Here is a 70,880-nt window from a genome sequence, read left to right as displayed (position 1 = left end):
CAAGTCTTGTCACAGTTCTCTTCCTTCAGGTCACTGACTCACGTCTGGCCCAGAAGGCACCCGTCTCTTACCATTTGATCTAATTCTCATGCTCAAGCACCCCAAGTCTTGTGGGGCCCTTATTTGCTCCCATAGGGGTGTTCAAGGCTCCATCTCTGCAGAACTCATTGAGGCCAGCAATCTCAGGACACTGACAGGGCTGCTGGGCTGTTCCTTGTCAGCATCTCAGGATTACGTCCTTCAGGGAGTGACTGACGTGCTGGGGGTGTCCTTCCTGAAGAATGTGCCTGACCTGACATTTGTGAGCAGCTGGACAGACAGGGCTGATGACAGAAGGAACAGGAAGGATGAAAGAGCAGAAGCTGCAAGAAGACAGACTTAGCCCAAGAACAGACCCTGTCTGGTAAAGCAGAGCTGCTCCCACCCCACAGGACCATCCTTCTAGGAAGCAGCACACAGAACTTCCAGAACTCACAGACGCATCGGAATATTTCAGTAATGCAGCGCTTATGTTTGCCACCAGCCTAGCTGGTGTTTTGAAGGCCCCTTTCTCTTTTGCTCAGTTTCTTTAGAAATCCACTTTTGGAAATCTCTTTCCCCACTGGCAGGTTTACCAGCATGCTCCTGCCCTCTGGGCGACCCCGGTCCTCCCCCATCCCTTTCCTAATATTACTGCTGAGACAATGCTGGAATCCACCAAAGAGGTTGTTATGAGTTATTCATTCAAAGGATAATACAAGGGCAAAAGTTCTCATTGGCGGGGGAGAGGCATTAGAGAAGAGGGGGAGGCTGGCAGAACACAGGGAAGTGAGTGAGAGAGAAGGCTGGTGGCAGAAGGCTTCAAGTTGGGGTGGGGGTGGGAGAAGAGGAGATGAAGAGCTTGGGATGCAATGTCAACTAAAATGAAATATGCACAAAAACATAAGGAAACAGGATGCCTTATAAGTGAATTAACAAATAAAACATTTTAAGATGGTAGCATGCGTGTGGGGTAAAGCCAAGACACGTGGGTGAGCTCTTTCATCTCCTGGAATGTCTGTTAACTGCTTCTCTCAGTCTGCAGCGGTAATAGGGACTGCTCAAGGAGAGGGCGGAGTCTCGGGACACACCCTCTCCCTGCCAGGGTGCTGGGCTGAGCTCCTGCATTGAGGAATGGAGCTCACACAGCTCAACCAAGCATGCAAGGTCACACAGCCCACTCATCAGAGGTCAGATGTAGTACAGATCTGTCCATCTGCAAAGCAGACGTTCACACCATTCTATATTGGTTTCTTTCTCCAACGGATGGACCTAGCTGGTTCTACTCACTGATCTTCCCCTTTGCCCAGCCTGGAGAACTCAACTCAGAATTTGCTTATATGCTCAAAGTCCTCTTGTCCAGTCTCCAGTCTTCCCAGTCAAGTGATACCCAGAGGCCCATCACGTCGCTCAGCTCCATGGCCTCATATAGCTGAGAAAGTCTGTGGCTTGGAGATATCACGTATCCAACACTCGGCCCTGAGTGCCTTTGAGCCTCTTGCTTTTCCACAGAATAGAAGTCCAAGGCCGTGGCCCACAAGTTAAGTAGAGCTAGTGTGCTGGCTGCGTTTCCATGAAATAACCAAGTCACAGAGCAAAGAGGTTGGTTTTGGACTCACGGTCTTGAAGGTTTCCGTTCAGGGTAGATTAGCCCTGTTGCTTAGAGCCTGTGTTGACACATCACAGCTGGAGCAAGGGACAAAGCCAAATATTCACCTCATGGATGGGAAGCAAAAGCAAAAGGAAGATGGCTCAGCAAGTAAAGGCGCTTGTTGCCAAGCCTGAGGGCCTGAGCACAGTCCCGGGACTTGCCTGGTGGAGGCAGAGAAGCAACTCCCAGAGGCCATTCTCTGACAGCCATGGGTGTGTCATGCAGTGAACCCATGCACACACACAAGTGAATGAAATAATGTCATTTTTTAAAAAATTAAATTGAGAGGAGAAGGAAGGTGCTAGGATTTCATTATTCCCTCTGCGGACACAACTGCCATGACCAACAGATCCCTCCCCCCACCTGGCCCCTCCTCTCAATGGCGCAGCTTTGGAGACCAAGCTTTTAATACACAAGCCTTTAGGGGACCTTTGTCAAAATCTCTGTAGCTTCAGGGCCTCAAAAACTCAGAGATATATATATAATTTCACTCCAAATTCTACACTTTCAGGAGGTAGCTGGAAAGTTACGAGCATACACATGCGTCAGTGATGGAGGGGATGAGCCAGAGAAGAGCAGCCCCAAGTTCCTCCGTCTGCGCTGGAACAGCCCTGATCCCCAGTTCTCACAGGCCCGTGAAGCAGGAGCCAAGAAAATCTATCTGCTCCAAAGAAGGGTAATACTGAGATTTATGTAACATGATGTGAAATGCTGCGTCATAAAAATGAGAGAAAGAATGGTGGTGAAACGTTCATCATAGTGGTGGCATGGGCTAGTGGATCTTAGTGGCTGAACCCATAACAATTTAAGCAACTAAGTAATAATTGCACCAGATTATAAACGAAATAAAGTAGCCATTTAGCTGGGATGGTAGCCCACACATGTAACCCCAGCATCTGAAAGGTGAAAGCAGTAGGATCCTGGGTTCAAGGTCAGCCTGGACTACATGGTGAGACCCTGTCTAGAGGGGTGTTGGTGATGAGTGGAAGAAAATTGTATCCAAATATTTCACCACAACTTTTTTTTTCAGAGTTAATGAAGCAACAGCTCAAGCAAGAGACGGCGAGAAAACAGGAGGGTATGAAAAGTGAGCTGGCAGGGTGCAGGAAGGAGTCAGGTAAAAACTAAAATTATCATAGAAATGAGGACAGCCCTGGGATGAGCAGTGGGGAGTAGGGCTGAGCGGGGAGAGCAAGCTGTGGGAGGAGCAGACAAGAGGAAGGTGAGGGAGGAGGCAAGAGAGCCCTGACTGGCCCCACTGGGGTGTGAGGAAACCTTAGCGGCAGGCAGATGAGGATGAGGTCACGACAGGCCTTTGCCCAGCTCTTCCGTTTGTCCTTGTTTTAAGACAGGGTCTCATGGTGTGGCCCAAGCTAGTCCAACCCCAGGCTCAGCCTTCTAAGTGCTAGGATTACAGATGGGATCCACCGCACCTGGTCTCCTCCTCCCCCTGCTGTGGCTTTTTCATCTGCTTTCTGCTCTCTTTGAACACAGCCTATCAGGTTGTAAAGATCCTTACAGGCTCTGAACACTCTGTTTCAGGCTGCATTCCAGACACCTTCAACCATGGTTTAGCTTTTCAGTCTTTCAAATATGTATTTTTTTAAAATATATATCTTTTTTTGTTTTGGAAAATTTTAGATTTGAAGAGAAATACTAAAGATGTTACAGAGCTCTCTCTTTCTCTCTCTCTCTCTGCCCTTTATACATCTTCCCCTGTGTCCACATCATAAATTACCATGGTGCATCCATCCAGATAAAGAAATCAACACTGGCACAATACAATTAAGTATACACGATTTGAATTTCGTCAATTTTCTGCTAATGTTCTTCTGAGTCACCCCAGGACATCCAGGACATCACAGCTCATTTAATCACGTCCTCTAGCTTGTGACAATTTTTAAATCTCGTCTTCCTCGTGATTTTTTGCCCTCATGTTCTTTCCTATACATATAAAAACTCATACTGAACAAGAGTTCTGAGTCACAGAAGATAGTCTCTCTCTCTCTTTCTCTCTCTCTCTCTCTCTCTCTCTCTCTCTCTCTCTGTGTGTGTGTGTGTGTGTGTGTGTGTGTACTGCGTACACACGAACGCAGGTACCCACCGAGGAGGTTGTTGGATCCCCAGAGCTACAGTTATAGACAACTGTGAAGCTCCAGCGTGGATGCCAGGAACCAAACACCCGTCCTCCGAAAGAGCAGCAAGGTGCTCCTAACCACTGAGCCACCTCTCCAGCCTCAACAGGATTTGTTTCCCCATCTAAGTCTTTGTCCTCAAGTTAAACACAGTTGCTATTTTTCAAGCTCTTGACACTTCCGAAGCATAGGGATTGGGTGTTTGGTAGACTGTCCCTCAGTTGGGTTTTGGCTGCTATTTCTGAAAGACTGTACTAGGGATGCGTGTTTTGGGAAGTACCCTGCTGTAATGTGCCCTGGTCCTTGCTTGGTCCCGGAGGCATATGCCTTCAGCATGCCTATCCACAGAGAAGACTAACTTGGACCTCTCAGCGGAGGCGGAAGTTTTTGGGTTTCTCCCTTAGAATGTCAGTGCTTCTCTTCCTTGGAAGCAAGTCCCTAACTCTAAGCCGGACTTACAGGATGAGCCTGGAAGAGCTGCTGTCTGAATCCCTCCTCTCCATCGCATTTATGTATTTAGTCATTTATCCGTTTGCATCCAGGTCTGTTTATTTTATGCCTTAGTTCATAATCCAGTGCTATCATTGTTTATCTCCATTTTTCAAATTGTCCCTGCTTTAGCCACCGAGAGCTCTTTCCAGTGAGATCCTGCAACCTTTTGACATTCCCCTGCAACTGTTGGAGGTTTGGGTTTTTGGTTGTTTTTTTTTTTTTTTTTTTTTGGCTTGGTTTTTTCAGTATTTCCTAAAGAAGTCCTTGATAAGCAAATATATGTCATCTTTATGTAGTTGGCTGTGTTAGTCTTTTCCTGCAGGGTTCATGCTCGTGGTTCCCTCCATTGCTTTCTCAACACTTCTTTGTTTTGCCTTTCACATGCCGAGCATCATCAGGAAGCATCTCATATAGAGCTTCTAGAAGAGAGGCAAGTCCTATTTCTGGACGAGGGTGCTGGTTGTATGGGTAAATTCAAGTTCTTAGAGACAGGCACGTTCAGCAGTAAGAAACAGAGCATGCGCAGCTGGAGTTGAGATGCAGGATAAGGGAAGAACAAAGTCGAGACTGGAGCCTGGCAGCGCCCATCTGCAATGTCCTGTCTAAAGGGCCCCTTCACAACTCCGAGTGAGTCAATCACATGACCCATGAGAGGTCACCAGATTTTTCCAGGTTAACATAAGGATAGTCATGTGGCCCGGGCAGCACACGGCACCCCACTGGATGCTGATTTGAGTCTTTCAGCTTGAGAGTGATGAGGCTGCTCTGATGAGATCCCATCCTGTAAGGACTGTGAGTCCTGGGACTGTGAGTCCTGAGCAGCCATCACATTCTTAAAGCCACAGAGAGATGTTGCCAAAGTGTAGGGCCAGCGCAGGGAGCAGCAGAGCCGCAGCTGCAGAGAGTCCCCAGGACAGCGGCTGAACATCCAACTCCAGCAGACCTCACGCCAGGGAGGCCCGAGGCTCTTCTGTTTTTTAACAGCCAACGGATTGCATGTTAGCACATGCTAGGTTGAGCTGGGTTCCTACAACTTGAAATGTAAGAAGCCTTGATAGCAAAGCTTCAGTTAACATGAGGAAGCAGACAGAGGAGAATAGCTGACGGTTAAGTAGGACAGTACTTCATGGAACATACTGGAAAAGGAAGACTGTAGGAGCAAGAGGAACAGAGGGTTGAAAGAGTAGAAGCAAGCTCGGAATAAAAGTAGCAAGCGGCCCATGCACCACTCTCTCCAGACAGCCCCTTCAGAGTGGTGGCACACATTGGCAGAGCACAAAATCCTGAGTATTAGCCTTTGTCCCAGGCTTTTATGTAAAAGTTACTTCCTCCATTAGAAGTAATTTGGGGTGAATAAGACAGTAAGAAGTCCATGAATGTTGGGGAACCCTCTGTGGATAATGAATTGATGCCTGTGCTCTGATTAAAAGGCAACTTGTCTTCATTATTTTTCTGTAGTTGTAAAGAGGCACCATGACCAAGGCCATTTATAGAAGAAATAGTTTATTTGGGGCTTACGGTTTCAGAGGGTGAGTCTCAGCAGTAGCTGAGAGCTCACATCTTGAGGCACAAGCATGAGACAAGGAGAGCTAGCTGGGCGTGGTGTGGGCTCTTGAAATCTCAACTCAACCCCAGTGACACAGCTCCTCCAACAAGACCACACCTCCTAATCCTTCCCAAACACTTCCACCAGCTGGGGAGCAAACATCCAAATACATGAGCTTATGGGGTCATTCTCATTCACACTACCACAGCACTCCAGGAAGAGCCAGCCGCTGGTCTCTCGTTGCCGGACTCTGAAAGGATAGCAGGCTACAGAACCACCATGGTAAAGGCAAGCCCGTGCCCCTACACCCGGGACACGCAGTCTTCATCCCTGAGAGATCACTGCGTGGCTTACAGGATGGAGGCAACATGTCTGAACATTATCCACAGAATGGGTAATGGTGTTGTGAACAATTCCCAAAGAGAAGGTTCCTCTCCAGAGGCTGGCTGACTGAAAGGTCAAAGACTGTGGAGGGCTAGAAGGTCATGGTTTTGAGCCTAATTACAAATTTATCTCCATCATCCCTAGCAATCTCCAGCCTACTAATGTTGTCAGACCTAACATTCTGGTAAGCAGATACAAACTTTTGGAATGTATTAACATAATGAAATCCTATCCTCCACCAATAGAAGGGCTGAGAACAGTCTCAGATAACATCTTAGGCCTTCAGCTGAAATTCCCCCATCTTGATTTAACCCATCTCTCTGATGTTTTCACCAAAGTACTTTAAAAATGCCCTGATTCGGCTGAGCAGTGGTGGCCTTTAACCCCAGCACTCAGGCTGCAGAGGCAGGCAGATCTCTGAGTTCCAGGCCAGCCTGGTCTATAGAGTGAGTTCCAGGACAGCCAGGACTGCACAGAGAAACCCTGACTCAAAAAAACAAAAGACAAACAAACAAACAAACAAACAAACAAACAAAAACCCTGATCCATAACTTTCTTTGTTCTGTTACTCTGAAACTCATGAAGCTGCTTCCTTGTTAGAAAACACGGAAGAGGGGTACCCTGAAGCCGTGTTTTTCTGGGCTGTGTCACCCATATTTTAGTCCTAGAATAAACTATCTCTTACTGCCTTTGAGCTGAGAGCTGAGTTTTTGCATTGATGATGTCTACCTGATGACTGAGAACTTCTTCTGACCTGAGTGCGCTCCTAGTACACAAAATCCTGACATGTTCAGGGCCTTACCACATCCCCTTCCGCATGCGAGGCTCTCACCAATCACATTTGTATCCTTCCCAGCTCTCTGAGTCCCTGACCAAATCTGTTCCATTGCCTGTGAACTTATCCTTACTACAAGCTGTATCTTCTTCCAGGCAAAGCTCATTTGCAGCCTAGCCATGCAGAGAAGGAGACAGCAGTGTGAAAGTCATCTGCTCCCCACTGCGGTGGCCCCTCTTCCCTGTCTGAGGAGCACAGGCGTGATCAAGGCGTCCTGATCCTGGCTTGAAGATTACATGGATGATCCCGGAATCTGCTTGCTGGATTTTTGAAGTGATCTCTTGTCAGTTCCTTTGCTGTGCCAGTTCTTGGGTGTAGTTCTGGGAGGCAGAGGCTTCCGATTTCTAAGCCAAGTTTCTAAGCACTAACTTCTTCATCTTGGATTCCTTTTCTGATTTCAATCCCTATAGTTGTTCCTATTGTCAGCAAGTTAGGTCTGCCTGAAACTTTGCTAGAGAAAGGGATAGAAAAGAAATGGACTAGACAGAGCTGTGTGCCAGAGGAAGGGAGGAGGCCAATTAAAGAGGAGGCCAGTGTCACAGTGGGGAGGAGAAGGACACAGGAAAAGAAAACATGGACAGAAACAGGAACACAAGGAAGGTGCACAGGTAATCAGAAGGTGTCTTCACGTGAACCCTGAAAGATGCAAATTAGTAAAAAAGGGAGTCAAGATGAGGCCCGGAAGTGGGATCTGGGAGACAGGTATACACACCTGTAATCCTAGCATCAGGAAACCGGAAGAAGAAAAACAAAAGCTCTAGGCCAGCCTGGGTTATATAGCAAGACGTGCCCCCCCCCAAAAAAAAAAAAAGAAAAAAAGAAAAAAAGAAAAAAGAAAAAAGGAGAAAGGAGGAAGAGAGGGAAGGAGAGAGAGGGAAAAGGAAAAGGAAGGAAGTGGGAAGAAACCAGTCTATGCCTGCATTGCTAGCCCACAGTCTGAAGTTGAGGGGTGGTTTGATAACAAAACTGAAGCTTAGTCTGCCGTTAGGGTGACGGAAATCTGGTATGAGGTTAGTGGGAGATGAATGGAATGTTACTCTGAATCTTCAACAAAGGCACATAAAGGTGAAGAGCCTATCGATCAGGTCCAGGCTCGTGAGAGCTAGGAGCGTTTGCTGTGAATAAAGTGATCTCAGCATATAAAGCAGCTGGCAATGTAGCCCACTGGGGAGAGAGCTGAGCTGGCACGCAGAGGCCTGGGTTTGCCCAGCCCTTCCTGCAGGGCGGTGGTAGAGGCACACAGACCTGTAATCTCACTGGCTCCAGACTCGGAAGCTGGAGGATAAAGAGCTGGTATCGGACTTCCCCAGGCCCACCTGACTGAATCCAAAAACACACAAAGCACCGCCCACAAACAGTACATTGGAATGGCTTTTGCAGCTTTTGACAGTTGTTGTTATTATTGTTCAAACAGACCAATGAGAAGGTTTGGCAATAGAACAAGGGAGGTGAGGTTATAATGATTCTATTTATAAGTCAGAAAAGTTTCCTGGGATATTTCTAGACTATGGAGAACTTGGCAGGAACCAAAAAACACAAGAGCTAGGACCTTGAACTATGTACATGCAATTAATTAAATAACCAGTGCGCCCACCTGGACTGGAGGCTGTGACTGACTCGCTTTGAGCTGCCAAGTGAATGCCCATGGGTAGAGGACGGAGGACATTTATAGCTCTTGGCACGCATTCTAACTCTCTGTTTCTTCTTCAACCTTCCTGAGGGTTTCAGACTTTCAGAAAGAAACTCATTTATAGGATTCAGGTGTCAGAACGAGGCATGCAAAATAATCCTCTTCCCCACACCGCCTGGTGCAGAGATAGCGGCTTTGCTCTGACAGCTCCTCAGGCATATGGACTTCCTACAGGAAGCCATAGAGCTGCGCTCCCTCTGGACCCAGCTTAGCTCCCAGCCTGGGGCAAGGCCCAGAAGATCAGTGGAAAGGACCAATTAGTCCAAGAGCATAGTCAGACTTCAGGAAGAGCCCAGAACTGATAAAAGTGCTTATCACCATGTTCCCGGCACCTAATGAGGCACTTGCCTCTTGCCTGATATTGCGCTTAAATCCGCTGCTGTTCCTTGATCCTACCTCTCACCATGCATGAAAATCAATCCAACTTGACCAAAGCCCCAAGTGTAAGATGCCAACCCATGACGCTATTAGAAAAAAACAGGATAAATCCTTCAAGACATTGGGGTAGGGAAAGACCTTTTTCATAAGACCACAGAAGCGCAGACAACAAAAGTAGAAGTAGACACATTGGAAGATAAAAAAAAAAAAAAAACTAAGAAGTTTTTGCACTGCAATAATAATAATAATAATAATAATAATAATAATAATAATAATAATAACAACAACCAGGGTGAAGGCACAACCTGAAAACTATCTCCAGATTGTTTGCTGACAAGAGACTGAGCGTTCACAAGGAACTGAAAATACTCAATAGAAAGGAGAGCGTGACCTCATTTAGAGGGGGGTAAATAATTAGAACAGACTTTTCTCCAAATAAAACGTACAAAAGGAGAGAGGTGCCTGACGAATGTGCGGCGTCGCTGGTTATGCAGGAACCGCAAGCTGAACCACAGAAAGCTACCGTCTCACCTGCATTACTGAGTCAAAAGGACAAAACTAACAGCTGCTGGGGAGGAAAGGGTAACCCCTGCGCACTTGGCGTGGCTCGGGTATTGGGGACTCAGTCCTCAGTATGGGAGAAAAAAGGGGGGTGGGCCCTGCAAGGAGAAGGACCTTGTGGGAAGTCCTTCTGTCAATTTGGGGAATGCCCTCTCAAAGGATTAAGGGGTTCTCTCAAGAGTGAGTTGTTGGGCTATCAGGATGGCTCAACAGGTAAAGGTACTTGAGGCGCACGCCTGGCAACCTGAGTTCGAGCCCCAGAACCCGCACCAAGGTGGATAGAGATAGCCAATTCCGCAGAGTTGTTCTCTGACTTCACACATACTCTATAGCACAGGCTCAGCCACACACATGCAATTAATTAAATAACCAGTGCACACAGCAAGAGAAACTTGTGCACACAGCAAGAGAAACAATAACGGTGCTGCAGAGAGAGCGGCTAAGAGCATTCGCTGCTCTTCCGGAAGACCTGGGTTTAATTCCAGCACCCACAAGGCCGCTCACAACCATCTGTAACTCCAGTCTCTAGAGACATAACACCTTTTCCTAGCTTCAGCAGACACTGACTGCACGCATAGTGAATAGACATACATGCAGGCAAAACACCCATACGCTAATTGATTGATTGATTGACTGATTAATTAAATGAATGGATATTTGAAGAACAGAACACAGGGCAGGGGTGGTGAAGAGATGGTTACGAGCACTCCCTGCTCTTACAGAGATGCCAGGTTTCGTTCTCAGCACTCATGCAGAGAATTACAGCCATCTATAACTCCAGGCCCAGGGAATCCAACCTCTTCTGGTCTTTGAAGGCACAGCCACACGTGATGCAAATATACGCCCATGCAAATAATCACACACATGAACTGAAATGATTTTTTAAAACAGCGAAAGAGAGAGCTAGAATAACAAAAGCCAGCATCACAGAGAACGTCTTTCAAGGAGCCAGCTGCTGAAAGCCACAAGTCAGCATGACAAAAATGACTGTGGGAGGGAGGAAGAGGGGCCTGACAACCCCAAAAATCAGAGGGTGTTACAGGCTTAAGTCATGGGTGAAGATGAGAGAACCCCAAGGAACTCAGACTGTGCCCTCTGAGCTGCACAGAACAGAAAGCAAAACCAAAGCAAACAAACAAAAAACAGCGCAGAAGAACAACTGCTGAGGAGGAAGCCAGAAGGGTGAGTTCAGGGCTGGTGGGGGAAAGGAAGAGAACTAAGGGAAAGGTGAGCAGGAGAGGGAGCCAGGTCCCGGTGATCAGGAGGTGGAGCTCAGGAAAGACAGATGCAGGATCGGACAGTTTGAAGAAAGAAAAGAGGGGTCAGGGTAGAAAGAAAGCCATGTTCTAGAAATAAAGACCAGATCAGAAGGCGCACACGTGGGAATAAACACCTGGCATGTGACATTTTTGGTGAAGTAAAAGAAAAAAAAGGGAAAAGCTGGGGTCAAAGGGCAGAGTGGGAAGTGGAAAGGGTTTGCAGGTAAGTAGCCAGAAATAGACGCAGAAGGTCGGATGTTCGAGTACCAGTGAGCCCCGAGCACACAGGAGCACATGCACCCGTTAACCACACTAATGCTAAGAAAGGGAGCTCCAAAGCACCTCTGAGCTAGAGCCTCTGAAAACTGCACTTCAGTGGGCACAATTCATAGCAAGAGCACCCACGAGGCTCATGTGCCCAGGAAAGTACATCCTAGACTTCAAATGTGGGGGGAGGGGACCACCACCACAACAAAAAAACATCCTTGGTCTTCAGGTCGCATGGACCACAACTCTCACATGGGGCCACAAGTCAGTTCTTCTACAGCCAGGCATTATGCCAGAAGACAATGGAAGAATTATCTGGAGCACTCACAGGAGAAAATGGACACTGCGACAGCCATAGCTGCAAACACTGCAGACCTCTCGAGAGCTCTTCCTGAAGAACCAACCAGAAAACTGACTTCGGGCGACAAACACCACTGAGAGGGCATCACAAGGAAGGCAGTCAGCGTGAAGCCACAAACAAATGAATACGAGGGAGACTGGACCGGAGGCCAAGGCTAAACAAAGATGGAAAGAATCAAGAGACAGCTCATTTAGGTAATGTTTGCCTTGAAGCATGAGGACCTGAGTTCAATTCCGGGCATGGTAACCCCAATATCAGAGGCCAGAAACAGGGGTTCCCTGCTGCTGTCTAGCCAGTCAGCCTAACCTGGCTGCTGAGCCCAGGTCCCAGTGAGAGACACGAGGTGGAAAGCTCCTGAGGAACTTGAGGTTGACCTCTGACCCCTACGTGAATGTGTGTATGCATGCATGAGCACACACAAAACATGCAACACATATGTCAAATAATGAATAAAACTAAGCCTGCGAATCTCCACCAAAGCAGCAGAAGAAGGCTGCATGTTGCCTCAGGTAACGTCCTGGGGCACACAGGGAAGAGGGGAGAGAAGAGCTTGCTGAGTCTAACACCGCTGAGCGGAGAACTCACAGAGCATAACCGAAACTTAGCAGTACTGTGCACAGAAATAAAACACATGGGCTGGGGAGGTGGCACTGCAGTTAAGAGTACAGGACCCAGGTTCAATTCCCCGCACCCACTTGATGGCTCATGAATGTCTATAAATCCAGTTTCTTCTTATGGCCTCCATGGGCAACAAGCAATCACACAGAGAAGTAAACAAATCTTTTTTTTTTTTTAAGATTTATTTACTTATTTATTTATTTATTTATACAGTGTTCTGCCTGCATGTACACCTGCACGCCAGAAGAGGGCACCAGATCTCATGATAGACGGTTGTGAGCCACCATGTGGTTGCTGGGAATTGAACTCAGGCCCTCTGGAAGAGCAGCTGGTGCTCTTAACCTCTGAGCCGTCTCTCCAGCCCCAAATCTTCTTTTTAAATGACAAAACGGTAAACCTTCACAAATGCCAAAGGAAGAAAACTGACCCCACTGACATTCAAATAGACGCAAACACATACGTACATCACAAAATGTATGGCCCCCACTGTGACAGGCAGAACTGAAATCAGATATATGCCATATAAACCATGTCAATGTACCCTGATTCAGTCTCCTAACAAAAGAGAAAGATGTCTGCGATGGTTTAAAGTAAAAAGGCCAAAAAACTAGCGGCGTGCTCTAGATCATGTATTTCTGAAAACTGAGATTTACAAAGGCAAAAAGAAAAGTTTCTTTTTTTTTTAAGAAGAAAGAGAGAGAAGTTGAGGTTGTGTGTGGGTGGATCTGGGGGGAGTTGAAGTAAGGAAAAATATGACCAAAATATAGTGTATGTGATTCTCAAAGAATTAACAAAAACATTATCAAAACAAAAGGATATAAAATGGAAAATGTAACTGAAAGGTACAATAGGCAAATAACAGGTAAAAAGAAATTGCGTTGAGCCAGCAAAATAGCTCCGGGTGCCTGCCAACCTGAGCTCAACCTAAGCCCGGTACCCATAAGCTGTCCTCTGACACCCACATGTACACACGCACACACACACACACACACACAGATAAATACATAAATAAAACATAGTAAAAATATTTTAAAGCATGGCCACCATCTTGACATCCAGCAAAGTGGAACTGGGACCAAAGGGCATTTCCCTGAGAAAAGGGCACTGCCCACTTCAATAGCCTGCCGTTTGTGGTGAGGATTGCATAAGAGGTGCTACGTGAAAAGGTGATGCTTGACCTTCGAAAGCAGAGAGTACAGACAGAAACACATATAAAGCACACTTTTGAGAAAGCAAATTTTGCTCCAAGAGCAATGAACCAGATGGCTGGCTAAGCTGAATGAATACATAGACAGACAGCAAACAGGGAAATAAATGAAGATCTTACAGGTAAGATTGGCCTTCGGAAATGAGTGACTCCTCCCCACCCCTTGCGTAGGCCTCCAAGGATGTCCCTCTGTTGCCGGCCGCCTGGATTCGCAGGGAAAAAAGCGAAGGTGACACCTTCTAGGGCAGCTCACATCTGATGATGGATTACCTTGGGAAGAAAGCAGCGAGCTTGTCTCCCAGCTCAGCATCTCTGGAGGTCCTTTCCAGCCCCACAGGTCCCTGGCGGTCTTGGCTAGGTCCCCTGCTGAGATGGTGTACAACTCAACTTGCTCCCAGCCCTTACCCAGTCCTACTTCCTTCTTTTCTTTCGATCTCTGAAACCCTGCTCCCAGGAACCTCAACCCATGACAGAAACACACAAATTTAAGACACTGGGATACTCTTTCTCATCTATCAAATGGGGCAAAAATCCAAAAGTATGACAGAGCATCTGTTGGCAAGGTTAGAGAAAGGATTCCCACATTGCCAGTGGGAAAATAAGCAGTATCTCACAAATTAGCTGTGCATTAACCTTTGAACCAGAAAGACCAAGGGATTTGTTCCAAAGTTATCTAGTAAAAACATGAAAAACTACGTGAGATAGATACCTATTGTAGAACAAATTTTGTAATAGCACCTGAACACTGTAAAAAAAAAAAAAATGAAGAATCAATAGGGGACTGACTAGGTCACCTGTGCGCATCCACCTGTGGCAACATGAAGCAGCTGCGGAGAGAGTGGCTCTTTGTAAGCACTGTACTTTCCTGATCCCCAGAGCAGACGTAGAAGAGGAAAATGCGTGCGGATGCTCCCACTCATTTAAAACAGGCGTAGAAGCCAGAAACCAGACCTCACAGTGATCCCAGCACTCAGGAGGATCAGGTGTTCAAGGTGACATCCTTGAGCACATAGCCAGTTGGGAGCCAACCCGGACCACAGGAGATCCTGTTTGATGAAAGCAAGAATGGGGCTGGGAGAAAGCTCTCCGGGTAAAGTGCTTACTACTCTAGCATGAGGACCTGAGTTCAAATCTGCAGGTGCCATGTAAAGCTGGGCTCACTAGCGTGTGTCTATAATCCCAGAGCTCATCCAGAGAGATGGGAGGTAGGGACAGGAGAACTCCCAGAAGTCCCAGAAGCTGGAGAACACAGCTGGTAAACAAGAGACTCTGTCTCAATCAAGGTGGATTTTGAGAAGATAAAACAGAAGATCACTGAAAAAGAGGGGATGGAAGGAGAAAGGGGAAAAAGGGAGGACAGGGGAAAGGGAAGGAGGGAGAAGGGATGGAAAACAAGGGAGGGGAGAATGGTGCTGCTTTTCAAGCCATAGCAGGCAACTGTGGTCATTAGCAGCTCTGGCACAAGAATGGCTTATAGTCAGCCAGCCCTTCAGCCGCTGGCCTTTACTGTGGGCATTCGGGCTGTGGTCCAGCGACTGGAGCAGCTTCCTGGCTTCCCGAAATTACCCTTTCCTCAGGTTTATTTGTGCAACTCATCTTCTACCTCCATAACCAATGTTCGCAATTTTCCCGGAGCTACTTTCCTCCTTGCTTTCGGTACCTGGACTGAGGTCTACCTGCAGGAGACCTGACTAATGTACTGCCACGCCCTAGGACGTGCAGCCACAGCAAGGGCAGCTGGTGAGAAAGGAGGCTATGGGAACGTTAGGCAGGGAAAGGGGTTAAGCCAGGGTGGTCTCAGATGGCTCTGGAATTAGTCCCAGGGTCCTGGGTTAAAATACAGTTGCACAAAAAAAAAAAAAAAAAAAAAAAAAAAAAAAAAAAGCATTGCCTTCTTCCACTCTGGGAAAGAAAAGGATGCTAAAGGAGAGAAACATCCCATACCCACCCCTCTTTCTACCTTCCCCTCGTGCCCCCAAGCTGTGGGGAACAGGCACAACCATGCTATGTGAAACTGAAGTCCAGACGGGGGCATTCAGAGCTGGCATCAGGCATCAGCCCTGATGTGCTTCAGTCTGTGGCTCTACCCTCACAGCTCACACTTCGGCCTGCAGAGAGCAGGAAGGAGACTTCTCCAAAGAGTGAGGAAGGGATCTCTCTCACCTTGAAGGACCCTTCTCAGGTGTCCCACAAGATGCCTTTGTTCTCATCTCATTAGTCAAGTGATATGATTGAGATCCTTGTTGCCACCACCCCCCCCAAGCTTGTGTGGTGAAGGCATGGTCTCTGAATGATGGGGCTATGAGAAAAGAAGAGGTAGGGCCTACGGACAGCACTTGGATCACTGGGAGTGTATGCTTGAGCAGTCTCCTTGCTTCTCACTGCTTCCTTCATGAGGTGAGCAGTCTCCCTGTACCAGTCACTCCTGCCGTGATGCACCATGTTGCCGTAGGCACAAGCCAACTGGATCAAGCAACCGTTGTCTGAATTCTCTGAAGCCAAGAGCACAAATAAGTCTCACAGTTTTGTCATCATCACACGAAGGTGACAAACACCAGATCTTAATCACAGGGTGTGGTGGTTTGAATAAAAATGGCCCCGGTAGGCTCATATATTTGAATGCTTGGTCACCAGAGAGTGACACTACTTGAGAGGGATTAGGAGGCGTGCCCTTGTCGGAGGAGGTGTGGCCTTGTTGGAGAAGGTGTGGCCTTGTTGGAGGTAATGTGTCACTAGGAATGGGCTTTGAGGTTTCAAAAGCCCAAGCCCAGCCCAGTGTCTCTTTCTACCTGCTGCCTGCAGATCCAGACATAGAACTCTCAACTACTTCTCCAGCACCATGCCTGCCTGCGGCACCGCCATGCTTACTGCCGTAACGAGAAGCCTCTGAAACTGCAAGCCAGCCCCAATCACGTGCTTGCTTGTATAAGAGTTGCCATGATCGTGGTGTCTCTCCACAGCAATAGAACAGTGACTAAGACACAGGGTGACACTAAGCCGCAAAAGTGGTGGTTAACATAGTCTTCATTCTCAGAGCCCATAAGCTCGGTTCAAAATAGGAGCCTCCACGCTGAAAGAAGAGTAACATACACTGAAGACAAATGTTCAGCAGGCTTGGCAGTGCAGAGCTGTGATGGTTCATCTGCTGGCCCTAGACACGTGACACCAGCACTGGTCTGTCATCCCCATTCTTTCTCCAAACCCCTAAGAAGTCACTTCCAAGGCTGGAGAGGTGGCCCAGCATTTAAGAGCACGTGATGTGCCCCCATGAGGATCCAGTTTCTACATATAGCGCCCCACAAATGCCTGTAACTCCAGGTCCAAAGGCTCCAACACCGTCTTATGATCCCTGTGGTCCATGTACACACATGTACACACAATAAATAATGATTTAAAGTCATCTTCTCTATCATGCTTGGGGATCAAGGAGGTGTCCCACTCTTGGTGGGAGCACAGTCAACCGTGACCTTGCGATGGTGCCTGGCTCCTAACTGCCTCTCTCTGGCCCTCTGTACTTGCTGAGCAGCTGTCATTCTGGAAGTGTTCCCTTCCCCCATCACTCTGCCCCACAGCAAGGTGTGTCACAGACTTTTGCAGAAGATTTGCAGGCAACAGAATAATCCAGGGAGGAGAATTGGGGGCACAACCCGGCACTAAACGCCAACACCAATCTCCTCCAAACGTCACCTGACATTTCCACCTAAAAATAATGTGTCTTCTGGGTCCTCCTTACGCTGCCCCCCCCACCAAGATGCCTATAAAATCTCAGAGATGATTTCCATTATGCTGTCTCTGGCTTGCCCTCACCGGGCCACTGTCTGGGAACTTTAATAACCCAGCAGGCTCAAAAAAAAAAAAAAAAAAAAAAAAATACATGAACAGAAGAACCTCCTCTTCTCAAAATGCATATTCTGCTTGCAGGGATGCTCAGCTCAGAGGACCGCTAAGCTTCTAAAGCCCCCACTCTGCCACACATAGGGGTTAGACAGGACACTGCTGCTTTGGGTGAGAAAGCACGGCAGGGGGGAGTGGAGTGTTTGACAGTGACGTCACATCCTGAAGAAGGGCAAAGCAGGGCTGCTCAGCCACAGCCCTGCTTACCGTTTACGCCAAGTGGGTCTACGTGGGGGCTGTGTTATACTTCACATAGTGTTTAGCAATGTGCCAGCCTTACCCCCTTGAGGCCACCTCCACCCCTACCTATCAAAACCAAAACCCTATCCAAGCATTTTCAGATCTATCCCAGGTGAGCAGATCACCCCTTCTGAGAACTATGGCTGCATGAAGAATGTTCCTGTTTAGCCACAGGACAAGTCTCTGTCTGCCTTTGTCCCTTCTGATATGAACACGTCCTCTCAGGTCATTTGAGGCTCTACTGGCAAGAGTCCAAAATGGGGGGTTAGAGGAGGAAAGGGTGGAAAGCTAAGATGATGTGCTGTCATCCACGTAGATGGTGACAGAAACAGATTCCATGCCCCTTCTCCCAAGCAGGACAGCACCTTCTGCAGTATTCTAGGTACATTTGTGTCATTGCAGTAAAGCACCCCTGCAAAAACAGCATGACGGGGTGAGGGGGCTTATTCGGCTTACAGCTCTGCCTTAGTCCCGTTCTGTTGCTGTGAAAAGACACCTCAACCCCAGCAACTCCTATTAGAAAAACATTCAGCTGGGGCTGCCTTACAGTTTCAGAGCTTTAGTCTGTTGTCATCATGGCAGGAAACATGGCAGGGGGCATGGCAGGGAACATGGCAGGGGGCATGGCAGGGAACATGGCCGTGGGCATGGCAGCATGAGGGCACACATGGTGCTGGAGTTGCTGAGAGTTCACATCTTGGTCTGCAGGCAGTAGGAAGAAAGGGACACTGGGACTGACCTGGGGTGTTGAGACACCAAAGTTCACTCTTAGTTCATGTCCTCCAACAAGGCCACACCTCCTAATCCCTCTCAAATAGTGCCACTCCCTAATGGCCAGGCGTTCAAATATGCCTATGGGGGCCGCTCCTATTCAAACCACCACCACGTCCAAGTCACAATCTATAATTGAGGGGAAGTGGAGGCAGCAGTTTAGCAGCTTTTCACATCATATCCACAATCAAGAGCAACGAGAGGACGCACACACACACACACACACACACACACACACACACACACACACGCCTTCATTGTTTGCCCTCAGCTAGCTTGCTCCTCTTCTACATCATTCAAGACCGCCTGCCTAAGAAATGGCCTACAACGGCCTAGGTCTTCCTGCACCTAGCAATCAGGCAAGACCATCCCCCACAGACACCCCCACAGGCCAGCCTGATCTAGATAGTTCTTTGTCAAGTCTCTCTTTCCAGATGATTCTAGGTGTGTCAGATTGACAGTTAAAACTGACCAGCACATAAGGAGATGTGGAGTTCCAGACTGAATGACTCCTTCTTACCCAGAGGAAACTCCCCAGGCCAGGCCATTTGGTGAGAGAGCTGATCACATCTTACCAAGGTATGCTCCAAGGACAAGAAGGGTCACAAGCTGGGCACTTGGTGGGAAGAAGTGGCCAGAAGACCTGCATTCTAGTCCTGACCCCACTCTTATCTGTTTACATGATGTACACCCAGTGAAGGTCCATCTGGATCCTCGTTCCTCCATCTCTGGAATGAATAGGCTGGGCCTTGACTCTGAAGAGGCTTCCAGCCTGGTTGTTGGCCCCAAACAGAACCTCCTGGCCTTCAGTTCTTTGCCGTCCATCAAATGCCCATGATATCCACCTTTGGTGAAACTTTCAAACAGCCAGTGATAAGTGACAGTGACAACAATGGGCAAAATTAAAACCTCAGGCCTCTATTTTCTAGACTCAGAAGCAAGGATGTCAATAGAGATGCATCCAAGAAGCGCCATCCTGTGGCTGGTCTGTGTGCCCACCTTTGGGAAAAGAGCCTCTAATACCCCCCTCTCGCACTCCTCCGCCCCTCCCCCTTTGTTTCAACTGCAGTCTCAGACCTCCAGGAATTTATAGCTGTGTTAGGGAGACAAGATTCACACTCATTCTTCCTTTGCTTTGCCACCTCCCCACATAGCCTTTGCCAAACTTACCCCAAATAGCTTGGTTTCCATCAGGTCTCTTTTATAATGTTTAACCTGTGCTTTAAAATTCTTCCCAAGAGAAACAAAGAAAAGAAACCTATCATTTTACAGCCGGTCTGTGGTCACCAGCTCCCTCCTGTTCCATCCAAAACCATGCTATCTGGCCTACCTGATGTCCATCCTGGACCCCAAACCTCCTCCTGTGGTTCCTACTTTCTCAGAAACTTGCAAGCTGGTAAAAGAGCTTCATGCCCTGCCCAGCCCTGGGTGCCAGTGTCACAGTGCCAGCTAGTGAGGTATATCAGCATGTGTCTTCAGTTAAATTTTCACCAGAGCGGTTCTGTGTGAGGACCCAGGAGACCATTGGCACTCCTTTTTTTTTAATTTTTATTTTTATATTAATCACATTTTATTCACTTTGTATCACAGCTGTATCCCCCTCCCTCATTCCCTCCCAATCCCACCCTCCCCCCCCCGTCTCCTCCCATGCCCCTCTCCAAGTGCACTGATAGGAGAGGTCCTCCTCCCCTTCCCTCTGACCCTAGCTTATGAGGTCTCATCAGGACTGGCTGCATTGTCCTCCTCTGTGGCCTGGTAAGGCTGCTCCCCTCTCAAAGGGGGTGGTGGTCAAAGAGCCAGCCACTGAGTCAGAGACAGTTCCTGTTCCCCTTACTAGGGTACCCACTTGGATACTAGCTGCCATGGGATACATCTGTGCGGGGGTTCTAGGTTATCTCCCTGAATGGTCCTTGGTTGGAGTATCAGTCTCAGAAAAGACCCCCTTGGCCCAGATTTTTTTTTTTTTTCTCTATTGGGCTCCTTGTGGAGCTCCTGTCTCATCCAGGTCTTTCTATCTCCCCCTTCTTTCATAAGAATCCTTGCAATCTGCCCAAAATTTGGCTTGAGTCTCAGCATCTGCTTTGATACACTGCTGGGTAGAGTCATTCAGAGGCCCTCTGTGGTAGCTCCTGTCTTGTTTCCTGTTTTCTCCCTCTTCCAATGTCAGTCCTGTTTGCCTTTCTGAGTGAGGATTGAGCATCTTACCCAGGGTCCTCCTTCTTGCTTAGCTTCTTTAGGTATATAGATTTTAGCATGTTTATCCTATATTATATGTCTAATATCTACTTATAAGTGAGTATATACTCACTCAGGATGATCTTTTCTAGATCCCACCATTTGCCCGCAAATTTCATGATTTCCTTGTTTTTAATTGCTGAGTAGTATTCCATTGTGTAAATGTACCACAATTTCTGTATCCATTCCTCTGTTGAGGGACATCTGAGTTGTTTCCAGGTTCTGGTATTATGAATAAAGCTGCTACAAACATGGTTGAGCAAATGTCCTTGTGTGCTTGAGCATCTTTTGGATATATGCCTAGGAGTGGTATAGCTGGATCTTGAGGTAGCACTATTCCTAATTGTCTGAGAAAGCGCCAGATTGATTTCCAAAGTGGTTGTACAAGTTTACATTCTCACCAGCAATGGAGGAGGGTTCCCCTTTCTACACATCTTCTCCAGCATGTGTTGTCACTTTAGTTTTTGATCTTAGCCATTCTGATGAGTGTCAGGTGAAATCTCAGGATCGTTTTGATTTGCATTTCCCTGATGGCTAATGACATTGAGCATTTCTTTAGGTGTTTCTCTGCCATTCAGTATTCCTCTACAGATAATTCTCTGTTTAGCTCTGTTCCCCATTTTTTTAATTGCATTACTTGAATTGTTGCTTTTTAAGTTTTTGCCACTCTTAAGTGTATTTGCAGGGTCTTCTCCCCCTCCTCCTCGTCCTCGTCCTCGTCGTCGTCGTCGTCCTCCTCCTCCTCCTCCTCCTCCTCCTCCTCTTCTCCTCCTCCTTCTCCTCCTCCTCTTCCTCCTCCTCCTCCTCCTGCTGCTGCTGCTGCTTCTGCTACTTCTGCTGCTGCCGAAGTCTTGATGTTGAATATCCCCTCAAGGGGGCAAAATGGAAAGAGAAAGAGTGATGGGGACGGTGGGGGCGTTGTTTCCTTATCTTGAGCCTGCCCTGCCATCTGCATACAGACTCCAGGTGAGGTGAGACTTTCAGGTAACCAGGAAACACAAGAGACTGAGGGAGCAATTGCTTCTACTTGGAATTTACCTGGGTCCCAGGTGATTATAACTCACTCAGAACCTGGTCTTACATAGGAACACTTGGATTTTGTGGGAAGAGATCATTGCAACATGGCAGATAAGCAATGGATGCCCTCTTCAAGTGAAGAAAAGGTGAACCTCCTTTCCCAATCCATAAGCTCTACTTGACCAACACAGAGGTAGGTCCAGGAGCAGGCCCAGAGGTACCACCCCAGAACTAGTGGCACCCCACAGCCAGGGAGGAAAATGGAAGTTAGAAAGATAGGGCAGAGGTGGAACAGCTGGAAGAGGGGATAGCAGGTGCTCTCAGATCCTTGCTACTCTCTGGTGTATATATACTACGTGTGTGTGTGTGTGTGTGTGTGTGTGTGTGTGTGTGTGTGTGTTCCCCTACCTCAAGGGAAGCCCTGGGTGAAGCAGAAAGAAAACACATGCATAAGTTCAAGCAAGAACTTTTGAAGGAGTAGACACTGTCATTATTATGGCTTGTCTAATATGTCAAGCTGTACTTGACAACACAGTCTTTAAACTAAGCATGGCTAAAGATGGCATGTTGCAAATGCCACTGTGGACTGATGAGGCCCCCAGGAGCCAGGTATTGGAAGAAGAGACATAAAATGGCTCTACTGGGTGCTATAGAAGTGGACCTATATGGGCATGGAGCTACGTAATTGGACATAGTGGTTGTGGTGGTTTGAATGAAAATGTCCCCCATAAGTCCACAGGGAGTGGCACCATTTGCTGAAAAAAGTGTGTTACTGGGGTGGGCTTTGAGGTCTCAGATACTCAAGCCAGGCCTAGTGTGACTGTCTCTTCCTGCTGCCTTCATATCCAGATAGAACTGTCAGCTTCTCCAGCACCACATCTGCCTGCATGCTGCCATGCTTACCACCATGATGATAATGGACTAAACCTCTGAACTGTGAGCCAGCCCCTTTAAAAGAATTGCCATGATCATGGTGTCTCTTCACAGCAATAGAAACCCTAACTAAGACAGTGGTGCACATATGTAATCCCAGAACTCAGGAGGTAGAGGTAGGAGGAACACGAGTTCAAGGTTATCCTCAGCTACTATTGAGTTTGAGGTAGCTTGGGATATATGAGACCCTGACTCAAAAAGATGGCCAACAAGATTGTTCAAAGGATGTCTTGGGCTTTCTTTTATTTATTTCTTTTTCTTGGGGAAGGTGTTCTGTTTTGTTTTGAGACGTGATCCAACTATGTACCCCTGGCTGGACTACAACTAGCTATGTAGATCAGGTTGGCCTCAAACTCATAGAAATCCTCATGTGTCTCCTCCCAGGGGCTGGGATTAGAGGTATGAGTTACCATTCCAAGCCCCTTATTAAGACTGCCACCAGAAGGTGTGGCCTAGAATTAAAGTGGGTTTTTCCACCTGGAAAGATTTAATTAAGAAAAATCCCTCACTGATGCCCAGCTACTTGAGTTTTAGTTAATTCCAGATGTAGTCAAGATGACAATCAGAAATAACATGGCATGTAGTGAAACACTGACCAAAAGCAACTTGAGGGAAGGAAAGGATTTATTTCATCTTACAACTTCCAGGTCACAGTTCATCACTACAGGAAGTCAGGTCAGAAACCCAAGCGAGAACAAAGGCAGAGGCTGTGGAAGTGTGATGCTTATTGGCTTGCTCCTCATAGTACCCTCAGTCTTTCTTTCTTTTATCTATCTATCTATCTATCTATCTATCTATCTCTCTATCTATCTATATCTATCTTTTGTGGGCATTGGTGTTTTACCTGCATGTATGTCTGTTGTAATAAATAATAAAAAAGTGTTGAGGTATATAATGTTTATTATTATTTGCCCTATGATTATCTAACTCTCTATCACAAATAATAAGACATAGACACCTGTGAGATTTTATAATTGCTTTATTTACCTTGGTCCAGGCAGTTATTTTCCTTACACTGTCTCAATATCCTCGCCATCCATCTCCCAGCCCCCATCCAATTCCATCCATCTTAATCCTCCTCATCTGGTCTGCCTTCCATACATAATCCCATTTTACTTGCTTTTATTCTTTATTTTGGGCCTTTCCACACCATTATTGGAGTCCTTTTTTTTTTTGGCCCACATGTTTCTTCTCCATCCTAGCCCATCATGGCATTCTCCTTCCTACTCTCTTCCCATCTGTCTGTACTCTCTGTCCTCTTCAAGTCCGGGAACCTTAGCCACGCCTACCCCATTCTGCCCTGCTCAGGTATAGGCCATTTAACTAGCCAGTCAGGTAGGTTTACCCAACATGAATAGGTGTATCCAGACCTTGAGGGCCGGTAACATGCATCAGACCAACCTTCCACATATGTCTGTGTGAGGTTGTCGGGTCTTGGAGTCATGGACAGTGTGAGCTACCATGTGGGTGCTGGGAATTGAACCTCAGTCCTCTGGAAGAGCAGTCAGTGCTCTTAGTCGCTGAGCCATCTCTCCAGCCCCTCAGCTTGCTTTCTTATACCACCCAGGACCACCTGCCCAGGGGTGGCAACACATGCAGTAGGCTGAGTCAACTACTAATCAAGAAAATGTCCCAACAGACTTGTCTACGGGTTGACCCGATGGAAGCATTTTCTCAGGTGTTTCTTCTTCCCAGGTGACCCTGGCTTATGTCAAGGTGACAAAAAAAAAAAAAAGAAAGAAAGAAAGAAAGAAAGAAAGAAAGAAAGAAAGAAAGAAAGAAAGAAAAAAGAAATCTGAGACAGTCTTGCCACCAAGCCTGATGACCTGAATGGTGGAAGGAGAAAACCACCTCCCAATAACTGTCCTGTCATGAGCACACCCGCTGTGACCCATAGGCTACACACACACACAAATTTTAAAAAGTAAATAACCCAGAACAGGTTAAGGAGGAAAGGAAAGTGAGGAGGAAGGAGCTCAGTGTGGCGGAGTGCATGCCTACCCTGGACCAAGTCCTGGACTTCATCCCAGCACTGCCTAAACCAGGTGTGATGTGCGCACCTGTAATCCCAGCACTGGGGAGGTGAAGGCAGAGGGTCAGGAATTCAAGGTCGTCCTCAGCTATGTGAGAAGTTTAAGGCCAGCCTGGGCTAGAGACCCGGCCTTTAGAGAACTGAGCCAGTCCATGCCTATTCTCTGCTTTCCTCATGTCTTCCCAAATGCTGATATCACTAGTTACCACAGCCTCCCACCTTACATCTGGCCCAGCTCCCAGCATGCTGTGTGACTTAGTAGGCCTTGTGGCCAGTCCCTCTCCAATCTTGGGCAGAGACTGTTGCCTAAAGATCTTTCTTAATTCTGAGGATCTGGATGGAGCTCATAAAAAATTAAAAATAAAAACTTTATTTGCAAACAATCCTACTTTGTTACAGTAATGAGGTCATAAGAGAAGGCCTGGGGGATATGGGGAACCTGAGACAGGATGGCCACCCACTGGGCTTAGAGATCTTCCTGTTCCGGAAGCAAACATCATTGTCCCTGCTGAAAAGTAGAGGAAGAGCCAAAGAGATACATGGTAGCAAGGACAGTTGTGTTGGCTACTTTTCCTGTGGCTTCAAGAAACTCACAGCTTCAGAGGGATTTCGGGACACCACAGAAGGGAAGGCAAAGTGAAATAACTGTCCATGGCAGAGGGCAGCATGGACCAAGAGAAAGAGCAGCCTGAGCTAGAAGCAGGTATAGCTTTTCTTAAAGCTTGGCTATGAAGCACCGCCCCCCGCCCCCCCTTCATAGGCGTATGAGTTTGAGACCTTTTTCTCTCTCTGGTAACACTGTTTGAGGAAACTGTGGACTATCTAGGAGGTAGGGCCTCGCTGGAAGATGTGGGTCACAGTGGGCAGGTCCAACCCTCTCCTAGCCTGAGCTTTCTGCTTCCTGACCGTAACCAGCCCCCTTCGTGCTCCAGCTGCCGCAGTAGTGAGCCACCCCCTGTATTATGCCTTCCCTGCAGTGATGATCTGTATCCTCACAGCCAGCATAAGCCCTTCCTCCCTGAGGTGTTCTGTCACAACAAGAAGAGAAATCAATGCAACGTCCAGCGTACGACTTCTGCTGACCAGGCCCTGCCATGTTCAAAGTCGTGGATTCCATGCCAGCACTGTATAACCATACAGACTGCTCCACAATCTAAGACAGTGCCACCAGCTGCAGGCCGCATGTTCAAACACGGGAGCCTGTTGGGGACATGTCATGTGGTATGAAGACACATAGAGCTGTCTTGGTCCCACAGGCCTGGGTTTATTCCAACAGGCTAAGCGAGAGACTAGCCAAGAGATTTGCAGCTCTTCTGCGTTTGATTGATCTCCAAATCATGAAGACAGCTACGCAAAACATTCATGTTTGCAAGTCACTTGACATTAGCAAGAAGCCTCAAGGTGCCTGGCCTCAGCCAGCAGCCCTGGGAGCCTTCCTGGGAATGCTTCCTTCCTGCTGCCAGCTGGGGTTGTCCTTGGCAGGGTTATCAGAGTCTCGCCAGCCTCGGCCAAGCGGCTGAGCCTCAGCCTGTGTCACTGCAGGAGAGGGGCACATTTGCCCAGCTGGAGGACTTTCCTAAGACCCAGCTTCGCTATGCTACTGCTTGAGGCCCTGGGACAGCAAAAGACGGGAGCCGGGAGCCGTTGAATGCAGCCTCCTCCTCAGGCCCTGGCTCCAGGGAACTCCCCACCTCCTATCTGCTCCATCCCTTCCTGTCTTCCTCACCTTCTCTCTCACGTGCCATCTCTGCAAGTGGGTGCTTCATTGCAGTTCACTGGTGATTTTTTTGTTGTTGTTGGGAAACTGCTCCTAACAATAAGGGAAGATCAATTTTAAAAGACACTGTGGCCCCTCTCCCTCCAAACAGCATGGTATAATTCATCTCTATGGTGTGCCATCAGATGCCTACATGGTATCTCAATGGCCTTGGGAGGGCCGGGAAGGAAATCAACCAGCCAGAAAGTTCTCAACAGCAAAATGGCCAAAAGCCTGGGGCTGGGATGTCCGAGATCATCTCTTAGGTTGCTTTCTGGCTGTCCAGGGAGATGACATCCTCAGGGTCATTATAACCTCCAAAGAGGTCACTGGTCATCTGCTGCAGGCAACAAGCCTTTGGCTAGTGATAATTTGGGGCCATGAAGGAGGAAGGAAGCATCCAGCTACAGCCAAGGTGGCATGGAAGAGAGATGACAGCAGGGACTGGGGTCATGAACAGAGACTTGAGCGGTAAGTGGATTGGCCCAGAAGTCAGGCCTCACTCGGTCACAGCAGTCCCAGAGCAGGGGCAGACCTGGACACCCTCTACTCTACATTTGTGCTCAGCCCATTTTTTAATATCCACAGGGAGGGCTGCAATGGGGTAAAGGAGAGCTAAGTCCCATCATTTACTTGTATGCCTAACCCTTGCCACACCTCACTCCTGCCTTCAACCCTGACAGTAACCCCTGTTTGTAGTCACTCCGAGACCTAAAAGGAGTAAAACTTCCCCGAGCAGTCACAGTCCAAGCGACCAGAGCATCTTGACAAAGTGTTTCACAGCCATTGCCCACGTGAGAGTTTCCTTCTATTGAGCCACCCAAGCCCACCAGGCCAGCCTCGTCTGGGTGGACACCGCCCTGCTCAGTGGGTACCTCGGCTTTTCTGCCTGCTGTCACCTGGTAGAGCAAGGAGGGAAGGAAGCACAAGCCTCACATATGGCAGCAGCTCCAGGAACTCGCTCCAGACTGTCTCCCCAGAGAGAACTTTCCCTGCCAGTTAGTGCTGAGCCTTTTGCAGCCAGGCCTCGTGCTGCTGCTTATTTAAAGGAACAGGAAGCCAGCCATGCAGAGTGAGACAGCCCTGCTAAATGTTCCTGTGTCTTGGCCCCATCTGCTGCAGGTTCCCACCTCGTTTAATAAGGTGTGATCGTAAAATAATAAAGCTGATTATTCAAGCAGATATCTCCGAGAGAGAGAGAGAGAGAGAGAGAGAGACAGAGACAGAGACAGAGACAGAGAGAGAGTGTTTTAAGATGAAAGTTAACATTACTCTCTACCTGGACCTTCAAAGCATGAAGCATCAAAACTAGTACTTTAGGCTGCCTGGTGTGGTGACACACACCTTTAATCCCAGCTCTCAGGAGGCAGAGGCAGTCAGATTTCTTGTGAGTTCGAGGCCAGCCTGGTCTATAGGGTGAGTTCCAGAACAGCCAGAGTTACACAGAGAAACCCTGTCTGGAAAAACAAAGGCAATAAAACAAACAAAAAAAAAAAATTGCTTTGTTTTTGGTGCTACTTTGAGAGGACAAAAAAAAAGTTGTTTTTATTCCTTAATAGTGTGTATATATGCAAGTTCAGGAAAAATAACTAGAACAGCTGGAGAAATGGTGCTGGCAGTTAAGAGCACAGAGCAAGCACTGATCTTACAGAGGGCGTGAAATCCTTTTCCACACCTGGCAGGTCATTACTGCCAGTAACTCCAGCTCCTGCATATTTTCCCCTCTGTGGACACTGCACTCACACGAACAAACCCACACTCAGACACACATGTACGGATACTTCAAAAATAATTTTTTAAAAAGTCTAAAAAGAAAGTGGTGGTTCAAACCAGATTGGCCTGCGTGGGATCATAGATTTGAATGAACAGTTAGTAGAACTGATTGGGAAGGATTGGGAGGTGTGGCCTTGTTGAAGGAGGTGTGTCACTGGGGGTGGGCTTTGAGGTTTCAAAAGCCCAAACCATTCCCAGGCTCAGCCTCTCTCTCTCTCTCTCTCTCTCTCTCTCTCTCTCCCTTTGCAACTACTTGTGAATCATGTGAGCTCTCAGCTACCTCTAGCACCATCCTCTTGGCATGGTGATCATGGACTCAGTTAATGCTTCCCTTTAAAGTTACCTTGGTCATGGTGTCTCTTCACAGCAATAGAACAGTAACTAAGACAGACGGGTAACCAGATCGTCATCCATTTTTATATCACCTACTCTTAAGATAGACAATTACCTAAAAATGTCTCAGAATAATCCCCTCCAAAGTCCTCTGCTTCACATTTGTTTTGCTATTTAGAGTCCTCACTGGCCTTGTTGTTTAACACGGAGACCCCAGGGTAGAAAGACTCCCTCCTAGAGGCCAGTGTGAGTTCTCACCAAATGGCAAGGCTGGCAGAGTTTCATTGTCCATAAGACTGTCTGTCACCTGCGGAGCAAAGTGGATCCCACAGCCCTGAAGTTGCCACTGCAAAGCCCCAGGAGTTAGCTGCTCTCCTCGCTGGCCATGAAAGGATATATGAGCCTCGCACACAGAGCAGGCTACTGTCCACCACACGAGACGGAGACAGATCCTGCAGTCTGCCTCACCCCCACCATGGAGGTTTCTCCCAACCTCGGGTGGAGCCCAAACCTGTTCCAAAGCAACACAGACAGACCCAAGGGTTCCATTTACAAAAGAAATCATCTCTAGGGCTCTAGATCTCCACCCTTGATTAACACTCTTTCAAAGCGTTAATCAAGGCATTCTGAAAATGCCAACCTGCTTCCCTCATAGCATAATTTTTTAATGTGTTCGTACTGCATTTGTTAGTGAAGGGTTAGAAGAGAATGTATAGGATTAATATGTATTACCAACGGTCATTATAAGGTTGTAATACATACATGAAATGCACTGGGCTGTCCAACAATGGCCATCTGTGCATGCTGGACAGGCTAAGAACTGGCAGCTGCTCAGTCTGGGAGGCTGGATCCATTCTATGTCCTGAAAGCCTGGAAGACTCCAGAGAGCTGCTATCCTCTAGTACACGCTGGAAAGACAAACAAAAAAAGCTGAGTTTCATGTTGTATAAAATTCTCAAAGAACAATATAAAATTGTAAAAACATACAGACTTCCTGTGATCATGTATGCATAATAATATACAAGACTGATGAAACAGAAAAGTAGAGGAGGGGGAAGAAAAAGAAACTGGGTTTCAACTCAGTCAAGGATAGCAAGCGCAGCAGCAACAGCAAAGCAGATGCACTTGCCTCATGGAGAGAAGGCAGACAAGCAAAAGGAGGACGAGGAGGAAGGAAAAGGAGGGCGAGGAAGAGAAGGAAGAGGAGGAGGAGGAGGAGGAGGAGGAGGAAAGCAGCTTTTCCCTCAGACCTCTTTTTATCCTGGCTGTTGCCCACTCCGAGGGAGGATCTTCCCCCTCAGTTAATCTTTCTGGAAATCCCCTCCAACTTGCACAAAGGTGTGCCTGTCAGTCGATCCCAAACCTGACCAAGTTGAAGACCAAGATCTAAGCATCACAGAGCGGAACCTGTATTCCCCGTGGGATGGGGTGGGGGAGACAGTAAGTATAGAATGCCATCCTCCAAGCAGCCCTTTTCATCAGCTCATCCATGCTGTTCACTTCAAGCAGCCATCAGGAGCAAGCCTCTTGACTGTTGGTGTTCCCTCAGAAGAGGAGGATGTGGAGGGTCATCAGAACTTCCGCTGAGATTCCTGCTGCTCCTCTCCACTTGTGTATACAACTCTACCCCAAATGCACAGCAGCCTCTCGGCTTCACCTTTCTGGGAGATGCTGGAGTATGTAAGCTGGAGGAAGTCCACTCTGCAGCCATGGGAAAAACCACCATCCATGCTGGGTGAAGACTTTCCAGCACAGCTGCTTAGGGGTCACCCACGAGCTCATCAGTAACCCCTCATTCATGTTTTATAAATGACCCTAACCAATGTCTTAATGTCTACCGTAAACTTAGGAGGAATGATACTATTGTGAGGTGCCGAGGAGAGAAGACCGCTCAGACATGGGTTCAAGCCAACAGAAAGTCCTTAGAGCCATCTGGAGACTACATGGGGTATTCAGGACCTGAGGTTTTCTCAGGGTGCGCTTTTAAGCACAAAAACCACATCCTGGGTTGACGCACCTCAGTTGGCAAGAACAGTTAGCAGAACTACAGAAGCCAAAAAGCAAGGCTGGTACATTCAGGAACTTTCCCAGAACTATGAGTTTTGATGGATGAGATCTTTGTTCTCATTTTGGCAGGTGTTGCTGCCTATGTTCTGGGTGTCAAGACCTCAATGGCACTTCCATTATGGTGTCAGTTGCACTGGGGTCTGGGGCCCTGTTACATTCCACACTGGTTCAATGAGCATGAGCCAAATTGTGGATTCATCGGGGACAGGGGGTATATAGCCTCCTTAGCACTAGCAGTTTAACAGAATTTATTCTCTGGTTTACCTAGTTAAGCAGGCAACTGAGCAAGCAGGGTCCTGTGGTGAGCAAAAGGCCTGACAGCCCAGCCACGGCCATAAGAGTAGTTACCCAGGAGGACCAGAGAACAAAGACTGGGACCCATTGTTAGATTTTTGACATCTTTTTTTTCTTGACAGTGGCTAAACTTTTTCTGATTATCCCTGACTGATTGACATAGAAGCAACAGGTATTCCCAGGGCCATCCCGAGCCCTTCTAGTCTCCTACAGACTAAAGCCCTCTTTGATTCTGAAGAACAACCTCGGCTAAGGAGTCCAACTGGGCTTCCAGATAGGAGCAGAACTTTCTAGATCATCTAGGTCCATGTCTTCCTAAATACTGAGCTCCTTAAAATTTTTATCCCCGAAACTAGGGCTGAAGCTCCCACTGCAGTGCAGCCCAAGATGCCTGCAATGGCATTGCAAACGAGAATAGGAGGGCTCCCCAGGCAAGGTGACTAACAGAATCTAGATTCGGGTAGGCCCCGCCCTCTTCCTCATTATATGAACACCTGCGGTATAGCATGCACGAGGACACAAAGGTGTGGGTTCTCCTCCTTGTGAATGATTTTAGACTATGCAGGAATCTGAGTGCTCCCCGGAGAACTGAGTTCCACAATGCCACCGGCACCATGGTACTCTCTTGGTTTCTCTGCTCGTGGACCTATCAGCTGGGCAGCCACAGTACTGGGGAGATCAGAACTTCTCTCCTTTCACCAGTAGACCCACAACCCAGGGCATACTCCTCCCCAGGATCAAGCAAACCATTTCCCAGAGCTTCTGGATGTAAATTTTTTACAGAAATCTACCTGCAAGATAGATTGAGTCTCAGTGGACAGAGGCTGTGAGCTCCCCGGCTTAAAGTCTTTATTTATTTATTTATTTATTTATTATTTATACGACATTCTGCCTGCATATCAGACCTTATTATAGATGGCTGTGAGCCACCATGTGGTTGCTGGGAATTGAACTCATGACTTTTGGAAGAATAGCGAGTGTTCTTAACCTCTGAGCCATCTCTCCAGCCCCATTTTTAATTCTTATACCCAAGTCTTTTTAAATCTTTTTAAAATTTTAAACCTTTCTTGCTTAGGGGAGGATCAGGCCTTTCCTACAGTGAGACAAAAAAGAGAAAATAGGGCAACCAATAGGGCCCGTGTCTGTCTTATCTTTAGGGGGTCAGAGGACCTGGTGACAACCCATCTATTGTTATCTTTGTAGTCCCCTTTAGCTAGGTTCATGAGGCGACACCGGCTCTAGGTCGGGATCCTCTTCACCCACACAGGCCCCCAGGCTGGAACTTGTGGACAGGCTCAGACATGGGGAAGGGCACAGCCTCCCAACCCATCTGAAGAATAGTGCTCTGAGTCTGTTGCAGTGCCTGTGAGGACCTGAGGAAGGAATGGTTAGTAATTTCTGTCTTAGAAACCCCTTGATATGGCGCATCTGGCTCTTAGGAACACATTAAGTTTACCTGAGCTTTGTGGCCCCTAGGAACAATGTAGTTTTAAGTCAACATTTGTCAGATTTAGGGAAACTTCGGCCATTGTCAGACCTTGTGGAGAGAAGCAACCAAATCTAGAAATCATATCTGGGCCTGAATAACTCAGCAGTTTTAGTTGCCCCAAGGTGACCTAGTGGAGTTTCACAAACATCTGTTTTCCAATAAAGGCAGGGAGTATGAGTCTCTTGTCTGGCAAAAACCACCACCCATGTCTCCTTTTTGGCATCTTTTCTTTTTGTCCTGCTGGTTTCTGTGTGTGTAGGTTGGGTGCTGTAGCAATTCAGGCTAAGGCCAGGTAAACAAGATAAAGAGATCCCACTTGTTCTAGAGCCAACTTCTAGGTGGCCAACTCTGCTCCCCCACTCCCTTGGGCCTCAGAGATTGCCCCCTTTGATGCCCTGTGTAGTGGACAATGATTATCTCTCTTGGCAGCCATATGGCCTCTGGTAAGTACAGGTGTAGGTACTATTTTTTTATCTATTTTAATTGGTGTCCTGAATGCCTCTGCCTTCCTCTTCCACCCTTTATCTCCCCTTCTAACACTCCAATACTAGGTCAAAGAGAAAGAGGGTTAGTGGAGAGAGGGGGCAGAATTATCTTTAGCTACTTCTGGCTTGTTAGGGGTGTCAGATTCTTTGGGGCAATAACCACTGTCAGTCATCAGAATATCCAGCAGTCCAGCTAACCAGCAAACATCAAACTCAGCAGCAGCTTTCTTCCTTCCTGGAGCATCCTTCTAAGCATACTCTCTTTCTCTCTCAAAGCACTCTCTTCCTCTCCCTGGGATCTGGTATTTATATCCTCTCAGAGTCCTCAGAATTCAACTAACTGTAGCTGTCAAAGACCACACTGGTCCCACATCCCACACTTGAGATTAAAACAAAAACATAACTGGGTCTTAAAGAAACCAAAATGTCTACTATAGCCAGGATTTTGTTGGGTTTTTCATTTCCTTTCAGCTGAGGTGGGGAGCCCCCTCTCCCTGTAGAGGACCCCGAGGATGTGGGCTGTAGTGAATGCATACCAACTGTCTGGCTTTGCTCCTCCCCCAATGAAGTGCCTGGGTTAATGTCAGAAGTTCACACCTTCGTACTGAAGTCCCTCTACTGAGGAGCTGAGCCCACACAATTTTGTCCAAGGAGACAACTGTGGCTTCAGCATACCTGATTTCGTCTTGAACAAAACTGCTCCAGACTTTCTCTAGGCCTTGGCAGCCAAATGATCCCTTTCCTTGGTCATCTCAGCTCTCACCCCACCATCTGGCTCTCTTGGGTTGGGATAATTCTGAACTCTGGAAGGCTGGTTCCTAAGCCCACAGGAGAGAAAGTGTTGCACCTCTCAAGGTTCCTGGGATTCCTAGAATTCCTAGAACTGAGTGGAAGACAGGGATCCAGATCCAGCCCAGAGGACAGTTGGTTGCTTAAGTGCAGAGCCAACAAGAAGGGGTTGAGGAGGACTCAGGAGTTAGGCACGCCTGCCTGCTACTAGCAGCGTGACCACCAACCAGCCAGTTGCCAAGCCATCCAGCTAAGGAAGCTCATTTCTGGGAGATTCCAGATGTTGCTGCTACAGAAGCACCTGAGCCAGGTGTGGTGCCGCATGCATTTAATCCCAGCATCAGGAGGCAGAGGCAGGCAGATCTTTGTGAGTTCGAGGCCAGCCTAGTCTACACAGTGAGTTCCAAGACACACACACACACACACACACACACACAAACACCTGGAAGTGTAAACTGACTGGTACAGTCACTATGGAAATTGGTGTGAAGGTTTCTCAAAAAGCTAAAACTACAGCATGACATGGCTAAACATATACCCAAAGGATTCCATAGCCTACTACACAGACACTTGCTCATTCATGTTCATTGCTGTTATGTTCTTGATAGCTAGGAAACAGACTCCCCCTAGATGTATACACAACGAAGCTGCTCAGCTATAAGGAAAAACAAAATTTTACATTTTCAGGACAAGTAATGGAACTGAAAGAGATTATACTGAGGGAGGGAGCCCAGACCCCAAAAGACAAACTCCACGTACCCTCTCTCATGTGTGATCTAGCTTCAGGGGTTTTATTTGTATTAACTTGAAGTTCGGGTAGAGGTCAGGAAGCTGGAAATGGGCTACTGGGAGGAATGGGAGGAAGAGCTTAAATCAGGTGAAAGAGTTGTAACACGTGTACTATGGAGGTGCAGAGAGATGAGGAAGACAGGCCACGAGGGTGGACATTAACCGAAATAAGGGGCTCATGGAAAAGCAACATGGAGGTGGGCAGGATGGGTCAACAGGATCGTGGTGTTCCAGAGGACCACAGCTTCGTTCCCAGCACCCACATCAGGTGGCTCACAACTGCCTGCATCCACAGCTCTATGGGATCCGCTGGCATACGCTCACATATGCACATCCGTAAAACATAAACCTTCTTAGTTTTTAATTTTAAAAACAGTATGGTGAGAGAGGGGGAGGATCATAGGAGCCAGAGGGGTCAAAGCCACCAGGAGAACACCGCCCACAGAATCATCTCAGCAGGTATCACAGAGGCCCACGGAGATTGAAGTGACAGTCACTAGGCATGCTTGGGACTCTACAGTCCTCCGCGTATATGTTATGGTTGTGTAGCTTGATGTCCTTATGGGATTCCCAACAGCAGAGTGGGGGTGACTCTGCGGATTTCGCCTGCTCTTCAGACCCTTTTCCTCTTTCTGGGTTGCCTCGTCCAGCCTTGATATGAGGGTTTGTGCTCAGTCTTATTGTAATCTGTTAGGCTGTTCTTTTCTGAGGGGAAACAGAGGGGGGAGTGGGTCTGGGGGAGAGGGAAGGTTGGAGAAGGGAATGGGGAGGAGTGGAGGGGGAGGAAACTGTGGTTGAGATGCAATGTATGAGAGAAAAATAAATAATAAGTAAAACAAAAAAGTATTGTGGAAGCCTTATTAACTAAGCAGGAAAAGGCGCATGCGGCCTGCTCACCCGAGTTCAGGCCCTGGGATCCAGCTGGTAGGACTGGATCTAACTAACTTCCACGAGTGATCCTCTGATCTCTACACACACCATGGTGGGTGCACAAACACACACGCACACAACGTAAAAATATCTATAATTAAAAAAAAAAGTTTGGGCTGGGGGCGGTGGTGTACCCCTGTGATCTCAGCATTTGGGGAGACAGACATAGGTAGAGCTCTGTGAGTACGAGGCCAGCCTGGTCCACAAATCAAGTCCAGAATAGCCAAGGCTACACAGAGAAACCCTGTCTCAAAAGAAAAAAAAAAAAAAGTTTGTATATAGCTACAAACTCTACCTACATGGGTAGATGATGCTGCTCCCAGAAGCTGTACATTAATTTTTCTTTAACATTTACTTTGCTTTTATCTTATGTAGCTGTTCAAGTGCTTTCATGTGTGCCTGTACCCCACATGCATGCCTGGTGCCCACAGAAGTCAGAAGCGGCCATCAGAGCCCCTGGGACTGGAGTTACGGAGAGTGTGACCAGCCTGATGTTAGTGCTGGACACTAAATCCAGATCCTCTGTAAGGGCTACACATGCTCGTAGCTACTGAGCCACCTCTCCGTTTCTGGAAGCCGTGAGTTTTTAAATAAAAACCTCAGTATCAGGTACAGGACACCTTCTTATGAGTTTTTGGTCAGGTAGGATTTAGAAGATTCCAAAATCATACAGGTGATTGCCATTTCTCCTGAGTGACCACCAGCATCAGATAAAACGTTGGTGCCAAACGCACCACACTCCTTGGTAGGACAGAGAAGTGGAGCTAACACCGATATGAAAGCCTCCTCCATGCTGCCCAGCTTTCACAGTGCTGAAAAATGCTCTGTAAGCTAACGGGGAGAAAAGACATCAAATCTTACCTAACTGTGACCCCTACAAGATACAACAGGAACTAGGCAAGCCCTGTCCACTGGAGAAACTGTAGTATGAACGTTATGGGAGTAATCAGCTGCTTTTCCCCCTTGGTTTTTGGGGACAGGGTTTCTCTACTCAGCCCTGGCTCTCCTGGAACTCACTCTGTAGACCAGACTGGCCTCAGACTCAGAGATCCACCCTGCCTCTCTGCTGGGGTTAAAGGTGTGTGCTACCACTACCTGGCTCAAAAGTTTCTTTATTAGACTTTACACTCACTCCAAGGGAAGAATCCAGGTCCTCTGTAAGAGAAAAATTCATACTTAGTGCTGTAAACCAAGTAAAAAACACATGAGCAGGAAGTGTTGTTCTGTTAAACAGACTCAAAGAGCCTTCTAAATGTTCTAAATATTTATGTTTACACTACTCTCAGCATCGATCAGCTTCTGTTTGCAGAGGACGGGACTAACAGAGAGACTCAGAAGTGGTCAAAGTGTTGAGTGCTTGGCCCTAAATGCAACATCACCTCCTCCAAGGCTCAGAACATTGCAGAAAGGAAGAAGGAAAGAATGTAAGAGACAGAGTGTAGAGGGGCGTGCTGGGAAAGCTGTCCTCTGGACTTGACTGTTGCCCATGAACCCACAACAGCAATGGCTACCTGCACTAGACCTGTTCAAAACTGTGACTATCAACACTCCATCGCAGCTGTGGAGGGGCTTCTGAGGCCCACCCCTCCCTGAGGGATAGCCAGATGAGACCAAAGGTGTAATGTGACAGGAAGAGAGGGACCGAATGATAAATGGAGCCGCAGTGACTGTAGCCCACCACTCAGTCTCCAACTCCAGCATGCAGTTCCTAGAAGGGACCTCGCCCCAGGCTGCCATGCAACTCTTCTTCCATCAGGCCACACAGTGGGCCCCTGGCATAGCTATGCGGATCAACACACAAGTGTTACGGTTCCCTCTACCAGTCTCCTCCTAACCACAGACACGTGTGCGCGCACACCCGTGTCACTCCTCACAAGCACTCAAATCTGTACCAGGTCCCACAGCCCAGGCAGTGTCCTCACCTGGTGACGGGCAAGTGACTCATGCTTAGATGCTGCCCTCAAACAAATAACCAGCATGAACTTGTCACAAGGCCCTGAGGTGGGCCAAGGGGCCTTCCTCCCACTTCTCCAGGGGCCACCAGGCCCAGCCTGATTCCCAGGAAGCCCAGCTTACAAAGGGCATAGGGCTCCATGTGAATCTATAATTCCCACCTATTGGTCACTTGCTCTTGGGAAGGAACTAGCTCGCCTACATAGCCCACAAATAGAGCAACATCCTACTGACACCCAATTTCGGCCACTCACAGTAAGACAGACCCCCTCTTGCACTCACATACCAACCCTCGAGGAAGGCCTATATTCAATTCTCATCTATCATCAGAAGTCTGTCCACACCAACAAGTGTCAGTGCTTGTACTGGTGTGTCCCCTTTATGCCCAAAGCCTCCCTTTTGGCCTACCCCACCTCTACCACTCCTCTCAACCCTGAAATCCTAAGTCTCCTCCTTCTATCTCTTCCTTACATTTCCAGGCTCTGGTCCAGGTGAGACACCCCTCCCTTCTCCCTGTCCGGTGCTGGGAGTCTCCAGCCTCTCAGGGACCGATCCCCACCGTGCTAGTCTTCTGAGTTAGCACACCCATCTCAAAGGGACAGAGGAGGTGAGGAGTCTTGAGAACCCGGGGCTCTGGCAACTCTGACAGTGCTGTCACCTAGGAGCCAGTCTGACCAGGCAGAAGTCACCACTGTTTGGCTGGCACATGGCAGGCAGCATCTCGGGAGGGTGTGTTCACAAACCCAGCCACACAAGCGCACACCAGCCTGCACACATGAGCGTAGAGGAGACTTCACTGTCCTTGAGGTACCTGCTCTGACTTACTCCCAACAGAATGAGCCACCTTGCAGCATTCATCTTCTTCAGCAGCTCCTCTTGTGAGCAACAGTCACAAGGGACCAGGGTAATCAAGGTAAGGTCCACCCAAAGCCACACACAGGTGCGTACTGGTCACAGCGGGGAAGCCAGTGTATGTACCGGAAGCCAGACCCACGTGAGGCCCAATCACACAGGGTCAATGCAAAGCCAGCTAGGGCTACAGAGGTTGGGCTCAGACCAAAGAGAACCCAGGTGAGAACGAGTGTGACGCTGGACTTGTGAGCTATTTGAGAGGGCCAAGTGTATGGCTTTATCAATGCGGGGCTGACTTTGGGAGCCAGTGTGTCACAAAGCTAATCAACACAATTGAGAAGGGCTGAACTCAGGACAGAAGTATCCTATTAGACTCAAAGCAGTCCCAAATCCAGGGCCATATTGTCTGGCCCCAGGGAGTACCCTCCATCTTTCCTATACATCAGTGGACACACACACACACACACACACACACACACACACACACACACACACAGTCTCTCTCACACACGGGTTGGGGAAATCTGGAAATCTGGTCAGCCCCACAGGCTGGGACATAAACAGACCAGGATTCCCCACACAGAAACTCTCCCACTCCCACTCAAGTATGCTCAGAACATAAACAAAAGATACAGCAGGTGACGGCTGAAGCCAACCAGCACCCTGGAGTCTCCTCAGGATAATTATTTATTATTCATAGTCATCAGCATCTTCATTAATTATTCATATGATCCTTAATTATTATCCTTAATAATAAGCGCAGTAAATAGCAGAAAAGTCCTTGAGGTGCCTAAGGCCCAGGGCCGGGTGCCTCCGGGCAGTTAGACCAGCTAATGCCCCCAGGGCAGTGGGGGGACCACAGACCCCCTGTCCACTGCCCAGCTCTGCCCCTGCCCCTCACAGTGGGGCCCAGGGTATTGCAGGAGGAGATGCCGGTCCCAAGGGCAGGGGAGGAGCTGCTCCTGCACCGTTCTCCCCTCCAAACCAGGGTCTCCAAGGAGAGCGGTCGGTAATGCCCCGAACCAGGGTGAGCCACATGTCCACGCCGGCAGCACCACTAACTGCCCGGATCCGAACCATGTCTGTGCAGGGGCTGGGAGGTGAGGGCCCCCAGCTGACCGGGCAGGGAGAGGCGTCGAGTAGGGCCATCTTGGGGGAGCTCTGGGGCTCCTACAGGAAGCTCCTCGAACGCCATAAACTGGGAAACCTGCAAAGAACACAGAGCATAAGCAGGCAGGAAAAACTGTGGGGGAGGAGAAAGGGGCAGAGGCAAAGACAGAAAGACTGGAAGTCAGAGGAAAGGGTTAGGTGGGCACAACAGGGGACCTGAGGGGACAAGAAGGCTGCAGCTGGAAGTAAAGAAATGCAACTTTGGGGCAGGAGCCAAACAAAAGAGGTATGAGCTACCATGGAGCCTCCCTGGCAGAGGACCTTGCTCTGGAAAGATGGATCCAGGCTCTCGCCTTCCCCTTCCCTAGGGAATGTGGCAGGGCAGCGAACCCCCAAATGGAATAAGAAGTCTCTGCTTTGCGACGGCAGCTGGGACAAGGTGCCTTCCTGCAATTCTCCAAAGCACCCTGGGGCCCTAGAAATGGCAGCGGGCCAACAGCCAGGCGGCTGAGGCCAAGGAGAGCGCCAGGGCAGGTGGGAGGGGTTTGTGGGTGCTGACGTGTCTACTGGTGAGATCCCTGTGGGGGAGGCTGTGAAGGGAGACCGGCACATTTGCTGACGTGGGCCCTGGTGTCTACAAACAGGAGCGAGCAGCATATGGGAGGGGGAGCAGTGCCAGGGGAAGGGGAATCGATCCCAGGCCACCTCTGGGAGCCACAGGAGCCCCCTCAACCACCCGTGAGAGCTGGGCTGTCTTAGGAGACACAGCTACAGCTGTCCTTCGGGATGCTACTCAAGGTAAAAGAGATGTAGATCGAGGAGGTCCTATCTAGAGTCTTGACTTTGGCACCCTGGAAATGCCAGCAGCCTTCAAGATGGTCCTATAACACTGCTAGAGTAAGAGCCAAGATGAGAGGCAGCAAAGCTAGGGGACTGTAACCACAGCAGGGACCAGGATGCTGTCCTGAGGCACGCTAGCAAACAGCATCCAGACCCAAGTCCCAGGCTCAGACAGCATGTTTACATCTGGCCCTTACATGTGCTGGCAGGTTCCCTGGCTCCGGTCCTCTTCTGCATTACTGCTGGAGCACAGGGGTAGGAGGAAAGCAGGAACAGGTAGGGGAGGGTGAAGAGAGCACATCCCATGCCCAGCTGAGAGGTAACAGAGCAGCTGCTGGGGTGCTGCTGGGGCAGACAGGGTGTGGCTGGAGGCTGGGAGTGGGCTCCAGAATATACCTGAGAAAGCGAGTCCAGGGTGAGAGTGGGGATGGGGCCGACAGGCAACAAAGGGGATGTGGACGTGGGGCCAGGCCCAGGGGTGGTCACAGCACTGTAGGCAGGGGGGACCAGTGTCATTTGCCTCTGTAGCAGCTGTAGGACAGTGGCCATGTCTGCACTTAGCCGGGTTTCCAGCCTGGGCAAGAAGGAAGGAGAGACTCAGTGAAGTGGAGTCATATGGTCGGCTCCCGGCGTCCTCTTCCTCCAGCTGAGGAAGGAGAGGGTCCAGCTGCCTGGCACAAACAGGCCTAGACAGTAATGTTCCTGAAACACTACCAGAGACCCAGAGAGGACCCTGAAGTGCAGCCTACCCTGTGCCCATTCCCTGGGCCACCCCTCTTCACCTGTTCAGCTGTCTCTGGAGAGCATCCAGCCTGCTCTCCACGTCGCCCCGGGAACGCCGACCAGGGCTAGACAATGGTATGTTGAGGAGGCTAGGGGCTGGGGCAGGGCATCGAGGCAGCTCCTGGTACTGGCGCCCCCGACTGTCCCCCCAGAAGCTGAAAATATTGGACACCCCAGAGAAGGCACCTGGAGCCAGAAAGGAGGAGTGAGGTCAGGAAGAAAAGTCAAGCACCTGCCCATCCCCCGCCCCCAGGCCCAGGCCTACCTGACAAGGGATTACAGGTGTCACCGCCTTTCTCCCCGTCCTCCATCAAAGGCTCTCCACCTGGGGGGTCTCCAGGGGGCCTGGGGCTGGAGAAGGGCACCAGGCGGAGGGGGCTGGAGCTGCGACCCGGGCCCTCATCCTCACTGCTCTCTGGGCTGGAGGGGCCGCTGGATGGGCTCTCCCCCCACGGCCCTCCTGGCTGTCCCCGGCAACTCGGCCCTGCCCCAACTCGGACAGGGCCCTGCCCCACGGCTGACACCTCCCCCGGCTGCTCTGTGTCTGTGGGAAACAGAGAACAGACCTCAGAGAAAGGGGAGAACAAACGGGGAAGGGACAGAGGAGCTGAGCAAGCCTGGGAAGGAGCAGGGTGTATCTCCAGCTGTTTTATCTTCCTCCCACCTGCCTGAGAAACCCCCTGCCATGCCCTGGCTGTTCAGCACCCTCCAGGGCACTGCTGAGTTGGGCTCTCTGTAGCCTGCTGCTCAGGTTCCTTTGATCTTGTGCTCCCTCCCACCTCCTCCCTCCTCTCTTTAAGGGGTCAAAGACCTCCACAGGGCAACACTGGAGACTAAGGAAGACCAAAAGCCCGCCTTTGTTCTTGAAGGTAGATGAGGTCTACCCAAAGGAGATGATGATTCAGGCATGGCATGAAAAGGTGGCAGCATTTGGATAGCAGAAGGGAGGCCTGGGGGTGGGGGAGTGGGGCCACTTGAAGATGACTAGATAACCGTCTGCTGGGCAGGGGCCTGCACAGCCTGACCCTGCCCTCACCCCCCTCTGCCCTCCTCCACTCGCCTCCTGCCCTCCCTCTGGACAGCTCACCCTTGTCAGTGCGCCTTCGGAATGACAGCTTGCGCTTGCGTTGCCTGTTAAAGCCGCTCTCTAGTTCTGCGCTGCTGGGGGAGCCTGGAATCATGTTGGTCTGCAACCAAGAGCAGAGCCCTTAGGTGCATCCTGCCTGTCTTGCCTGGAATATGGGGGTGGGGTGGGGGTGCCACTACACCCTTTCACTAACATAAAGAGGTCCTGAACAAGCTGAGGTTGGGACTTTCGGAGCCTGAAAGTGACAAGCGGGAAGAGGCAGGCAGAGAAGCTGCAGCTTCAAAGTCACACAGTGAGGGGGCAGCCTCTCAAGAGGCGTCAGCTTTCCTAGGGATGAAGGCAGCTCAGGATGGCCCACTCACGTCTCGAAGATTGAAGGTGATCTCCAGGCTAGACCAAAAATGATCTGAGAACTCGGGGTACATGTCCAGCACCTCCAGCAGGTCATCGCGGTGGATCTTGTGCAGGTCGCAGTAGGTGAGGGCCCTCACGTCCCCATTGGACTTTCCAGGACGTGCATACAGGTTCAGAGGCTCTCCAAAGATGTCGTTCTTCCCTGGAGGCCATGGAGAAGACAGAGGCTTCAGCCCATGGCCCCAGCATGGAGACTAGCAGGTACCCTCCTTTGGGTAAATTCTACCCTGGGCAGGAGCATCTCCAGCCACACAGCCAAGGAAGCATGAATTAGCCCATGTTCCCAGGGCTCTAGGCAGAGGGGACAGCAGGATTTGGAATCTCTCAACCGGAATGCCCCAGCTCTGCCTACAGCTATGACTTCCTTGGAACAACCCTACTTTTATCCCCAAATACCCTCCTAGCAAACTGCAGTGCCCTATAAGCAATGGTCTTTCAACTGTAAATGACAGCGTGGTGGTTAATCAGAGCCAACACTGTTTTACTGAAAGAAAACAGGACAGCATTGCTCGGCACAGCCAAGCACAGAAAGGACCAAATGTCTGCGTGTGTGTAGGAAAACTTGCTTTAGCTGGGAAGGGAGTAGGTTGTGGAGTGGTATGCATGCCTGGGCTGGCCTGTGAAATGAAAGTCTAAAATGCCCTGCTGTGAGCCATGGCCAAAAGTGGTGTGTGTAGGGCCCAAGAAAGAACATGAGCAGACAGGAAGTCTCCACTGTCCAAGTGTTTTACACACACACACACACACACACACACACACACAATGGCCACAGGCGGGTGAAGGGAAGGGCACCAGGGTCCCTCTGGACATTCTACGCTGCACGAAGCTTCTAGGGACCGTGTCCTAATGAAACTGGATGCTCAGTCTCCAGCGACTAGTTCCCACTCCTCTGCCTGATGGTGTTCAACTTTAAGGGAACACTAGCTGCCTGCCTATGGGTAGATCTACAGCTTCCCCAAGTTCAGGGAGCCTAGGTAGTCTCCCAGCCCAGTGGCCCCATGTCCTTCAGGCTTTCTCTCTGCCGCCCACCTTGAAAGCCCACCCTCAGGCAAGTTAAAAGGACTCAGGAACCCTGCCAGCAACCCTCCCACCCCTGCCAGTGTATTCAGAGGGCTCAGATCTCTCTGGGGTTTAGTGGGCATTCCCACCCCATACCCAAGATGGCCACCACGACATCACCCCGCAGGATCTCGATGGAGCCCCTGGAGATGAAGTAGAGGGCGGTAAGCAGGTCCCCAGCGTGCACCAGTGTGTCCCCTGGTGGCGCATGTGTGGTCTTGAACTTCATGGCCAGGGCCCGCAGGCAGCCTTTAGTGGCCCCTCGAAAGGGCTTGCAGTGCTGCAGCAGTGAGCGGTTCAGATGTAGGCAGATGTCAGCCTGCAGGCACTCAGGGAAGCCCTTCAGCACCTAGAAATCGGCATGGTTCAGAACACTCTTGGGACTCGGCCCAAACACCGGCCCACTGCCTCACACCTCTGGCTCAGGGAAAGCTTGCTGCTCCCAATTCCATCCTCTGCGGAACCTTGGGGGCCTAGGACCCCCTCAGCACCTGGGTCCCCAGCCTGACCAAGTTCTTATCTGGAAGTGTAGCAACTGATGCCCCACCTCCGGCTGGTGGGTGTGTGAAGAAGCTGGTCTCCCGGTGGGAGAACTCCAGGTGAAGGAGTTTCACTGTCACACGTAATTCTCGGGTTCTTTAACGCTAACTACAACCATCTGAGGCATGCTGGTGCCCCACGAGGCTGCACGGTTGCCTCACCGCGTTCATGTCGATGCCGTTGGTGTAGGACCAGGCGTGCTGGAAGTACTCCTCGAGGCGCTGGCGCAGTGGGTTGGGGATCTGGTGGAAGCGAATGAACTCCCGCACCCGGAGCATCTGTGTGTGGTAGCGGGCCGTGCCCGAGTACAGGCGCTGGATGATGGCGGACACGTTGCCGAAGATGCTGGCATACATGAGGGCTGGGGGCGTGGGTGAGTGGGGCCGTCAGCATCCGCAGGGACCCCGCCCGCCCACGGGGACCCTCTGCTCAGGCCCCGCACCAGGTCAACGACACTCGCGGTCCGGTCACGTCTCAGTCTGAGAGTGGACATACACATGCTCAAACACACGCCAACCTTCAGCATTTCCTGCCCTGGTGTCCCAGCCTCCAAACTACATTGTGAGCCCAGGACCCTAGGAGGGGAAGAGGAGGGGGCGAGGCAGGGGGGTCTGACTGCCACTTGGCCCCGTCCTAGGACTTCCACTACCTTTTCTACCCAGCCCAGGCTCCGCCCCCCCACCCGCCTCCAGGACTCACAGCCAATGAGCATGACGCAGATGGAGAAGATCTTCTCCGAGTTGGTGTTGGGGGAGACGTTGCCGAAGCCCACACTGGTGAGGCTGCTGAACGTAAAGTAGAGCGCTGTAACATACTTGTCCTTGATGGAGGGGCCGCCCAGGCCGCTGCTGTTGTAGGGTTTGCCGATCTGGTCGCCTAGGTTGTGCAGCCAGCCGATGCGCGAGTCCATGTGCGGCTGCTCCATGTTGCCGATGGCGTACCAGATGCAGGCCAACCAGTGCGCGATGAGCGCGAAGGTGCACATGAGCAGGAAGAGCACCGCTGCCCCGTACTCCGAGTAGCGGTCCAGCTTCCGGGCCACACGCACCAGCCGCAGCAGCCTCGCAGTTTTCAGCAGCCCGATCAGCTAGAGGAGGGGGCATGTTCAGGGTGAGGGCTCAGGAGTAAGGAGCAGGGCAGCAGAGGGCATTGACTTCTTCTGGAAGCTCTCCCTGATAAGGAAAACCACCTGGTATAAAGCTTCTCCCACACTGCTCCTGGCACAGGTCTGTCATTAATCTGTGTGCCAGTGTTAAGACAAAGTGGTAAGGGTCTCCGTGCTGAGAAAGAGGAAACAGGGACTCTGAAAGGACCAACAGTCACCTCAAGCTGCTAGGCCTAAATTTTAACTAGCTTTTGGGGGAGCTTTTCTGTAAGTTAGAAAATGATATCTCACACACACACACACATACACACACACACACACACACACACACAATTTGGTAGACAGCTTAGGACTTCCAGCCCCTTATGAGCCAGTGGATGAACAAGCATGGATTTGTTAGGGCCCCTCCTTTACTGTGTAGTATCCCCCCTTCTACTCCTTCACCCTACTCCCTCCTGGCTCTTTTCTCCTGGCTGCTGTCTTGCTAGGCCCACCTCCTCAGAGCCAGAGCCAAAGATGAGCAGGTCGAACGGGATGGCAGCCACCATGTCAATGAGGAACCAGCCCTTGAAGTAGTGGACAGCAATGCGGCCAGGATGGCTGACCACCTCTTCGTTGGCGTTGACGTAGGTGGTACGGAAATTGATGAGGATGTCCACGATGAACATGATGTCCACGATGAGGTCCACCACGGCCAGAGGCTGGCAGGCGTAGCCACAGTCAGGGGCTTGGGACCCATCTTCAGTCTCCTTCAGCAGGAAGGCGGCTGAGTAGGGTGTGAAGACGGCCGTGTAGATGACCAGCAGCAGAATCAGCCAGTCCCACACGGCCTTGAAGGGGCTGTAGTGCAGGATGGTCCAGCGGTGTATTCTCGGGGCCTGCAGCTTATATTCAGGAAGCACATCGGCTCCCAAGGACAGGACCTAGACAGGGAGAGAAGGTGTGCGGCGTGATGAGGAAGGGCCATGGGACTTCAGAGAAGAAGATAGTGTCACCCTCACTGTGGCCAAGTAGAGCACATTTCCATCAGAACGCTCATCCTTCAGCCAAGTAGCCATAGCAACGGACTACCCTCAGACGTGGGCACTACAGTTCCCAGAATGCTAACCAGCAAGGGGACATCCTGGCTGGCTCCACACAGTTCTGACAGCACCCAAAACACTTGAACTTAGGCCATCATGCAGGAAGGCCCAATATGGTTTCCCACCAGCAAGGCAGCCCCGAGCCTCAGACCACGCAACTCTCACCATACAATCTTATCCCACAGCCCCCGAACACCACACACACACACACACACACACACACACACACACACACACACACTGTCTCAGTTCAGAATATGTTCCAGGACTGCAGTTCCCAGCTGGGCAGTGAGCCCAGGAGCTAGAGTCCCAACACATAAAATAGCCATTGCAGTTCCCTCTCAGCCTCGCTTCATACCACTTGTCTAAGGGCGCCAGCCACCATTCTCAGGCCCCTTGGCCTCCCTGTGGGGAGCAACCCTTGCCCTGCAACACTCTTTCTCGCAGGCCCCTCTCCAGGCAAGCCTAGAGAAGCCCCCACATCCCTACAAAGGGACAGAGTCCAGCACAGAGAACCTGGTACCTCAAGTATACAGGGGGATGTACTGAGGATGACTCAAAGGTACGCTTGGCCTGCACAGAACCCCATTTTCTGACAGGGGGAAAGCGTATGCCCCTCAACAGTCAAGCAAAGGCAGCCCACCACAGGGACAAGGACAACAAGCACAGCCAGAACTCTTGCTCCCAAACCAGGCCAGATGGGGGTATCAGAAGCCCCCATGCCCACCCACCCCTTAAGATCATCTGGTCGACATCTGACTCGGCCAGAATCCCCTCCCCAATTCCTCTAGCCTTGGGCCCTGTCACCCCTGCAGCCAGACTTGAAGCCTTCCCCATCCCCAGAGTTTTTAGCCCTGTCCCAGAAGCACTGAATCCCAGAGCCTCAGGCTTCTGGGCTCAATGAAGTCTAAAGACTCTCAGCTCAAGTGGGGATCCCCTGATTCTGCACAGGTAGGGCTGCTCAGAAGACACAGGGAAAGGAGCTAGTCAAAATGATAGGTCTTGGGGAGGGGGTTGCCCATCCTGGGATGGACACAGAGACTTCAGAGAAACCAGACGGGGCGAGGATGAGCTCCAGGGCTCTGGAGCAGAGGAGGATCCCAGGTCTGCCCTGACTTCAGCTCGAGGCTTGTTCATTAACTGAAGGTTAACACATGAGGTTAGTGACCTCTCAGGCACCCCAAAACAAAACAGGCTGGGACCCCACAGACAAGAGGCAAAAGAGGGTGGCTGACACTCCATAGGACCCCTCTCTGTGCCTCAGCAGTCAGTCCTAGGGAGCCGTGCTGGACCACCCTAGACAGCAGGGACCCTGTCCCCACGTCCGCCCCCAGCCCCCAGTGTACATCTGCACTCATATATACGGCAAGTCTTGGATACAAGGCCCAAACCTGCTACCTCAATCTACCCAAGGGCCAGTCCTATCTCTGAAACCACTGGCTTACCACATGGCCTCAGGCCAGGTCTATGATCCCTGTGATTTGCTGTCCTATAGAAGACTGACTCAACCTTGGATCTTCACCTTGGAAGGGAAAATTCTCACCTGTGCCTGTTCCCCAGCTGGGAGAAGCATATGAACCCAAAGAGAGACTGGAGTCAGGGACAGCAGGGATGATGGCAGGGTGGGATTTTCCAGATCACCCAGAGCTACCTCCAGGTTGTAAAGCAGGAGAGCCAGTAGGGCAGAGAGGCGGCTCCCAGGAGGCAATCGCCAGCTGAGGGGACAGCGCACCAGGACGCCCTAAGGAGGTGAGCCAGCGCTTCCCTTCAGTCTGCCCTCGCCCATTGGCCAACCCCTGGCCCCTACTCTCCTGAGACCCCCAAAAGCACTCCAAGCCTCCAGTGCTGACCCCAAGTCTCAGAGTAAGGGAGCCCCAGCATCCCTGTGTCAAGTCTAGCTGCTGCTTGATGGTTCCTGTCTCTCTCCATCTCCCCACCATCCTCTCTGAATACTACCTGCTTCCTAGCATCTCTTTCTTCCCTTTATATTCTGAACTAGAAGGTGGCGGGCCACAGAAGCCATTGGAAAGGTGTTGCCAAGGCAAGGGAAACCCCGGGAACCTAGCCAGCGGCCAGGAGGAGAACAATGAGGAGCTCAGTGGTGGGCCACACTGAAGATCACCAGCCTCCCAACCTATCCTACTTCTCAGAAGCCCTCTCCCCAGCTGCAGCCAGAGTCCTCTGGGCCACACCCCAGCCTGCCTCGGTGTCCCAGCCCAAGAAAAGGATAGGGTGCTGAGGGGATCACCTACCTCCTGGGCCACCAGGCTGGAGATGCGCACTGCCCGCCGCACCCGGCCTTTCTGGGCCCTGGGCTGCAGAGCCCCTGTCCTGCTCTCCTTCCCTGCTGGGATCGCCATGGAGGACTTGGCTCCCCCCAGCCTGATTGCCCTAGGGTCCCAGGGCCCGGCCAGTGCCTCACTTGTGCCCCAGCAGCAGTCCCAGCCCAGGCTGCCAGCCCAAGGCTGACCGACTGGCAGCCAGGACTGCCTCTGGCATGAAGCCAGAATGGCTGGGGCTGGGCCCTGGGGCTGGGGTCACCTAGGCAGGGAGTATGGACAGCTGCCTGCTTGGCTCTTGCTCCACATGGCCCTTTGGTGTGGGCCCCCGCTACCAGGGTGCTCTGCTCTGCCCGCCTGCCGTCAGCCCAGCACCCGCGGTGGGAACCGCAGCTCCTCTGCCGGCCGGCCCCTCCTCCTCCCAGGTTCCCACCCCCACTCCGCCACTCTGCCCCCCTCCCCCCGCCCAGCCCGTGCCCGCCCTCTGCCCCGTGCCCGGCCAGCGGCCCCCTCCCTCGCAGGCTCCTACTGCAGCCGCTCCCGCAGCCCTAGCCCCTCCCCCTCCACCCGGCAGCCTGGCCTGTCACCGCAGATTAATGGTCTCCCCAACACCCCCGCCCCGCCAGTCCAGTGCCGAGCCAGCCAGAGTCAGGCAGAGAGACACCCAGAGATGGAGAGACGCCAGGTGACTGGCAGGGGCACCACAGGCAGTCAAACAGAGGGACAGCGGAGACCCACACACATCACGCACACTTTGAATCCAGGAACAGGGCAGATCAGGCACCCAGGTGGGAAGAGAGAGGAAGGACCCAGAGGGGGAGAGGAGTGAGCCAGATAAAGGCTCTGAGGTGAGGGGCATGTTCTGGAGGCAAAGCAAAGGGGCTGGAGACCTGGCAAGGACCGGAGAGTCAGAGACACGGAGGATGGCCAGAAGGCTGACCAAGCGAGCCCAGTCCTGGGCAGCTGCCTCCCAGGGCTGCTGCTACGGGCGCAGCCTAAACAACAGTCCCGTCTTCTCCTGAGAGTCTCATTGCTAAGAGCTCACCACTGCCAACATGGAAAGGAGCTGTGACTGAGTAGACGGAAGAGGGCTGTAACCCACCTCACTGTTAGGAGAGGCAGGAAGACCAGAGGAGCCCTAAAACAGGGCCACAGAAATCAAAACCTGGTGTTCTCTGGGCAAGGATGCAGGGACTTGATCCCTCAGTAGCTTTATACCCACCAACAGTGCTCGCCACCCATCCCAAAGAGGAAATCCTACTCTCCACACTAGGGAGACAGGGCAGGTCCCCCAGGCCACCTGGTAGGCCATCCTGGCCTACAAGAATGAAGAGCATCCTGATTCTGACTTGTGTGGCCTTTCTAACTGAGGCCCACTCCTGTTAGCCGAGAGACCCCTCACGTACACCCTTGTCATCCCTCTAGCTCCCTTCTCTCACCCACCATGGCCTCCCCAGGGCCATGTTTCAAGTATCTCATCCTCACCCTGTACCCTGGGGCCACACACTCCATCTATCGGTTATCCACACCTGCCCATCCTAAAAGCCTCCTCCCTTTGCCCCTCCCCAACAGCCTTTCTCTTCAAGCCTTCCTTCTTGTATCCCAGCTCTAGGCATTTTCCCCAGCTTCCCTCACTGACTAGCCGCTCAACCCCACCTTTGACTGCAACCTTCCCCTCTTCCCCAACTCCATCTTCCTCCAAGATGAGCAGTGAACCATTCACTTGGACACTTACCTGGGTGACCTTCTCGGTGACATTGTGGGTCCGCTCTTTTATCTTGGGCGCTATAATTTCCCGATCACTGGTGGGTGAAGCTAGGAAAGGGTCACCTTTGAGGTCCACAAAGTTGAGGGTGATTTGGGGGATCTTGCTAATGGTGCGGTAGCGCACGAGGTCCGAGTCTGAGGTGGAGTTAAGCAGGCCACTGCGCAGGGGGTGCATGGCCCCTGGGATGGAGAGACAGAGCTTGGTCAGGTGGGCAGGCCAGGGCCTGATGGGAAGCCAGGCCATGGACACAGAGACTATAGTGATACCAAGCCCTACCTGGCAAGGGCCAAGGGGGTAAGACAATAAGCAATGAGGTGGTTAAGAAGATCCATGAAGACAAGAAAGGACCAGACCCCTCTTGGCATGTCACCATGAGAAGACAGGAGAAAGGAGTGGAAAGGATCAGAGAGTGTCAGGAGCCTCTAAATCTCCCTTGTCTCTTCCCAGTTCCATGGTCATCCCTGTTCCAGGATGTCCTGGGACAGCTAGCCCCTTGGGCCAGCAAGGGCTCTATGAGTGGAAGAATGCAATGGGATAGATGGACATTTAATAGAGTAAAAGACCGCTTAATGAGATTAAATAAGTGCTTAATGAGATTTCCATCTCCCAGACTCCCAGGCACCTAAGAGGTAGGAGGGAGAGAGGAAATGGCAGGCCTAGGACAGGGCAGGCTTGGCTACATGCAGGAAGCAAAAGGCTAGAGTAGGGTCTCCCAGGCCTGTACCCTCACCGGTGCTAGCATGACGGGGTGGAGGGGGCAGCACCCCAGCCCGCATTGCCTCGATGTCATCTGCAGAAGACGCCCGACGAACACTAGCGCAGCTCTCTCGGGAGCGTGTCCGGGCCAGGCTGCAGCTGGAACCTGAGGCATCAGGGTTGAGGCTCTGAGCTCTCGGCGATGGGTGAGGGCCACGGACGCTTGCCACCGGTGAAGCAGACCCTGGGCCCACCAGTGCCCGCCTCTCTTCTGCAGGCCCAAGCCCTGCCACATGGTTGTCCATGGCAGACACCTCATCCAGGGCCAGGGACTCACTGCTGGGTGCTGCAGGCGTCAGATCCACATCCACCACCACTGCCCCGGGGGCTCCAGCACTGCCCATGCTTCCTGTCCGAACTGACGAGTCCCTGGCAGTCAGTGCCAATAAGGCAGGCAGCTTCAGGCGGAAGGTCTTGGCCCGGCCTGTGGGGAAATGGGAAGCATATGAAGAACTGGAGGCCCTGACAGTGGAAGGCCCTCACCTCACCCCATGCACAGTACTTGATCCCCAAAACCCAGAGAGTTCTATCTCAACCTAGTCATCAACTGCTCTTTCCCACCACACTTATGGCAGATTCCATGAATTCTTCATGATTCCAGAATTCACTGGTTGGGACAGTAACATATTGAGAGATTGATCCATGCCTTGGGTGGGTCATTGTAGGTCACACAGTAAATGAGGAAAGATGCCAAGAGCTCTCTCCCACGGCCTGCCACCTAGCAGCTGGTAGCCATAGGGCTAGTGTTATCAACACCCAAGAGGTGAACTTCATTGTCCTGACTCTGAGGGGAAATTTTTAATTAAACCCCAAAAATGACAGCTGGGGAAAGCAGAGGCTCTGAACCTTTGGAGCAACCAGGGGAAATGTTGAAGCTGCTATGTTTACAGCCGAGGCAGCCTGCCTACCCATCCTCTCCTCTATTAACCTCCAGGCTTAGGGCTTGGCCAGACGGCAGAGGAGCTGAGTCCATGAGACAGAGCTTTCTAATGAGCCGGTGGCTAGTGCTGCTTAAGCAAGTACCTATTATTCCTCCAGGGTGCTGGGTGGGACCCTGGCGGCTAGAAAACATGTGTTCTGCCTGAAGAACTTGTGAGTCTGGGCCTTGCTGCTGCACTGGCGTTTCTCCAGCGTGATCCCGGTGGGCCTGACCACATAATCTCTTGGTGTCCCTTGCATCCTCACACACACATGCAGCTCAGGCAGACAGGAGCAAGTATTCCTGAGCTAACCCAGGAGCGTGGCTGCACTTACCAGAGGCCAGCCAGCTGGTGGGGGGCCCCCTGTGATTGGTGTCACGAGCAGGGGACCCTACCATGTCCTTTTCCATCACTACTTCAAAGTTGAGGATGAACATGATGACAGCCCCATCCTCATTCTTCACGGGTACCACGTCCACCAGACACAGAAAGCAGCTCCCTGTAGGGTAGGAAGGGCATGGGCCACGGTGACACCAGATCTTCCCCAAGTGGGCAGGACACAAAAGGGCCCACACCTGCTTCTCCTGCACCCCCACTGCCCACACCTGCAGTTCCTGACCCTGCACCTGGCTGTGCCAGACTGCATTTCTTCCTTCACTGTCTGTTCACTTCACTGCCCATCTCATCAGCTTTCTTTTCCTGCCTCTCCTCTCTTCACCTCTCTCTCCATCAGCTTGTGGCCCTTTCTTCCTCCATGTTTTTATCTGTATCCCCACCCTTTCAATGTGCCTGTGCTTTTCCCTCCGCCAAGGGCCACACCCATGCTTTAGTCCAGGATCACCTGCTCCAGGCCTAGTTCTAAAGCTGTTCAAAATCCCTGCGCCTTGTCTTCCTCACCTGTGGAAGGGAAGGGTAGTCACTCTCCCAGGAGCTGCAGAGATTCACTAAGTCTGCGCTTGTATGGGCAAGTCCTGGAATATGGACACTACAGGGATTGGTTTCTGTGTCCATCTTGCCGCTGTACTCTTTAGATTTGTTTTCGGGCACTGTGTGGCTCCACAAGGTAAGTACGCGACTTGAAATCAAGAGTTTCAAAAACTTCACAGTGCCCGGTAGTGGTGGTGCATGCATTTAATAACAACACTTGGGTGGCAGAGGCAGGAAGATCTGTATGAGTTTGAGACCAGCCTGGTCTACACATCTAAGTCCCAAGACAGCCAAGACTATGCAACAACTTTACAGCATTTTGAAACTGCCGCAGTGTCGAAACATGCAGTCTCCCATCTAAGGAGAGTACTAGACTGAGACATGGCAGAAACCAAGAACCCTGAAATCTCACCAGAGACCAGAGACACTGCTATGAGATCTTTCTCTGTCCTTCTTATTCTTGACTCCTTCTCCCCTTCCCCCTGAGTCCCTGCAGCAGATCAAATCAGCCCACTAGTTCCCTTAGGCTTTCTGAGGAGAACATAGCCCAGTGCCCTCCGTGCTGATTTCTGACTTGAGGTGGTCTCAGAGCGAGTGCACCTGCCAGGGCCAAGATAAGGGTCCTAGCTGCAAGAAGTCCTCCTTGATGAATCCGAAGGGCACAGTATTCCCGGTACTCTCACAGGGACCCAGGCAGGTCATCATCTCCTGTCCATCATCATCTAGGCTTCCTTCCCCCTGCTCATCTGACTTCTCTGCCTCCCAGTGGTCACATCCCTTTTGAAGGGCCCAACACCTAGAATGACTAAGGTACCTTGGAAGCCAGTCGTGGCCGTGGTGTCAGTGTACAGCAAGAGTGACATGGAAGAGGAGATCAGGGAAGAGGAAAAGGATGTGAAAGAAATGAAGAGTCACATGGTCTCAGAAGAGCCCCATCTGCCCGGCTTCAGCCTTCCGCTTCCGCCCTTGTCCTAGAACCTCCCTAGGCTGGTGTTCCTGCTTCTGTCTCTCCTCTCACCCTTCCCTTTCCCTGGCTCAGGTGTGCTGGCAGGGTGGTGACTAGAGTCAAGGGAAGATTGGAACCTGGGGCTCACTTGGTGCCTGTCAGCCAGGCCTGAGGGGGTGAGCACCAAGGTTACAGAATAGTGCAAGCTGTGACTAAGCCAGCCAGCCATGAAGGGCATGGCTCTTGGAGACAACCACAGGGCAGACATGCTGGGTAGGAGACTGAGACCACAGCAGACAAGTGATTCTAGCAGCTGTGGGTTCCCCAGTCAAATGAGAGCCTCTGAAACACACTCAGACAGGCTGGTACAGTGGTGAGAGCAAGACCCGGGAGGTGCCAGTCAGGAGCTCTCTGCCCTGACCACCACCCCTTCACTCACCATAGCCAGGGCCCTCCTGACCCTACCCAAGAGCCCTGAGCTCAGGAGCTCTGTCTGGGTGTCCCTTTAGCAGCTGCTCTTGTCCCCTGACCTCTGGCCTCTGACACACAGCTGTGGTGTTGAAGCTGCAAGGGGGGGGGGGGTGCTTGGGCCCAGCTGGAGACCGTTTGGCACCCAGACAGCCTGCCTGGAGTTTATGCCCTAATATGGTGATGGCCAGCAACGGCCTAAGCAGAAACTGGCCTCCTCAGGACTATGGAGAAGCAGAAGACCAGCTACCTCTCAGCCTAAGGGACCCCAGCACCTTTCCCCAAGAGGCCCAGAGATCTAGGCCTCAAGCTACTCTGCTCACCAGGGCATGTATCAAAGAAGCCTGGAGTCTAGAACCAAGATGACTCTCGTTATTCCAGATGACTTAGGAGCTCTGTCCCTAAAAGGGGACAAGGAATCCTGACCTGGCATCTTCAGAACTCTATCCCCACCTCAGCCCAGGCTATTCAGCAAGAGAAACCACACAGCCCAGGACTCCACATCTTAGATGGCTACTTCAAACCTTAGCATCACAGACAGTAAGCCCAGGTCCCTGCCTCTGAAAATAATCGTTTCTAGTTCTCCCAGTGAGAAACTTCCAGATAATGCCCCTCTCACGGGACAAGCTCACTTCCCACTTCCAGATACACAGTCAAAACCCTGACGCTCCCGCTTTGTTGACATTCAAGGAATGTTTCTTTTCAAATATCCCCTCAAAGGTCTGGTTGTTCCAAAAATGTGATCCGCCCCCAGCACTATGTGATCACTGAGGGAAATAGACATTGCAATACAGCGCATGGAAGCAAAGAAAGATGAAGGCCAAGCAGGCCCAGGGCTCTTGGGATACTATCTCGCTTGCCAAGCTGGCCGAGTCTTATGTGACCTACCGTGTCACCAACCCCAGCTCTTTGCCAGGCCTGCCTATAGGACCCTGCCCTGTGGTTGGCTAGTACGGAGGGAGATCGTGGGGATAGGGGAAGGGCAGCCAGGTTGCAGGCAGGGCCCACAGGTGGCTGAAGCTAGGTGCTAGCAAGAACAGATGGCCTGTGGTCAACTTCCCAGCAGAAAAGAAAGGTTGTGAGCAAGTGGCTGGGCTGTCCCCAGGGAGCCTGGAAACTAGCCTCTACCCAGCCCGAGGAGCCCAGACACCACTCTGCTCCTCCCTCCTTCCCACTCTACTGGGGATCCACCAATGACCCAGCTCATGCAAGGAAGCGGTAGCCTCAAGGAGGGCCCCAGGACCAGAGCTGCGAGAGACTGCAGTTCCACCCAGCACCACTCTGTGGCAGCCACTGCCCACATTCAAGACGAAGGCAGCTCGTGGGGCACTGCGGAGGGGATGGGTGGGACTTCGGGGAAACTGAAGGGGACAGCAGGAAGCCTCGTCCTCTTTCACAAAGAGGAAGCAGCACATGCCACGGGAAAGTCACCTGACAGAATGCTTATCTGCCATACAAGGCTGATGACGCCTCCTCCATGGCATAGGATACGACAGGCTTGGAGCCTGACCCAAGGAGAGCTCTGCATGCTCAGAAGAAAGAAGAACCTTATCAATTGGCCCCTGGGACAGGCTGATTTAAGTGGCTAACACCAAAACACAACTTTACAAGCCCCAACTCCAGCTAGGCTCTAAGGGCCCCATTTGGGTGGTGAGGCCTCCCTGCCCAATCTAAGTCAGACCCTGCGCCCTCAGAGTAGAGATAAGAACGGGGATGGCAGGCATGCTAGTAGCTACATACCTACAGAGCCTCTGGTCTTAATGACCCAGGCCAGCCAGTGTCCCAGCAGCCTACAGAGGTTAAGCTACTCAATGTAGCTCACTAAGAAAGGAGGCAATGGAAGAGACCCCGGTACAGCAGGTTCAGCTCTCCGTCTGACAGCACACTACGAACCCTGGCTTGCCTGCATTTGGTGCTAGGTCCCTAAGGGGTCCACTCTGGAGTAACACTGCCCTGCCTGGCACCCTCACTCGCTGAGGTCAGGCACCCTTCCAGTGACCCAAAACCTCATTTCCCACCTCTGGGTGCCACTGGCCCAGGCCTGCCTTAGCGGAAGTTATGACAGTTTGGGAGAGAAGACCTGCGGAGGACCTTAGGGCAAGCAGGTGAGCTCAGGGTCTCACCTGGCACACGTGTTCAACAGCAGCAGCCTTTATGGCTTCCCCGTCACCCCACAGTACCTAGCATACCAACACAAGTGAAGCATTTGGGATATGACCAAGTAGGTGGCTCTGGTGCCTATCATGACTGAGCCAGGTGTTCAGTCGGACCCTGATTTGGCATCTGGACAAGACACAGCAGGACAGAACAAATCAAACAGTGGGTGTGCCCTGGGAAACTGAGATATTCTGCCACAACAACCAGGAGAGCCGGACCCTTGCTCTCCCTCGAGTTGCTGTGTGGCTGCAGACAGGTCGCCACCTCTCTGAGCTTAGACTCTCTGTGGGTACCACAGGGACGAGAGATTCCTGCCCTGGGTGCCAGATGAGGTAACAGATGGCCTTACAGGAGCATCTGGAGCTGTGATGAGGCAGAGCAGCAGGTCCCTGCAGGGAAGGTGACCTCCAGCACCCGCATCCTAGTCGCCGCCCTTGCCCCACTCCAAGCAGGAGGAGCTGTGCCAAAACGGGCCCAAAGTCACACCGAGGGCAGGGAGGCTGAGGCTGCAGTTGGCCCTGTCCGCCCCCCAGGCAGAGGCTGTCTCCGGAGGAGCAGCCCAGGGCTGTGCAGTGTCAGGTTATATTTAGCCTGGTGGCGGCGACAGGAAGATGCAGCGGGAGCCGCTTCTGGCCAAGGGCCACCGTGTCACTAACACCACTCTCATGGACAGCCAGGGGGGCTAGGGAAGGCCAGGGACACTGTGGACTCAAGGGACAGGATGGGGGTGTCTGAGAGGCCAACCAGTCAATGAGTTTGTATTCTGTATGTATATATGTATATCAGAAAAAGAGGCTAATCCTAGGCTCCTAAATCCAGGAACTATAGGGGTCGTGGGGCACTCCCTACCAGGCAGATTGGGAAGCCACAAGCCATACTCCAAGTCTCAAAGGAACATTACTTCCAGACTCGCTGCTCCACTACCCTTGCACCCTGACGACAATCTCTGTGTAGCGCCAGGGCCTCTGTGGGCATCCAATTTCCTGCTAAAACCAACAAACAGCCTGTGGCATGCTTGAGTCTTCTCAGACTACAAGTCCTCAAAAGACAACCTCCACCCAGGAAAGTTCAAGCTGGCTGACCTCCAGGGCCTGGCTCATAAGTAAGCATCATATACTCTGCCTGAAGAAGGTAAGACAAGGCCCTGAGAGAACTCAGTGGATAAAGATGCCAGCCTCCAAGCCTGGCCATTTGAACTTCATCCCTTGGGCCCAACACAAGGGAGAGAACTGACACCTGCAAGTTGTCCTTGTCCTTTGACCCACACAAACATACCACGGCACATACATATACCACATATATTTATACACAAATATGTATGCTTGTGTGTATCTGTAATCTTCTTCTATAAAGAAGGTAAGATGATGTCACACTGACCTGGGGAAAGCTGCCTCCACTGCTGTAACCTCAGCAGCATCCCTCCTGCCGCTGACCCCCCACTTCCTCCCTCCCCAGCCTTCCCAGACCCCTCTGCAGAGGGTTTCCTGAATCAGCCTATATGGGTGCTTCTCTCTGGGAACTCATCCAATACCACACCCTTTGCAGAGGATATGTCCACAAGCTGGCCTGTTGGGTAAGTACCCCAACCCTCGCATTCAGACCTACACCAGGCAGACTGGCTTCACAGCGGTGCACAGCTTTGGAAGGTCTGCTAACGGTCCGTGGAGTGGTGACCTGTAGTTTGGCCAGTGTGAGCACAGTGTACCTACCTCTCACCTCCCTTCTAGATCCTAGGGCACTGACCACTCAACACAGAACCACCCCTCCCCCAATCCTCAGTGCAGACAGACAGAGCCATCGTGGGAATTCAGGTGTCTTTCCCAAAGCAACATTACATTTGATTACCAGTTACTATCCAACAAGATGGCGCTTGGATCCTACGTGAACTATGCCTGCTGTGTGATTTCTCAGCCTTGCTCCTTTTTGCCCCCTTCACTATGACCCTGACCCCTGCATTTGCAGCTGTCACAGAGCAGCAGGGGCACAGAGCTGTCACCATTCACTAGAGAGACAGTCCTGGAGTCCCTGCCATCTTCTGGGGTTCTGTAAGCTCCTGCAGCTGTCCTCCATCTTATCTCCCAAACACAAACACATCAAGGGCCTGGATAGGCTGTATGTAATAAGGCCCTGCCATTGGTCTCCTTGCAGGCAAGCTGTCTGATCATTAACTCAAGAGGATGATTCCCCATGGCTTGCTCTCCCATAGGACACTGTGAAAAACACCCGCAGCAAATACGGTTGTCAGTAAAGTCCCCCTGAAAAGTCTGATGGCACATTCAAGAATGGAAACATACAACCGTGACCCAAACAAACACAAAAACGGTCATTATTTTCAGGGCACAGAGTTATCTCACCAGAGAACCAACAAAGTCAACATGTAAACACCAAGAATCAACAAAAGAGCTCCACCAGACAGATCAGCCCACACCGCACAGCTAAAGCAATCAGAACTCAGAGTCACAAGATGAGACAGCACCAGCCCAGTGGCCCACACCTGCAACCCCAGCACTCAAAGCCAGCCTTGACTTCATAGTGAGTTTAAGGTTTCAGGAAACAGGGCAGGGCCAGCCAAACGGCTCAGCAGTAAAAGCACTCACTGGGCAAGCATGAGGAGCTGAGCTTGGTTCCCAGAACCAACAGTGGGAAGAAAGAGCCAGCCCCCAAAAGCAGTCTTCTAGCCGCTACACAATCACCACGATATGCACAAACACATAAACTAAATGATGTTTTCCTTATCTGTGTGCACATGTGTGTGAGGATAGAGGCACATGTACCATCACATGCATGCGGAAGTCAGAGGACAACCGTGGGTACTATTTTCTGCACACACCAGGCTAGCTGGCCCATGAGCTTCCCAGGAGTCTCCTGTCCTCACCTTCCATTTTACCTACAAGCATGGGATTACAGTGAGATGCTACTGCACCCAGCTTTCATGTGGGTTCTGAAGATGCCAAGTTGGGTCCTCACACTTTTCTAGCAAGCGCTTTATCCACTGAGCCATGTCCCCAGCCACAAAACCCCTTTCTCAATAACAATGACGATAGAGTTACAAGGGATGATCAAGAAGACACAAGTGAGAAAATGAAACTTTAGAGCAATAAAGTACATGGAAATGAGATAGCCCATACAAAGATGGTCCAGGATGTTACTGAAACTTACAAAGCTGTCAGTTCTTCTAAATTAACCTACAGGAGCAAACCTAATTCTGACCAAGGCGTTAGTGAAGCCAGCACGTGATACACACTTGTTATCTGAACATGTGGATGACAGAGCAAAACAGTGAATTCTAAGCCAGCCAGGATCCATAGAGAGATACTGACTTAAAAAAATGCTAAAAAGAGGGGAGGTGGGGGAACCAGGTATGGCTTGCTATTATCCAAGCCTCTGGGAGCCGGAGACAGTAGCACTGCCACAGTTCAAGACAAGCCGGGGCTGCTCCATACAGAGTGAGTCCTGAGCCACAGTGTAAGATCTTACCTAGCAAATAAACAAACTTTTTTTAATGAAAAAAGTAGAAGAATTTACTTTTTTTTGGCTACAGAGGCACAGTAAACAAACACCACAGTGTTATGCTTATTGCTGTTTTACGTAGTTCTGATGAACAAACTGACAGAGTGCAATGTTCAGAGGCAGATCCATGGTTACACAGCAAAGTAACCTATGCCAAAGGAGCCCCACAAAGCAATGGAAAAACAGACTAGGTGTGCTGGGAAAGTTGGCTCCTTTCGTGGAAAAAATAAAACTTGATCCTTACTTGACACTACATCCAAGGAGGGCTCACGGTGGATCCAACACCCAGCTGAAAAGGAGAGACCAGGGAGCTGGAGGAAAGAGGTGGACTGTGGGGACCGCTCAGCCTTGGCAACGGAAAGGCTCTTCGGTGGAACTTCAAAAGCACACACAAAACCAAAAGTCCAGGATTCGCTTGTATCAAAACTAAGAATCTTTGTTTTATTAACTGAACAGAGGCTAAGAGGGAGAAGGTATTCACAATTCAAAGAAGGAACTGGAATACAGAATACACACTGTATTCATTTGTATTCCGAGAATACACACGAAACCCCTGGAAACCCACAGGAACAAAAGAGAGCAGTCTCACAGAAAGATAAGCAAAGGATACAACCGAGCAGTTGGCAGGGAGGAAAGCTCAATAGCTATCAAGCCTAAAAGAGATACTCAGGCTTACAAAAAGTCAGAGAAACACAAAAGGCAGCAAGCCCACAAGACGGGCAAAATTATAAAGGGAGATGATGCCACATGTGGAAGAGGTGGGAGGGCATGAAGGTGTCCATTCAGGGTGCAGGCAACAGGGCTGGCTGTTTAGGTGCACAGTGGGGCAACAGTGAACTAAGAGTTCCCATATCTTGTAATCCGGCAATTTCACTTCCAGGCATGCAGGCCACAGACACTCTTACACGAGTCTGGAATGGCCTGTGTAAGAGAATGTGTCATTATCTGGTGACAGAGAGGTGGAGACCACCTGGGGAGAGTGAGCAAGTAAAACTCGTAGATCTATGCTCCAGGGTGTGAAACCTCAGCCTGGATACTCACTGTAAGCCCACCTGCACATAAAGTCACGTTCCTGGATAAGAAGGGTAAATGCTGGAATACAATACCAGCACAATACTATTTGCATAAGTTAAATCCATATGCATCTATCCAGTCAAAATACACATTTGCAAGAACATATGCGAAGAGCATACTCATAGGGAATATATTTGAATGGCTGCCTATAAGTAGTGTCACGGAACTGAGAAATGAAATAAAAAGAAAGGGCAGGAAAGAAAAAAAGAAAAACACTGACATGAGCATTGGGGCCTGACTGATTTGAGGAGCTCAGCCAATAGGAACCTAGAGAAAAAAGACAGCCAGAGGTGCTATTGAGGGCCACACAGCAGACAGCCTTACTCCCCACAGTCTCTTTAGTGAACACGGGTGATGTCTGCTGAGTGACTATCAGGAAGCCCTGGCATGGCATGCTGCTGTGTTGGTACTTGTTTGGGGAATGCCCTCGACCCACCATGCAGGGGACAAGCACTTTGATCCACTTCAGAAACAAGGGCCACCGCAGTGCTCAGACTCCAGCCAAATTCAGACCTCCTGAGGCGCTGAGCTCATCACATCCCAGAAGCAGCTTACGCAAGGTCCACACAGGGCTCTAAAATAGAGACAACTGGGCCAGAGGTCCAGTTCAGGTCTCCATCTGCTAGGTAAGTCCCTTAACCTCCACTAGGAAGAGTTTCCCTCCTGGAAAATGACTGAGAAATTCTATGCACACAAGGCTGGAAGGACCACTGTTTGCACATGGCAAAGGGAAGCCACCTGAGTGCACCTAAGTGCTACCAGGAGCTGCCGGCTCCCAGCCAGTTTTGCCAAAGCTTTGTTCCCCTCACAGGCCTCCCCTCGTCCTGAGTGAACAGGCTGTATCCCAGCACACTCCCTGTTGTGTGATGCCTCCCACACTCAGCAGAGCAGGAGAGCGCCCTGCTACTCCTCTGGCCCTCCACGCCTCTTCCACCCTCACCCCAAGGCTTTCACAGGATAGGATACTAAGCCCCAAAGATAAGAAGTGATTTTTCCCAAGGCCACACAGCCCACAATCAAGCTAGAAACTGGCCCCTAGGCATCTGACGCCAAGAATAAGGCTTCAGCCACACAGTACTACCCAGTTTGTTCATTCATTTAGCAAAACATGCAAATATTGAGCTCCTACAATGCACGGGCATGTAGATGCAACAATAACAACACAAACCACTCAGCCTACTGGGGACGATGGGCACTGCAAACTCTTACAGGGCCAAACCTGGGCAAATACAGGTAAAGGCAGCATATTGCTCAGCCTGCTGGGTAATTCCAAGCCAGCCGACAAGTGCCCAACCCAGAACACAGCCCAGAGATCTTTATGGTCAATGAGGGGTGTCAACAGCCACTGGGACTCTCCTGAACTGGCACCTAGGCCAGCATCCCTCCCGGCTCTTCTCTGACCCCAGATCTCCCTGCAGGTCACAGAGATGTCTGTCATTCCCTCACCCATGGGGTTAAAGACCTCTGCTCTCCAGCCTGCACACAAGGTGGGAGCAGTTTTAGAGGAGACGGGTAATTCCCTAGCACGAATGTTTTTTAGGAGAGGTGGCTGGACCCTCAGGGAGGCTAAGAAGGAAAGGGCTTCCTTGGAACTCTCAGCTCTCACTGCACAGGAAACCACCCAAGCTCACCCCCTATCATACCACAAAGCTGGCCCTCCTGCTGTTCCGGTCCCCCTCCCCAGAGCCCAAGGCCACTGTCAACTCTGCTTCCACAGCTCTGCACAAATATTTACATAGTTCCTCTGGGGCTTCGGAGACACCACACACAGGAGCAGGAGGCACCCTCCAGATATTGTCCAGGCCCAGGGGCTCTGAGGAAAGAGCACCCCCATCCTCATGAACAGGAAGCCCCCAGCAGCCCAGGGCAGCCCACCGCAAGGAAGCTAGGAGAAAAGTGCTCAGCAGAGACAGACAGACAACTGGAGGCGGGCCCTGCCAGGAGCTACCACCTGCCCAGGCTACAGGCTGCACCAAATCCTGACAGAAGGACAGGGATAACTGCTCCCAAGAAGGGAACACACCTTCAATCCTAGCACGGCCAACCTGGTCTACAGAGCTAGGACGACACAGAGAATTTTCTTTTTTTTAAGGCAAGGGCAGAGGGCAGTACTCCAATGGCTTTGGACCTATGGAAAAGACTTGCCTTTAAGCCCTTGGCTTCTCTTAGGAAGGCTCCAGGCTGCTTCCCATGAACAGAGCACAAAAACAGATAGGCACTGACCTCTGAACTCTACTTTCCCATCAAAACCTCCCCCTTCAGAGAAAGCTCAGGTACCACATGACTGGGAGGTGGGGGTGAGGGTCAGGGTCCTGGACCACAGAGGAGGGCCACAGCAGTGGCAGAGCAGGGCCTATGACTTAGGTGAGCTGGGAAGGCAGAGAAGGGAGAAGACCAGGATTAACGGGCTAGGTTGTAAAGGGTGACAGAATGCCCAAAGGTTGGAGACTGGTTCCCCCACGGCCTGCCTGAGCACCCGGAAGACCACGGTGTGAGTCAGGGTACAGCAGTAGAGCAAATGTGGAGACACAGCACACTGAGGAGCTGGCCTGGACCTAAGGTCCCAACCCCTCCCCCTCAGACACAGCATCAGCTGTAGCAGTGGGGACCCTCTGACCTTGTTGCCATGGCAACTGGCCTACAGCTAGAGTGGAGAAGCCAATAGACTCTTCTCCAGAGACACCACCACGTCCACCCACGCACAGGCTCCTGGGGACACAGGGACATAGAGACAGGGCCAGGACAGTCAGAGGCATGGTACGACAGATAAAGCCTTTGAGACAAAGGCCTGGGGGATGGGGGCAAATAAACAGGGCACAGGAGACAGTGGAAGAAGCAAGAAGGCTCCAGGGTGCTGAAGGGACAGGAGAAACAGACAGACAAAAGGAGAAGGGGGCAAAAATGGAAGGGACAGAGCCAGGCAGGCAGGTCGGAGACAAACACAGGAAGGCCTGAGCATAGGGAGGGAGACCTGCCAAGAGGATGGGGGCACAGCAGGCAGGCAGGGCACAGCAGTCAGGAGAGGCAGCAGAGAGGTGGGAACAAAGAGCAGAGACAATAGAAGCTGGGGACAGGTTGAGGAAGAGCTACAGCTCCCCCCCCCCCCCCGTGGCCCTGTAGGGCAAGGCGTGTACCCAGCCAGCACCTGTCTTCTGGGGTGCCTCCACAGAAACGTCACATCCTGCCAGACCTGCACCACAGGGTTCTGCTGTTCACCATCCCTATCCTGGGCCTGTTTTAAGGGGCATCGACATAAGGCCAGTGAACTGGGCACACTATGTCTTCTCTTCCACCCACACTCCCCCAGTCTAGCTTCCCCACCTCCCAGCAGCCCCAGCAACTAAATAATGGCGCTGTCTGGCTCCAGACCCTGAGACTGCACAGAGCTGAGTTAGAGGCTCCGACACAGCACAGCTGTCCTTAGCGGCGCCTGCCAACAAAAGGCCTTGCCTCTTCCCCAGCTTATCCCCCTCCCTGGGGCTACAACCCAAGGACCTACTCTCCCAGGGCTGGCCCAGGCAGACACCCTAGGAAAGGTTTGGACAGAAACAGGAGGTGGCATGAGCACATTTCTCTTCTGGTTTTGTACATGCTCCATGCATTAATACACACACACACCCCGAGGCTGCCCAGGTCAGGCAACAAAGATGGCACAAGGAACTCTGTATCACAAGGGAGAAGACACAGTGGCAAAAGAATCTGTCTGCATGCCAAGGTAAGTGGGGCCCCAGGTAGCTGAGGTCCTACGCCAACCTGTTGGCCACTGGGAGTTATCTGATCCCCATGGAAACTAGGTGAGAACAAAGAAGGGGTAGGAGGCAGCAGCTGGCATAGGGTTTCCTGGGCCAGTGTCCCGTCTGGAATGGTAACCTGGAGGAGGCAGGAATTTGGGCTTGCACAGGGACCTGGATGACAGGCCCTTTCCCTCCATGAATACACTGGTAACAGGACCTCCACCATGCAGCTTCTCCACCTGCTACCTCAGGACTCTCCAAGATTCCACGACACCTTCTTTTCAGGAGTCTCCCAAAGGAGTCAGCATGGGCCAAAAAGATCCATACTACTTGAGAAAGCTACATCCATGATACAGCCAAAGGTAAAAGCAGCCCAACCTCTCTGCTGCCAGGCGGTCAAATCCACAAACACAAGCAATGTCTGCCATGGGACTGGAGTGTGGCTCACAGGGGAAGACCCTGTGTTATGAGCATTTTCTCAAAAGGTCAGCATCCTTGCCAAGCCTAGTGATGCAGGCTTATCATGCCAGCTACTTCAGAGGCTGAAAAAGTTTAAGGGCCACCTAGGTTATGGGGTGAGTTCAAGGCCAGCCTGGACAACTTAGTGACATACTACCTCAAAAGAAATAAATTTAGGCCCAGGTGTAGTGGCACACATCTTTAATCCCAGCACTTGGGACCCAGAGGCTGGCAGATCACATTGAGCCAAAGCCAGCTATATCTGCATCGTGTGAGACCCTGCCAAAAAAATAATAATAAAAATAATAATAATGATAATAATAATAATAATAGAGGGAGGGAGGGAGAGAGAGAGAAAACGAACGCACTGGCAAAATTGCTCAGCAGGTAAAGGTGATTCCCACACAAGCCTGACAACCTGAGTTTGATCCCTGGAAGTTATGTAAAGGTTGAAGGAGAGAACCCACTCCATAAAATTGTCCTCTGACCTCTAAACACACATGGTAGCACTCTTTCCCATCACACACAGCCCTGGCTCTGAGCTCCAGCTCTGAAGAAAAAAAAGAAAACCCCCGGCATCCCAAGCAACCATTGAGACAAATTTGTGGAGATCAGCTGATTTGGCTGGTGGGAGATTTCCCACATTACACCTGACCCCGGCACGTATGTGCTCATATGCATACACCTATGGTTTGGAAACTTAAATTTTCCCTGTGTGAAGCATGGACAGCCCTCTAGTTCTCTGGTGTCCTTGTCAATACATGACACACAGCAGAACCGCATGGCATGACTTGGCTCTGGTCAGACAGACATGCGCACCCCTCCAGGCCCAGGTGCTTTCAGTCTGTGTGGCTCAGGGAACGGTCTTAACTTCTCTGAGCTTCAGCTTCGTCATTCTTAGGAGAGAAAAGGTGGCATCTCCATCTCAGGGATGTTGTGAGGATTACACAGGATAACACACAGCCCAGTAAGCTTCCCACTTCTTCATCCCCTATCTGCCTCCTTGCAGTTTGCACAAGCAAACTCGCCTGCAGAGGGCTGCTAGTGGTGCATGCCCCCTAAGTGTTGTCCAAGGATATCACAGGCTACACACCTGCAAAGGAGGCCCCTTAGGGAAGCCGGCCTTCACAGGCAGCCTCGGCCACCCTGGCACATGTGCAACAGGGGCCTGCAGCTTGCAGAGTCCCTTTGCCACAGCAAGAGGCAGGGGTGCTCGGGGTGGGTAGCCAACAAATTCCCTGAGGGCCGGAACCTTGCCCTTCCTGTAGGCAGCTCTACATTCAAGAGCTGGTTCCGGGGACTTAGAGAAATTTAGGAGACACTCACTGGTGAACCACAGAATTCTGGAGCCCTTCCGGGCCCTCCAAAACCCACTACCCCAGCCCTTCACTGACCTCACTGAGCAGAGCCCACCCAGCAGCACAGGCCCTAGTGTGAGAGCAGCTCCGCCCACAGTGTTTATCCGCTCTCCACTTTGCTCTCCGGAAGCCCAGAGCAGCTGGGTTGGGAGGTGGTAGCTGAGCAGAGACACCTGGCTAAGAGGGAGTCGAGGGGAGGGGCAGGGTATTCTGTAGACCAGACAAAGGGAACTGGGGTTTCGGGAAGAGGTGTAGTTGAGCGCAGGGAGGAAGGCAGAAAAGTCACAGCAGATAGACTCTTCATGGTATCTTTCAGGAAGTCACCTGGCACAGGCTGCCCTGCAGCTAACTAGAATCCTGTGGCTCGGAATCAGCGCCAGCCCCCAGCTTGCCCTATTGCCACCATCTATGCACGCACCTACCATCCCAGCCTACTCAAATGCCAGCCTACCTAGCGCCACATAATGACACCTGCCAAGGAGGAAAGTATGAGAGGTGCCAAGGCCCCTCAGCCTTAGCAACTCCAAGGTCATCCGGAATGCCCACCCACCAAAGTTGAGACCTAGGCCACAGGCGCCCCTACACATGGGGCCACGCCCCCTCCTGGATACCGCCCCCAAGGGACCCGCAGGGTTCACCAATCTCCTGCAATCACAGATCCAACCCACTGTTTCCCTTCTCTCCCACCCCAACCTCCCCTCCCCCGCCCCGCCCCGCCCCGCCCCGCAACCCTCATCCACGCTGGTTCTCTGGAGGTCCGGCCCCTCGCCACAGCCACGCCCCGGCCCCGCCTACCATCTTTCCGGTAGAAGGCAATCTCCACTTTGCGCTCCTCCGCGCCCAGCAGGGCCTGCGCGATCTGCGCGGCGGCACGGCGCTGCGTGCGCGGCCCGTGCAGGAAATCGCAGGTGCAGGGCCGCTGCATCACTTCGGCCCGCGAGTAGCCACACAGCTCGCAGAAGCCGTCGTTGCAGTAGATGACGGCGCAGTTCTCTACGCGGGCGTTAGCAATGATGAACTTGCGGCCTAGGGGGGGAAGGCGGGGAAGAATGCGCACGTGAGCGGGGACACCAGTTTCGGGGGCTCCCGACCCTTCCTCGCATTCGCTTCTCGCACACTGCCGTCCGACACTCCCCTGACAGGGAGGGGGAGCCCAACCCAGACCAAAAGCAGCTGTGCCCTGACACAGGTGCTTCCACCGGGCGCGGCCTGGCGACACGCCCCCCGCCCCCTGGCCCGCCGGCTGGCTGCGTGGCTTCCCCCGGGCAGAAAGCCAGCGACCAAGGCTGGCCTGGGCGGGTGTCAGCAACGCGTGTCAGCAGCCGCGGCGGAGGGATAAACACAGCCTGGAAAGGGAGCCTGGGAAGGGCAGGAGATGGCGGCCAGCCTCTCCTTTGCACCAGCTCTCCTGGCTTCTTCCTCTTGATTGGGGATGCTCCCTAGAAAATCAGTCCCTCAGATACTCTCAGGCTCCCTCCGGGCAGTGCCTTCTATGACTTCTGCATCCTATCCACAGACAGAGGCTGAGGGAGTGGATGAAGCAAAGGATGAGGGAGTGAACTTGTAGATCTGGACAACCCAGCAATATAGTTAGTACTTTATGAATGAAGAAACTGAGGCTCAAGAGAAGTTCAGCCCAATGTCCAAGTCTAGCAGCTCATTCATTGTGAATCCAGCTTTTGAATCTTGTCTTCCAGGACAGCTAGGGGTCACAGACAGAAGTCCAAGGTCATACAGAGCAAGGAAAGCTACCTGAAACTTCATACCCTGGAACTCCCTAGAGCCCAGAGGTGAGCCCAAGACACTGGCCCATTTGTGGGGAAACAAACCTGAGAAAGACGACCACCTCCGTGGATATGAAGCCTTCCTCTGTGATCAAAGAAAAGGTCCAATAGACCCATTTAAGCTAGACTTGGCTCAGCCACCCCACACTTGTCCCAAAGGTCAGGAAGAGATGGAAGAGCAGCAGGTCAGGGGCAGCCTCAGGCTGCACCCAAGTGAGAAGTTCCAGGAATAGGTGCCTTCTAGAAACAGAAATTCTGTCCACTTTGGCCTTTAATGCTGGGTGCGCAACTGAAGTCGAATCTCCTTCCCTCCTCACCATGCAGTCTTTCGGGCTACAGGAAACCCCAGGTGCCTCGGCAGGGCTCCCTGCAGCAAGGCTAGGCTATCAGGATCTTGCCTTCTGACTTCTGCCATCTTTCCCCTGCCCTCAAGGAAGTTACTTTTGAGAGTTGGGTCATCTTTAGGTCAGTTCCCAAGGCCTACTGGGACTCTCAAGCAAGCACCAACTCCAGGTTAGAGCTTCTTGTCCTATGAAAAGACCTTCTAGCTCTGCCTCCATCATGCCCACTTCAGCCTAAGGCAGTCCAGAGTACCAATCACCCGAGGGAGAAAAGCGACCCACTATCCCCACTCCCATGACAGGAGAGCAGAGCAAGTTCCTTCGAAGGCAAACCCCACCCTGCCCCACCCCCTTCACTAAAATCCTAAAATTCAGATACTGAAGAGACCTCAAAAGCCCTGTAGTTGTCCCCAGGGCACAGACGTGGAAACTGAGGCTCAGAGTGGGAGGAGTCACTCAAGGTCGCCTGGCAGTCAGCGGCAGAGGTGGGGCCAGAAGCCAAGCCTCTCGGACCCAGTCCAAGGTCTGCTCAGATTCTGCCTGTACCTACCCAGCTGGTAGGAAAAGAAAACCCCGGGGACCTGCCCCCCGCTCCTAGGCCTGCACCACCCCCTCAGGATCGTCCTGTTCTTCATCTAGGGACAATGCCCATCCAACTGACCCCTCCCTCCCACCACAGTACAAGCACACGTTGTCCTGTGTGCGCAGGGTCACAGGCAAGGAATGTCACTCTCCATCTCCTCGGGCCTTTGCAGTCACACCCTCTGTGGCACAGGCAGCCTTGAGGACAGGTACAACAACACGGAGACATTCACCTAGCCTAGGACACATTGCGGGAAGTCTTTCTAGCCAGGTCTGAACAAGGGGTGCTGTAGTCCCCACAGTGGGGCGTGGGGTACTGTCCGAAGCAGGAAAGCCCACCACACGGGAGCTCCATAGCCAGCCTGTTAGCCCCAAAGCCAGCTTCAGGTCTGCAGCACCCCCTCAGCACTGGAACCACAACCTTAGGGACCTGCTGGAGACCCCTCTCCACTGCCCATGCAGACTCAGATTCATAAGTGACACAGGGATTTGGCCGTATTACTTTGTCACACGCTCAGGAGCAGATTGGTCGCTGATCCTACACCCTTAGCTTCGGTCTCTCACATACAACACAGTCAAGATTGGAATGTGCACTATCCTTTTAGGGTCCAACAGCTTGGGTCATACAGATTCTCACTGACAAACACACACAGACACACACACACTCAGATATGAAATCCCATAAACTCCGGACATTTACAGTTGGAAACGCCTGCCTATTTCATCCCACCTCCCTTTCCTGCACATTTCAGGGGTCACACACATCCTCGACCCCAAGCTGCAACACTAGGCCCCTTGGTCCCTTGCCAATGAGCCCCTGACACCAAGCCTTATCCCCTCGGCTCCTGGCGTAAGTCTCAGGGCCCACCAGCCCCTTACTGACTCAGATTTTACACTGCACACGGCCCGGGCACGCCCCCCATCCACACTCGGCAGGACTGGAACCACCCCCCGAGCCCCCTCCCCGCCTTGCCCCCTCCCCCACTCACTCTGGCCCTCAAACTTGCGGATGATGGTGTCGAGGAAGGTGTTCTGCGGCGCGACGTGGCCCCTCCGCACCGGCATCCTGAGCCCATGGGCGGGCCGGGCGGGCCCCCACCCACCCTGGCCCGGCCCGGCCCAGCACTAGGCTCCGGGTGGCCTGGCCGGGCCGTGGTCTCCGCACCCCGCGGCCAAGCTGAGCGCGGGCGGGGCCGGAACTGGACTGAGGGCGCGGGGTCCCCCGCTCGGCTAGCGGCTGCCGGCTCCGGACCGCCGGCCGGGCCCGAAGCGGCTGGAGCTGCGGCGCCGGCACACCTGTCTGTCGACCCGGGCTGGCGGTGCCACGGGCCCCGCTCCGCCTCGTCCCCGCGCTGCACTCCGCCCGCCCGGGCGCCCGGCTCCCGGCTCACGCCTGCCCGCCGCCGCCGCGCCGACAGCCGCTCCGGAGCCCGCGGCTCGGGCAGCGCCTGCGGCTTGGTTCGGCGGCTGAAGGGTTAATGCGGCGCGCGCCCCTCCGGCTCCGGCCCCCGCCTCCCGGCCCCCTCCTGCCGCCGCGCGCCGGCAGCGCCGCCCTCTCCCCGCCACCCCGAGCGCCCGCCCTTCTCATTGGCTGAGCCGCGCCGAGCGCTCCCCGGGCCCCAACCCCTCGCTCTGCTACTGAGCCCCCGGGACTCGCGCTCCGCCGAGAGGGGGGAAGGGACCCTTAGGTAGGGGAACCGTGAGGACAGGTGCGATGGCCGGTTTGGAGGTGGCCGAGGGATAGGGGCCTAGAGGTCTCGCCC

General features: G+C 51.5%; 1 protein-coding gene across 4 annotated transcripts; it reads right to left on the bottom strand.

Moving 5' to 3' along the window:
- Positions 1 to 38,703: 38,703 nt before the first annotated feature.
- Kcnh2 (potassium voltage-gated channel subfamily H member 2) lies at positions 38,704 to 70,513 on the bottom strand. Of its 4 annotated transcripts, XM_055612844.1 has the most exons (16): positions 70,107 to 70,513; positions 67,206 to 67,436; positions 52,112 to 52,276; positions 51,135 to 51,281; positions 50,832 to 50,963; positions 50,069 to 50,280; positions 45,467 to 45,895; positions 44,567 to 44,954; positions 44,029 to 44,228; positions 43,424 to 43,676; positions 42,217 to 42,410; positions 41,855 to 41,954; positions 41,033 to 41,311; positions 40,767 to 40,953; positions 40,381 to 40,558; positions 38,704 to 39,241 (listed from the first exon to the last, which is right to left on the bottom strand). In XM_055612844.1, the coding sequence occupies exons 1-16, from the start codon at positions 70,180 to 70,182 to the stop codon at positions 39,092 to 39,094; spliced, it is 3,321 nt and encodes a 1,106-aa protein (XP_055468819.1). In that variant the 5' UTR covers positions 70,183 to 70,513; the 3' UTR covers positions 38,704 to 39,091. The 4 variants fall into 4 exon arrangements, with proteins under 4 accessions (XP_055468819.1, XP_055468818.1, XP_055468822.1 ...); XM_055612843.1 differs by having other exon boundaries at positions 50,832 to 51,281; XM_055612846.1 differs by lacking the exons at positions 38,704 to 39,241; positions 40,767 to 40,953 and having other exon boundaries at positions 40,472 to 40,558; positions 50,832 to 51,281.
- Positions 70,514 to 70,880: the final 367 nt, after the last annotated feature.

This window comes from Psammomys obesus, unplaced genomic scaffold (assembly GCF_907164565.1).
Source record: "Psammomys obesus unplaced genomic scaffold, mPsaObe1.curated_primary_1811, whole genome shotgun sequence".
Taxonomy (NCBI): domain Eukaryota; kingdom Metazoa; phylum Chordata; class Mammalia; order Rodentia; family Muridae; genus Psammomys; species Psammomys obesus.
Note: the sequence above shows the minus strand (reverse complement) of the source record. Positions and strands in the feature narration are given on the sequence as shown.

Excerpts from the sequence above, each read along its gene's own strand:
- Kcnh2 (XM_055612843.1), bottom strand. The coding sequence starts at position 70,182 with ATGCCGGTGCGGAGGGGCCACGTCGCGCCGCAGAACACCTTCCTCGAC. Across the intron at positions 52,277-67,205 it reads TGCCTTCTACCGGAAAGATG|GGAGCTGCTTTCTGTGTCTG; the intron begins GTAGGCGGGGCC and ends CCTACCCTACAG. Across the intron at positions 44,229-44,566 it reads CTGCGTCATGCTCATTGGCT|CCCTCATGTATGCCAGCATC; the intron begins GTGAGTCCTGGA and ends CCACGCCCCCAG.